A 72,089-nucleotide genomic window follows, 5' to 3' on the forward strand; every position below is an offset into this window, starting at 1 on the left:
TATATTTTCTGCCTAAATAAATAAAATACTAATAATTAATTGTTTCATTATTACATAACCTACCGGTGCTTTTTATATATAAAAAACTAACAATAATGTACTTAAAAAAAACATAACAATTATACATAAAAACTAACCTTTTTCTTGGCTTTTTTATGTTGACTAATATTTGACTGGTTATGTTCACCAGGCATTTGGTTGACCCATAGGCGCCATACTATCAGCGAATAGGCTGTTATCATGACGAGGACGGGCATAAAAAATAGTGTAGTCGACACAAATGTATAGTAGATATTTTTCATCAAATATCGTTTAACACATATACCACTGTCCTCTGAATATTCGTTAACTGCTGGCCACCGTTCCATACAATTTATTTCCGTATAGTCTCTCCACTAGTGTGTGGGTAGGTGTGGGTGTAAGTTAGATAACCGGCCATTAGATATATATATATATATTGCATGTCATCGATGATAATACAGTAATAATAATAATAAAAAAGAGAAAAAAATGAATGAAAATGAAAATTAGTTTTTATTTTAGAAAAAATAATATAATTTTTTTTCATTATTGTGTAGTAAAATAATGCTATAATAATGTAGTACTGTATTTAGATTTAATTGTAAATTTATTTTTCAAAAATTATACTATATATATACTGTTTAGTTACTATATATATTATATAAATTTTTAATACAATATTGATATTATTATTATTACTACATATATTATATATTTATTGAAATTGAAAAAATAATTCATTTATTTATTATATTCAGTCATTCATAGAAAATATTTTTTAAAAAAACTTTTTTTCTCTGAATCTATTATTATAACTTTTTTTATGTTAAATGTCAAGTTTTTTTTAATAATGATATTTTTATATTGTTTAGACATTATTGTCATGTCTATGTCGTGTATAAATATATATATACACTACTAAAACATTATTATATAGTTATTATTATTAAGTCTATAAAGTTATTACATATTTATATAATTATTAGAGAGAGAGAGAGAGAGAGAGAGAGAGAGAAACTAAAACAAATAATAATATATAAAAAAATCTATATTAACATACAGTTTATGGATAATATTAATATACGATGTGTTTAATAATTTATTATTACAACTATATGGATGAGTAAATATGTATTAATAATAATAATAATAATATTTTTTAACACATTTAGACACAATCATTATTATTATTATTATTATCATTATATGTGTCGTCTAATGAATTGTATATAACTTATGTATGTATAAATTTATATATATGTGTGTGTGTTTTTTTTTGTCTAATAGTAATAATATATAATAATTATTATTATTATACCCTAACTATAAATATATACATTTATACATATACTATATATATACCGGTACATACAGTAAAATAATAATGATATCCAAATGTGTGTCCAAACAATATATAATATATATATTATAATACTAAACACATTTTTATGATTAGTTTATGATTAGACATGAATATAACACTAACAACAACACTATGATTGCATCGATTATAGCCACAAACCACACATACAAACACAATAAAAAATAGGATAAAATTATAAGAAACAAAATCTATTGATTGTATCATATAATGATTGGACACAACTGTCCACTCAAATAGTGATTGTTTTTTCCTCATCTCTCTCTCTCTCTCTCTCTCTCTCTCTCTCTCTTTCTTTCTTTAAGTATTATATTATATATACGTATATATATATATATTGATAATATTATTATAGATTAATCTGTGTGTGTAAGTGTGTGTGTGTGTAATACAATTTACGTCAATTGTAACGACAATAAAAAAACAATATATTTTTTATAGACATGTTTTTTTATAGGATGATTATACAATTGTGTGCAATTATTTTGCATATATATACAGTATATACCATAATTAGTTAGTAATATTATTAATAATTAATTAATTTTCATTTTTATCTATTATCATAAATAATAGGAAATAATTAAAGATTATTTTCAACATAGAATTATTAGATTCTTGGAAAACTATAAAATATAATTCATAGTGAATATACTGTATATATATATATATATATTAATATACGGTATATAAATAAATTTAAAATACATTAAATATCGACAAATAGTAAAATAGCTAAAACTGTATTTTAGTATTATATATATATATATATATATATATTATGATATATTTATATTAATAAAATAATTTATTTTTCTAAAATAAAGGAAATGTGTGCTGTATATTATTATTATTATTATTATTATTATACAATATTAAATATTAGCATATTATTTTCTATATAAAGCTATATTAAAAATCTAATAATAATAATAATAATAATATTCCGTAAATCTTTATTTACATAGAAGTCTATTTTAATATAACTATATCCGTGTATTTCATTAGTGACTTTTATCAATAAAGTTAAAACTGAAAAAATAACATTTTTTTTTTTAAAAACATATTAATATAACATAACAAAAAATATATTAAATTTTATAAGTATAATCAGTTATTCTAGTAATTGTTTTCAAATTATTTTATTTACATAGACACACACACACACACACACACACATACATACACACACACATAGATATAAACCTATTAATTGTTGATATTTTAACTATTAATTTATTAAATAAATATGAAATACGTAAAGTTTGTTGTTTTCAATAACACAATCAACAATAATTAAAATAATATTAAATACATACCTCAATAATATACAATTTTCTATAGATAAGGAACGGTATGCTAACAATCATCGACAACAGCCAGATAACGGCTATAACAATACCGGTCCGCTGTTTGGTTACTCGGGCTCTGAACGGAAAAAATATGGCCACAAACCGGTCGCACGATATGGCCGACAGTGTCAGCACCGATGAGGTCAGACATGTCACTGAAAAAAAATAATAGATATATAATAATTAATATTTAAATAATAGATATTTAAAATAATATATTAGTAAAAATTTAAAGTATTAAAAAATTTACAAAAACTAAACAATACATGTATAGTATATAATTAAAATAAAATATATCAAAATAAAATAATATTTTTAATTAAATGCACTTTTAAAACTTCAACTTGAAAAGTTTTAACTAATTATTATTATTTTTCAATTAATTTATTTAATATATACATAATTATTCGTAACATTCAAAAAATATTAATATATTCATACATAATACTGTATTTTATTACTAAATTTTAATTAAATTATTATTATTATTATTTTGCATAATGTTTATCATATTAATCGTTGAAGAAATTTCTTTTCCATATAAATATCTTAAAATTTATATTACATTTAATTTTATGAATGTTTTTATTTTATTTAATTAAATAGTAGTGAATATTAGTTTATTTCATTATTATAGTATTATTATTATGAGTTATACTATAAAGTTATTATAAAGAGTTTTTTTTGGTTTCATTTTGATAAATATTTACTACTAATAATAATAAAATAATTGGAAAAAACTAATTTAATTTAGTATAAAATTATATTGTAAATAATTAGCAAATTTTTCTATGGAAAATTTCTATTGAAAATTAATTTTATAAACAATTTAAAAAAAAACAATTTATTAGTACTCTCAATGGCTAATTAATTTATTTTTTTATATTTTGCAGTAATTTATTATTATTATTATTATGTATAATATGATAAATTAGTATATTTGCAAACATTTTTTATTTTATTTGTTTGTTTGTAAATTGCAATCAATATTAATGAAATATATTTAGTATATATATATAACCCATGACTTATGTCTAAATTCATTAACTACATAGACTATAGTATAAACACAATATATATATACAATATATATATAACAAATGTCATAAAATACTATATATGTTATAAATATATTGTATTTCAATGGAAAATAAAAAAAATGTCTTATCGCACACAACTAACTATTAACAGATTTATATTATAATATATATATAATAAATTATAACTACATATTACTGTATTATATATATATAGTATATAAATAATAGTTATAAGAGTTAATGATAAGTTTAGTATATCCTTTCAACTAATGTTAATATTACATACATAATAAAAAAAAACTATTTCACAATTGTATAAATTTTATAATAATAAAAAGTTATAGATATATTTAATACATTGAAGATACATTAATAAAAAATATGTATTATACTATTTATTTATAACTTGTATAAATGTATACATGTATAAAAAAGTATATAAATGATAATAATGATAATAATAGACGATTAACAACAAAAATCAATTATTATTATTATTATTATTATTATTATTTGATATTCAATAGTTTGTGTGTGTGTGTGTGTGTGTGTGTGTGTGTGTGTGTGTGTGTGTGTGTGTGTGTGTGTGTGTGTGTGTGTGTGTGTGTGTGTGTGTGTGTGTGTGTGTGTGTGTGTGTGTGTGTGTGTGTATTGTATATGTGTTTTGTATTAAATTTATTCAACAACAAAAATATATTGTTTTTAATTGTATATATATTTTTAAATACTGTATATAATTTCTCATTTGACATTACATTTGAACTTATTGTACTTAAAAAAATATTATACAGTTGTCAATTGTGTTAAACAATTATTATTATTATTATTATTATTTTTATTGTTAAGTTATGTTCAAATCAAATCAAATCAAATCAAATCAAATCTTTATTGGCATCTCTTTCAACAAAAGCTGATTTACAAAGAAAGCCATAAATAAAATTTACAATAAAATTAACAACAATTTAAATAAAATAAAATAACATAAATATATTTATAAAGTGTTAAATTCAAACTGTTTAAGTTTGTTAATAAATTTTTTATAATTATTTTCAGATCTTATAATTAAAGGTAATTTATTCCAGTTTTCCACTCCTTTGCAAAATATAGTATTTTTAAGATAGTTTTTGGTAGCAAAAGGAGGGTTTATATGGTGAGAGTCTCTTCCTCTTCGTGATGATGTCCTATCATTATTGAAAGCAAACAATGATTTTGAATATTCAGATCCCAAACCATTTATTGATTTATATATGTAAACAATTGAATGATATTTAATAGAATTATTTATAGAAATCCATTTTAATTTATCAAAAATTGGTCGACTATTTGATAAAAAATCAGAATTAGTTATAATTCTTGCGAATCGTTTTTGTAATTTAATTATTTTATCCAAATGTGATGCATATGTGTGACCATAAATTGCTAATCCGTACTCCATTTTAGGCTTAATTATTGATTTATAAATAAAATTTAATGTATTTTCATCTAATATTTTTTTTAATCTGTATATAACATTAAATTTTTTGTTTAAATCTTTACATAAATCGTTGATATGTTCTTCGAAAGTAAGTTTGTGGTCAATGATAACCCCAAGAATTTTAGTATAATATACTCTTTTAATTGGTTTCTCATTAATAATAGGATTTATATGTTGTATACTATCCTCTTTTGGGTTTCCAATTAACATATAATTACACTTTTGATAATTTAAAACAAGTTTATTATTTTTTAACCATTTAGTAATTTCATTTAAATCACTGATAATTTTGTTGTTCAGATCTTTATAATTATTAGCATTTATGACAAGAGTTATGTCATCAGCAAAAAGATAAAGTTTTCCAAACAAATTAATTTTTGTGATATCAGACATAAATAGATTAAAAAGAAGTGGCGATAAAACAGATCCCTGTCCTACAGATAATGTGTTTATTAGTGGATCCGAAAGTTGATTATTATAACAAACAAATGAATTTCTTGACGATAGATATGATTTGAAATATTTTGTTGTATTTATGTCACAAACTTGACTTAATTTGTTTATTAAAATTTTGTGATCTATTATATCAAATGCAGATTTCAAATCAAATGTTATTAATATTGATTTTTGGCTTTTATTAAGAGAAAAACAAATATCATGTAAAATAGCAACTAATGTATCAATAGTTGAATGTCTTTCTTTAAAACCAAATTGTAATTTAGATAAAATATTATTAGTTATGAGATATGATTTAAATGTTTTTTCTATGTGTTTTTCACATAACTTTCCAATACATGATAACAAACTGATGGGTCTATAATTAGTTACTTCATGTTTAATACCATTTTTAAATATAGGGATAACTTTTGCTATTTTCCATGCATTTGGAAAAACTGCAGATTTTATTGAATTATTGACGATTGAAATTATATGAAAAATTAATGTCATTTTAAACATTTTGATGAAATAGTTGTTTACTCCAAAACAGTCCTTTGATTTTTTAGGTTGAATTTTGTTAACTATATTTAATATATCAGTTTCACCAACAAATGGTAGTTTAAATTTGTTTTCATCATTATATAAGTTATTAATTGTAAATGAATTTTCATTTATGCCATATTCACTGATTATTAAATTTTTTGGTGTTTCAACAAAATGATTGATAAATTTGTTTGCATTTAAATTGTCATTTAGATCATTAGTTTTTGCTTTTTTATTAGATTTTGTTGGAACTATTGTTTTAAGTGTTTTCCAGAGCTTAGTTGTATTATTATTACACTTAAGTATTTCATTTTCATAATATTTTTTCTTTTTTAATTTAATTATTTTGTTTTTATTATTTCTTAATTGTTTAAGTTGTAGAAATAAATTATTATTTGAATTATTATTGTTTTTTTCATTTATATAGGTTTTATGAATTTTATTGTATTTATTAATAGCAGTTAAAACATCATTATCTACCCATTTATCAATTTTATTGTTTGTAATTATTTTTGATTTTACGGGTATTTCTTCAATTATTTCATGCAATTTAGTATTTAATGTTAAACAGCATTTGTTTACATCAGTCGAATTGAAATATATTTTTGAAATTTTTTCATTCAGTTTATTAATATCACATTTTTTAAAATTTTGAAATTTATACTGAATTTTTGTTTTGTCGTTTTTGTAAACAAAATTTACTTTTCTTGAAACAAATGTTAATAAATGATCACTAAATGTAATGTCAATAACACCAGAATTTGAAATATTTGATACTTTATTAGTATATATGTGATCGATAAGAGTGGCTGAATCTGAGGATATTCTTGTATTTTCATTTATAAGTTGAGATAAACCGTGTGTTTCATAAGTTTTTATCCATTTTTTATTATCACTATTATTGATATTAATGTTAATGTCCCCTAATATTATAAGTTCATCACTTAATAAGTCCTCAATTTGAGTGATAAAAGTATGCTTAAAGTTTATCACATTATTAGGGGGATTATAGATGCATAAAATGTGGAAAAGTTTTGCATTTTTATAGTTGACTTTTAGTAATACATTTTCAAAACTATAAACATTGTGTACTTGAGATACTGCCGCTGATATTTGTTTGGACACATATATTACGATACCTCCTCCCCGGGCGCCGGTAGTCCTGTCCGAACGGTAGTGATTATAGCCGTCAATTTCGACTTCGATATCGTAGACATCATTGGTAAGCCATGTCTCGGTAATACACAAAATGTGAGGTTTTATTATAGCACAAAAAATTTTGATTTGATTTAACTTATTTAACAAACTTCTGCTATTAAAATGTATAATTTTCAAACCACGAGATTTGTTAATTTTATCATAATTATTATAAAAATCACTAATCAATGATTTTCGATTTATATCACAATTTTTATAATTATTTTCACTATAAATATTATTGCCTACATTAGACATTGACATGTGTTTAGACATGTTTTTTTATATATACGGTATATAATTGCATATTAAGAACTTTTTATAGATTAATAGTTTTTTTTTTAAATATAAATGTTATACACAATTATATTTTAATTAATAAATGAAAATTTTTCATTTTGAATATATTAAAATTACTATTCACAATAATACATATAGACTCTATATTATAGAGTAATATAAAAAGTAATATTATTGTATATCTATTTGTTTGTTTAGCAAAGCATATATTATAATATATTAATAATTATGAAATAAAATATAATTTTTAAAAAAAGCATTTAAAAATCATTTATTTTTAATAATAATAATAATAATAATAATAATATATAATTATTTGTTGAACTAAATAAATATAATAGTTTACTGTATATTATTATTAAATTCAAAAACATCCTATTTTTTAAAAATTTTTAAAAACGAGAAAATATTTATCAAATAAAATACTATTATTATTATTATAGAATATTCTGTAATTCAATATATTTGAATTTTAATATTACTAATATAATACAGATTGAATATATTTACAATAATAATAATAATAAAATTTCTTAAAATTTATATATATTTTATTATCAAGTTTAATGTTTTGCATTTATTTTTCTCTCTCTCTCTCTCTCTCTCTCTCTCTCTCTCTCTCTCTCTCTCTCTCTCTCTCTCTCTCTCTCTCTCTCTMTCATTATTTTATTACTGGACACAATTATTTTTTTTTATTGAAAAAGTGTTATTTAATCGTATAAATACTCAAAATTTTATTTATTTATTTATTTTAAATCACATTATTATTTAAATGTCAAACAAACAATATTATGTTCAAATTAAAACCCAAAACCGTAATATAATAATATTATATTATAGATGTAATAGTTATTACAATTTCACTACAATTTTAGACATTACATACATCTATCTCTATATTTATATTTAAATACACAGTATATATATATTACTAACAGTATATTATTACCAAAAAAAATTAATATTTTTTATAAATGCATTTAAAATAATAATCTTATTTTATAATATAGTTATAGTTATAATAAAATATAATTAAATTTCTATACCTGTGGACATATAAAAAAAAGTTTATAATTTTTTTCATTGTCTTATATAATAGATTTTAAATAACATTTTATTAAAATAGAAATATCTATTTAATTTATATATAAAAAAAACTAATATCTATTAATATATATATATTTTTAATTATATTGTTTGATATAATATTTTTTGTTGTTTTATACTTTTTTTCTCAATATTTATTAATATAGTGTAAAAAATTAAGTTTTCATATGTTAATTAATATGTTAAAAATACAGTACTATTCATCTAATTAAATTTTTATTTATATGTTAATTTATAATGTATATTTTTAGCATATTATGCATCAAATATGCAATATAATTTATATATATACAGTATATATTGTTTTTAACAAAAATTATTTTTAACAAAAATTCAATTATAAAAGATTTTCTTTCATTATATTATTTTTTTTATTGTAATACAATACTAAAAATAATAATAATTAGATATTTTAATAGATATTTGGTTCATATATCATATTCTGTATAATATTGTAAATAATATCTAATAAAAGATAGTTATATTAATATATATATATATATATATAATATTTCACAATACAAATGCGTAATCATTGAAAAAAATCAGTTCATATTATATATATATATATATATATATCAATATATAGTATATAAGAAAATTGTATTAAAATACTGCAGTTATCATATCTAAACTTTTATAAATAAATATCAAATAAATAAGTAATTAAATACACAATTTATAAATAAATATTTAAAAAAATTTATATATTTATATGATATTTACTTTAGTCATCTACTCTTTTATTATATATTGTCAGATAATAGTTAAAAAATAGTTATTATAAAAATATTTAATATAATGTATATTTCTATATAAATTGTATATATATTTACAAATATTGAAAATAAAACTTTTTCAAATTTATTTTTCTTATTGAATTCAGTTAAATTTAATTGTTAACAATGTCAACATATATATATATATTTAAATTTTATATCAAACAAATTATAAATATTAAACGTCTATTTAATAAACCATAAAATTGATGACTAAAAAAATTATTTCACAAAACTATTGCTGTAACTAAATAATATAAAATTATATACAAAAATATATTGACATTTATAAGTAAAAAAATAAATGCAAATAAGTAAATATTTTGTTAAACATAAATTTTCTAATAAATACATATAAACTATTTGTAATTATTTTATATTAGTATTTATTTTATAAAACATATTGTCTGTCTACTACTACTACTGTCGTGTATCAAATATTTACAAATAAATATATAAACTAAATAAAAAATATAATAATATTTAACAACATTTTCGGATAAACTTTATGTCAATATATATATAAATAAATTGATTGATTTATTATTACAATTACTGTACTATTTTGTTGCTAAAAAAATAGAAAATGTTTATCTATCTAAATCCACAAAAAAATCATTTTTATTTTTAATATTTAAGTATATCACTAAATATATCACTAAATATATATTTACATATACTATATATATATTGCGTAAAAAATTGATAAATAATTTATGTAATAAATAAATTGTTAGTAAAAAAATAACAAAATTTCATATACAGTATAATGTTGACTAAAACTGAAAGTAATTTTTTGTGATTAATAATTATTTTTAAAAAAAATAATAATTTTATCACTAATTAAATTAACTGATATGCTATGGTATCTGTTTTGTATTATATTATTAAAAACAAGTAGTCAATAGATATATAAATATAACATTATATATATATTATACTGTATATAACATCCAAATTATGTTTCAATTAGATTTTTTTTCATTATTATTATTATAATAACTAAAATTCAACAAAAAAATACATATTTATTAAACAGGAAAACATTTTAATAATTTATTTTTTGTTGTACAAAATGCTTGAATTAGCAAAATTAAAATTTATAATAAAAAGAGATAATAATTTTGTTTTAAAAAAAACAAAATGATATTAATAGTAGATTAGTTAGAAAATTCATTTAAAATAATATTATAATATTATTATTAATATTATTAATAATAAGATAATAATGACGAGTAAGTGAAATGTCGTATTAAAGTATATATACAATAAAATACAGTAAAAATATTTTATTAAATAATATAAAATGTAATTACTTTAGAAATATTAATACAATTACGTAAATGTTTGCATTAAAAAACTAGATTTTTATATTTATAAGAAAAAATTATTAAAAAATGAAAAATTAATTGAATCTATTTTTTTTATTTAAAAATTATTTTTAGCTAAACATATTTGTATAGTAGAGAGAGAGAGAGAGAGAAAGAAAAAAATAATAATAAAAATCAAATTTACATTTAAAAAACTTTTCATAAATTTAATTAAAAAAATATATTTTTTTATTGAATTGCTTTTTGTAGTATATTTTTTTTATATGTATTCATATTTAATATACATATAACAATTTTTTATTATTATCATTTTAAATAAATTACTGTATATATATATAAGTTATATAATAATAATAAAAATATAATATTTTTTAACACTTTATTTTAAGTTACTTACTATCAATAAAATCACTTTACATATTATTGAAGTTAACAAAAAAAAAGAAATAAATTTTTTACAATTTTTTTGCACAAAAAAATATTATATGGTTTTTTAATACTATAAACTAATATCTTATAAAATATAAATGTTATTAATATAAAACATTTTAAATCAATAATAAAATCTGAAATCTTTTTTTTGTTATAAATTATTTATAAATATAAAGTAAAAGTTAGTAAAAATTTTTGTATATATTTTTTGTTGTTGAGTTGAACATTAAATTCTAACTTATTATTATTATTATTATTATTATTATAGGCTAACAAAATTTAATTTAAATCATTTATTTCTAAAATAATGTATAAATTGATATAAAATTACTAATTACTAGTTCATGAAAATTGAAAACAAATATATAATTTTTTCTAATATATATATAAATCAATTAGATGTCAACTAAACGAAAATTGTTAATAATAATAATAATACTAATAATTAGTTTAAACAAAATAATGTTAGAATAATATCTTTTACTTATTTACTTGAAATTATTATCATATATATATACAGTATATATATATATATAGTATATTACTATAATATAATAAGTAATATAACTATAAATAAATAAATATATATATATTAATTGATAATAATATTGAATAACATTAATAATACATTATATGATTATTATTATTTTTTGCTCAATAGTGTCTAGTGAATATTGAATTGCTAATTGATAATGTTTGATAATAAAAATATAATAAAACAGCATATTGAAAAAAAATCAATTAAATAAATCAATTGAATAAAAATTGTTACTGGTTCAATTTACTTTTAATAAAAAACAAAATTAACTAGCTTCAATTGACAATATATTGTTAAGTATTTTAATTGAATGTTATTTTCTAATTGAATATTATTGTTGTTGATTTAATTTTATTTATTTATTTAGCATTTTAACATTTGCAATCATTTACAACAAACGTTTCAATAAAAAAACATATTAACATAATTCAATTAAGGAAAAATTACTTTAAATTATTATCGTTAAATATTTATTATTATAATTAAATGTCAAATAACAAATTAGTGCTAGATCAAGTAATTGATTTAATTGATTATCTATTTATTATCTTTCTAAAAATAAAACTTATATTAAAATATAAAATAATTGTTAACAAATTAAAATATTTAATTATTTATTATCGTGTATAAACATTTTTCTACAATTGTATAAAAAATAGATTTTATTTTTTTTAAAATAAATTACTAGTTAATATGTTTAATAACTTTGATAATGATAAGTTTATATTAGATTATCATGTTTTAAATAATAATTATTTTTAAAAAAAACATATTATTTCAATATTATCAAACTTATAGTGTATTAAATTAACAAACTATAAATCAAATAAAAATATTACATATATAGTAATATTAAATATAAAAATCACATCAAACATTACTTGAGTATAAATAATATAATTATTTTATTTAATAAATTTTAACTTTTAAATTGTTTAACAACAAAAAACTATTTATTATAATAATTTGTAGTAATAATAATAGTTATTTTGAAGTATTATTATTATTATAGTAGTAGTAATAGTACAGTATTATCAATAGTAATATTAAAAGTTGTTTTTTATGATAAAAACAAACTGATAGTTACTGTTTAATCTCTTATGAAAATAATATCAAATATAAGTTACATATTAAATATATATAAATTTATATATATATATATATTTAAGACTCAAAGTTGTCCAGACTTTCATAAATACTTATATATATTTTTTTGACATTTATTTATATAATATATATCTATTTATTGGTGAAATATTAATATTAATTTCATATATGATTTATTATTTCTAGTATTTCTAACGTTATATATATATATTTATATATATTGTATATATATTTGTTGAAATTATCATATAAAACTATTTATCGTATAAATTACAATGTAGAAAAATATTTAATATATATATATATAAACTAATAGTAATTTAAAAATATGAAATAAATTAATTTTCTAAAACCTTTGTATTTATATATACAGTATATAACAAAATATTTATGTTATTTCATTATAATTATCGACACGAAATTAATAGTTAAAGTAAACATAATATTTATGAAAAATTTTAATAAATATTTATTAAATATATAATTATTCTGATTGTGTTTTATTTTTTGTTTTTCTACCCGTAATAAATAAATATTGATTTAATAACAACATTAATATTATTATTATAGACTACTGTTTATATCACTTACTTGTTTTTAAATATGATATAAATTTTAATAATAAATATATTGTATATATTGCATAAAAATATTTTTATTTATTTTTTAATTTAGTTTTTTTAATAGCACTGTTATAATATTATTAATAATAAGTATTATTAATATAATATCAAATATAAATATCATAAATATATATATATACATTTATAATTTTAATAATCTATAGTTTTATTTTCATATAAATCCCATTTATTTTATTTAAGGAAATTATTTTTTAATTAATTACCTAATAATTAGCGTTTTGTTAATAATAACAAATGTTTAATAATTTAATGTATTTGAATAATTATTTTTAACATTTTTCAAGTTATCTTTTTTTAAATTACTTGATATAATTATATTATTAAAGTATATTAACTACTAATTGGATATTATTTTCATAACCGACTAAACATTGAATTATATTATTTTTAATTCAACAAAAAAAACATATGTAAAATAAACTAATATAATAATTGTAATTATATTAATATTAATATTAATGAGCTAAAAATAGCAAACTTATACAATATATACTTAATTCAAATAATATTTTTCATTTAAAAACTAGAAAAAAAAATTAAAAACATATTTTAAATATTCTTATGAAAATTTTTGTTTAAAACAACAAATTTTTGTTTAAAACTTTATTCTTTTACTTTTTTTTAAAAAAAATGTCTAAAAATAATATTTTAAAATCAATAAAAAAAATAATCTAATAACATAATTTATTTACAATTTAAATTGTTTTCTAATGTAAAGGATATATACATAAGGATTATGTTTTTATTTTATTACTATTTGTTTTTAGTTTTTTTTGTTGTCAAAAATTACATTTTATTTGTTATCTGTTTTGTCGAAACTAATCCCTTAAATCTCATATATATTTATAATATTATTGTTTTTAAAATAACTGTTTTATTATTATTATTTTATACAGTATTGTTAGTATTATTAGACAGTATTTTTAAAACCGGAGACAAATAAATAAATAAATATATATATATATATATATATAAACAATTTTTTTCACAAAATAAAAAAATTTAATCAATAAGAAAAAAATTATAAAGTATTTTATTGTAAATATCAACAATTTTTTTTTAAAATAAGCTAATACTGTAAATATCCTTAATAAATAAATAATAAATTGATAAATTATATTTATTTTATAATATAGTTTAAATTGTTTTTTTTATAAATTAGTAGATTACTATGTAATGTACATTATGTTTAATAATAACATAATAAACACAATCAAATATTATTTACAATGTAATTACTATTTAATACAATTGTAAAAGATTTATAATCTATAAATATACAGTATATATATTTATATAAATAAATAATTTTAATATAAATGTTGATAAACACAATATATTGCTTATGTAATACTGTATAAAGCATTAAAATATCACCTAGGATAATTATCCCTAAACTATTATTATTATTATTATTATTACATGAAATTAGTTTTTTAATGTCTAGTAGTATAATAGTTATAAGTCTGGATAATATCTTCAAATAAAATAATATTATATATAATTATTAATTTAATATTATTATACAATAATATATATATAGTGATAGCAATCTAAAATTTTCTTTTTTTTAAAAAATAATTAACAACATTTCTATGGTAAAACAATATGTAATAAAAACATAAATTATATTTAACATTAAAAGTTATAATCTAAAAACCTTGTTAAAAAAATACTACCAAAAAAATAAGTAAAAAATCTTGAATCTATAATTTTAAAAAAAATTGAATTGCAATAATAAATTTTCAACACTAGTAATATTTCATTATATATATTAATAGATATAATGTATGTATAAATAAAAAAATACTTAAATAGCAATAATAATAATAATATCTAATTTGTTTTATCATAAATTATTATATAACAATAAAAATTTTATTTATTTATTTAAATTGACTTACTTTGTGCAAAACCATTGAACTTGCAGACTACTGGTCCCAATACATACAGGGGCTCAGTTAGATGGTTGACCAGATGGGTCCACATACAGAATATACAGATAAGTACGTCAGCCACAGCCAGGTTTGCCAAATAATAGTTAATACTAATAGTTATAATTATTATATATTATTATATATATATATTGATAAATATTATATATATATATAATTAAATATTAACATAACTAATATTAATTGTAATTACTAATAATAGATATTAAATGTTTGAGCCTGATACATTAATAATTTACATATACAGTAAATATATACCAGTATATATATATATATATAACTCATAATACAGCTTATAATTTATAATGATTGTATAATTAAACATACATTACATAACAATAAATCAAATGATTAATTTTGTTTATAATTAAATTATCTACAATTAAAATAAATATATAAAACTTTTACTATTATAGAGAGTTAAATATTATATATATTTTTAGATTTAATGCTAAAGTTGTATTATGTATTATATTATAAATAATACAATAAATTAATTCAACAACAAAAATTTTGAAAAATCTAAAATATTAATATCTTAATTATCTAATTTAATCTATTAATATCATTATTTATTTAAAAATTATTTATCTAAATTAGCTAAATAAAAAAATTTTTAAAAAATCTAGCATAATTATATTAACTACTCGAGTTATACTAACATTAAAAAACAATTAAAATTAATTGAACAAAAATTATTTGTTTTTGTTGTTGTAAATTATATATAAATTTAAATTGATTGTAATTACTGTTTGTAAACATTATAACACAATAGCACATGTAGTAGTAGTAGTAGTAGTAGTAGTAGTAGTAGTAGTAGTACTAAAAATAACCACTAATAAACCACTCAGTAAATCAATTATTTAATTTAACTTTAATTAATTATCAAAAAAACACTCAGTATAAATTATATATAAGTTTATATATATATAATTAGTTTTAATTAGAAAATATTTATAAATAAAAATGTTTTAAATAATTTATTTTTTAATGTTATTTTATTTTATTTATCTTTTCAATTACTTACGTAATCCTTAAGCTAGTGTTGAGTGCAACGGCCAGTATGACCGCTACATTGCCGACAAGTACGGCAATAATGGTTACAACATATAAACCGATTTTCAAATACTGTGGCCATGTATAGCCACCACCACCAGCGGCACCATCAGCAGCAGCACCGGTAGGTAGCAGATACTGTGGATTAGGAAAGTCCCATTCGTTGTAATTAAAATCGCTAATGTCATCAACTTGTGGACAGTTATACTGCTGGAAGATTGTCGTATTATTTGTTGATAAAATGTGTTGTATAGTAGTAGTTGTTGTAGTAGTTGTAGTACTGAATCCAGTTGTTGTCTGATTTATAAAATAATCAATCACTAGGTCTGTCATAGTTTTGTTGTTGTTGTTGTCAATTATTTTATTATTATTTTATTATTATTTTATTATTATTTTATTATTATTTTATTTATTTTTTTCATATAAATATAAAATATTTTAAAATTCAATATTTTATTTATCAAATTTATAATTATTATATATATATATATATATATATATATATATATGTATAAATAAATATATTAAATAATTTAAATTATTCTTATTATTTAATATTACATGTGTAGTTGATTATTATTATTATTATTATTATTATTATTGAATTTATTAAAAAATATTGTTTTTTATAAAATCTAAACTACGAATAATTTTTTTTGCTTAATAAATATTTATTTAAAAAAAACAATTTATACAGTTATTACTTGAATATATTAACATTATTTTTAAAAATTTAATTGTTAAACAATAGACTAGATTTTTTTTTTAAAAATTACTAATTATCTAACATTATATTTATGCAAAAACTTTTATAGTAATATACAATATATAGACATTATTATTAACAAACATATAGTATTAAAAACTATTAGATTGTTGTTATCTAAACTGTGTTGTATAATGTGTATGCAGTTTATTAGTCAAACTTCACTAATATATATATATATTTTATCGTAACATAAAAATTACAGAATATTCTTGCATTTCAACAAATACTGTGGATATATATATATATACTGAATATAAAACTATGAATTGAGCGCAGAATCTAAAAATAAAAACATTTTTTTCTGATTTATATTTAGTATATTATTATTTATGAAATAAAATGTATTTTTTTTAAAAAAAAACTCGATTTCGTTTAGTTTTTATATTATAAAAAATACTTAATTAATTATTAATTATAAATATATTTTTCAATCTAATAATTTTTCTAATAATTTTTTTTTATTTGCGCAAATTATTATTATTTTTTTTTTAATTATTGTATATAATTATTATTCTATACAAACTAAATTCATTATAATAAAAATATCCATAATATTAAATTATTGTATAGAAAATATATATATATACTAAACTTTATTTTTAACATTAATAAACAATCTAGTCAAACATTAATGTCTAAATAAATTATCTGCTTGGTAAAACATGTCAATTAAATTTTTATAAAATAATTATTTAAAAAAAAATAGTTACTAATAATTTTATTATCTCATTAAAGTTGTTTAATAATTTGTTATTTTTAATTTTCAATTACAAACACACACACACACACACACACACACACATACACACACACACATACATACAGATACAGTACACAATGTGTATTACACATGCATTTAACATTCATAATATAGTATATGTTAATACTGATATAAATAAATATATAGTATAGTAACTATGGTATCCCTTATATTTAAACTGTATCTATTTATACTAAATAATTAATTTAGGAATATGTTAATAAAAATTGTCAAAAAAAATTTTTTGTTGTTGTTGTTGTTTAAAATCTATAGTAATAATGATATTATTATTATTATTATATGAATTGGGTCATATTTATATTAATTGCTAAATGCTATGAAAATAATTATTAAAAACAATTTATGTTATATTTAGATTACCTGTAATAATGTTAATGAGTTGAAGACTAATATATATATTTTTATATTGAATTTTTTTATTTATTAATAAATTGTATTATTATATACTATTGATACTAAACTAAACTAAATAAAAAATAGCTATTTCATTGAATTTTTTTTTTAGACTACATTGCAATTTTTTATTTGTTTGCTATAATAAATTATATTATTTGGTACCTGGTTAAATCTAATAAACAGCAATTATAATAATACAATCAACCAGTACATGATCAAATTGATTTAACATAATAAACACATACATACACATACACACATACACATACACATACACACATACACACATACACACATACACATATACACACATACACACATACACACATACACACATACACACATACACACATACACACATACACACATACACACATACACACATACACACATACACARATACACACATACACACATACACACATACACACATACACACATACACACATACACACATACACACATACACACATACACACATACACACATACACACATAGGATAAAAATATTTAAAATTAGATTTGCTATACTACCATGTTAACTCAAGTGTATGATCAAGTTAATTTAGTAAATCAAATATTCAATACTGTACATTTGCTACAATTATTAGTACATACAATACTTTATCTAATTTAGTTTAATCATTATTTATTACCCTTTAGTGACAATATTATTGAAAAATACAGTACTTTATATATTGTATTAAAAACAAACAAAAAAAGTTTGCAACATAATAATTAAATATTAAATTAAAAATAAATAATAATATTAAAAATAATATTGAAGTAAATTCAATTTATAAATCAAAAAAAAATATTTTTTTAAATTTATTTTTTTCATATAACTTATATAAAATAAGAAACAAAAAATTTGTGTTTTTTAAAGTGAAGTTTATTTATTTTTTGATTGAATATTATTTTATTTTATTTTTTTGGTTATTTAAACAAAAAAAACTATTTGATTTTTGCAAAATTGTAATTTAAATTTATTTTTTTCCTAAATCAAAAAAAAAATGTATCATATTTTATGTTACTTCAAGCAACAACAACAACAAAAATGTCACTAATATTATGCTATTTTTTTGTAGACTTGTTTGATAAAAATATAATGTATTAAAAAAATACTTGTATTTTACTTTTGTTTTTTTTACTAATAAAAAATATATAGATTATAAACTATTATTATACTGTTATATAAAATTAGATGATATATAATGTGTATACCGGTATGTTATATATTATAAGTTTTTAATTTTTTTTTTAATTTACCGGTAATTAGATTATAATGTATTTAAAAGAAACAAATAGTTTAAATGAAAATTATAAATCATGTTTATATAAAACAAAAACAATTTATATACCGGTTTTAATTATTATTATTAACTTTGTAACTTACGATATATTGAGAACGGGAGGACCAGTGCCCCCCAATGAATCAATCAATCAATGTAACGCTACCCGACACTTCAAAGTGGACAATAGTCTCGCCGCCGCCGCCGCCGTCGTCATCGACATCAGCCGTATTGACCATAAAATAGTGACTCCGTTCGGGTATTGTAATCTGTTGGTCAACACGTATCACTCGATTATCATTACCCTCTAGTGTTACCCGAAGTTGACCACTGAGCACAGTTAACCGATGGCACAAACAGTTGCCAACATTGGCACCTTTCGGTTGTCCGCTAATGCCGCGGACAGCTTTCGGCTCCATTCGGATCAAACCGGTCAACGATAAAGGCTGAACACTACTACTACTACTACTACCGGTACTACTATTGGTGTTGTCGACGATTGTTGCCGTACTGTCGCTATTAATGTCGGGCCAGTTATAGTGAATCCAAACTTTCGGTAAATTGTTGGCCATTCGTGTAGCCGCCGCCGACTTTTGTTCACTATATCGGCTAAGTATAAACTTCAATGTCGGCACCATTTTCAACTGTTTTTGTCGCCAGTGTTCGATATTGTAACGGTTGGCCACCAAAACCCGACGGCTGCGGGCACGACAATCGTTCAGCCATTTGACTCGTTTGACTGCCGGTGCCGCTGCTGTTTCCGCACTGGTTGTACTCGAACTTGTAGGCGACGGCGGCGATTTGGCCGGGCGTTTGACAGCTTTCGGTTTACGAGTCGGCGTTTTTTCGGTCGACAATTTTTTCGGTGTCGATGTGGCTATAACTGGCGTCGTTGACCGATCATCATCATCATCATCGTAGTCGTCATCTTCATCGTCGTCAATGGTGTCCATAGAGATGTCAGTCCAAGTGATTTTGCTAATATCGGCGCAACTAATGTCAATATCTTCATCATCATCGCCAACGTCATCCATGTTAGTAGTAGTAGTAGTAGTAGTAGTAGTAGTAGTAGTAGTAGTCATCATATGGTCGACCAATTGGCTGAATCGGTCATCACATTGTTGTTGTCCACTAAAACTGTTGTTGTTGTTATTGATGTCGTCACCGGCGGCGGCGGCGGCGACAGTCTTATCATCACTTTTATGGTCATTGACAACGACGTCGACAACACTGTCGGCTGCATTAGTGCCGTTCATTTCAATGTCAAACTTATAGTCGGTTAAGTCGATGCCAGACAACTGGCGACCAAACCATTGTTCCAAGTCTTTAGTGGTGGTTGTGGTGGCAGTTGTGGCGTTGACTGTGTCCTGTAATCCCATTGTAATCGCTGGTAGTTGACCACTGGTTGGCGTTGGCGGCGGCGATAGTACCGTTGAACCACTACCGGCATCATTAACATTGGTGTCCACCGATGACGACGACCTGTTTGTTTGGCTACGATTTCCGGCGCCGCCGCCGTCGACCACTAATTTTGGCGACCATTTGGCTTTGGCTGTCGTCGTCCTAGTCGTAGTCGTCGGTAACCACAAGACCGACATCAGACGATTGCCGACAAACGATACGATCGATTGGCAAAATTGGTTTAACGATAACAACGACAATACCGATGATGACGACAACGACGACGACGATGAGGACAATGGCATTCAAATAATTAGATAATAATTTGATTTATTTTTTTTTTTGAAAGACAATTATCCGATGAAATAATTGTTTGATAATTGTTTGGTCAGCAAAACACACGTGTGTTTTGTTGTTGTTATTGTTGTCTATAAAACAGGTATTAATTGGTTTGATTGACAATTGATTTGTAATAATAATAATAAAATTTAATAGTGTTTACTGTACTCATATAGTGTATTCTACTGTAGATTATAGGCGCCAATGCATTAACAATTTGATTGTACAGTATATGCAACATATAATAATCTAATAATTTAGTAGAGTTCGGGCCACAAATGAAAAATAATTGGGAAAATTTTATTTAAAAGTGAAAAATTCCCACTAATTCCCCCACAAAATCGGGAAAATATGGAAATATTTTTTATTATCACTTTAATTGTTAGAGAAAATTTTTAAAAATATATATTTATTTTATATATTATCCACCAATATATATGTAAGTTGAATAAAATAAAAGCTTACAAATATTTTTACAATAAATTATTTATTTATTTTAATTTCAAATATTTATTTTTAAAAATAAATAAATTTCAATTTAAAACAAAATTTAGTTTTCAATTAAATTTATTTCAATACTACGACAAATAATTTTAATATATATTGATTTTTTTTTAATCAAACATTAAAACATCAAGTTTGTTGGTGTTTTTTAGTTATCAATAGGTTTTAAAAAGCAAATTGATTTTCTAGGAATTCCCAGGAAATAAGGGAATATAATATAATTTTTTTATATATATTTATTTGATATGTTTTTTTAAATAGTTATAAAATTATTAGTATATATTTTTAATAAATTTTACTACAATTTTAATAAATTATTATGTTTTTTTAAATATATAATACTGTATATTTAATATTTTTTTAAAAATAATTGTAGTTTTCTATTAACTAATAATTATAAATTAAATAAATAAATGATAATTAAAAAAAAATTGACATAAATTAGTTAAATATATAATACTAAGTTTTATCTCATTGTTTTTATTTCAATGTAATAATTATAAAAACATTATTAATTTTTCATTTACATTTATATTAAAATAATTATATAACTAAAATTATAACACATTTACTCAAATCTTTTTTTTTTTAATATAAAAACTTATAGATTAGATAAAAATTATAGTAAATATTAGATAATTAAATATACAAAATATATCTATATATTAATATATATTTTCTCTTTGAATAAATTAAAAATTTCAATTTATTTATCTTTATTTTTAATATATAATAATATTATTATTTTAAAACTATTTTTTCAATTAAAAAATTTTTTTTAATGCCCACAAGTTAAAAATAGACAAATATTAATAATAATAATAATAATTTACATAAATAAATTGTCTTAAAACTACAATACTGTAAATTGAATTTATTTAGTTACTACAAAAATAAAAAGTTTAACTATGATATATATTTAATTATTTTTTTATTAACTTTTTTTTTTAAAAAATAATCTTATAATTATATTTTCAATGTATTTTTTAAAAATAAATCTTTAAATCAAAACTTTATATATTTAAAATATTAAAATAATAATAATAATCTTGTCTAATTTACTTTTAAATATTTATTTTTAAAAAAAACTTAAATATTAATAATTTTTTTTATTAATTTAATATTTTATAATTTATTAAATATATAATAATAAATAATAGATTTTAATTTTCAAATAATAGATAGCTAATATTTTTTTTAACTATTACAAAACTTATAATAGTTAAATGACAATTTTTTTAGAAAAATTATAATTTCATATAAATTAAAATCAAATGTTTTTTTTCATTGTTTTTCATGTAAATTATTATTGTTTGTATTTTTTTGAATTTCATAATATTTTAGCAAATAATTTTCCATTTATTAAAATTACAAAAATAGTTATATTATACTATTGTATTATTACTACAGTATTTTTATTAACACTAAATAAAAATTAATAATATTTTTCTAAATCTATTAAAATTATATGTTTAAAAATATTAAGTTTTAACTAAAATTAAATATATAATACTTATTAATAGTTAGTTTATAATATGTTTGATCTCTTTATTTTATTATTTGTTGTAATTATTAAAACTATTTTCATTTATTATATTATAATTTCAATTATATATAATCAATATATTATCGGTTAAAAATCAATTCAAAAAATAACTTACAATACCATAGAAATTATTTAAGACAATTAGTTGTTTAGTTTTTTTAAAAATATATTTATTATTTATTTATTTGTGAATTTATAAAAAAATGTAAAAAAAATTATTTAAAAAAATCATAATAAAATGTATACAAAATATAAATACATACAAAAAAAAACTTTTGTAATATACATACAAAAAAACAAACATTTTTTATTATTATATAAATTTAAACATCAAATAATTTTTTTTGGCATTTCAAATGGCATTTGATGATGTTTATTTATTTATTGTTGAAATTATTATTATTATTATTATTAAATCTATGCTTAATAATAACTGTGTATATAAAAAATATATTTATATATACTGTATATAAAATATATATCGTATATAAATATTTGTATATATACTGTATATATATATATAGTGCAGTGAATGATTTTTAATGTAAAAAAATATCGGTATATAAAAAAAAGTTTTAAACATTATATAAAAATATATCATATATATATATATATATATAAGTTTTTTTTGATAATTATAAAAATCAAATATTATTTTTTTTCCAATCATATGTTTTTTCAAAATAAAATCAATAGTTTATCGAAAAATAAAAATATTTTTTGAATACTTTTATCATATTATATATATATATAGAAAAATAACAATATTTATTATTATTATTATTTATTTAGATAATTAAATATTTATAATAAAAATAAAAACTAAATAAGACTAAGAAATATGCCGTCAATTCCAATCTATGGCCAAAAAAAATGGCATTCAAGGGATGGGCGGTCGGGGACGGAACGGTATGCATATTATCAAACATCTGCACACAACTACTTGAGTCCCACCCACCCATCACTCCCTATACTAGGGCCAACCCAACTCAACACATCCTCTCTATTGACTACTATAGTTGGGTATAAACTTTGATACATGAAATGGACTGGATCGTATGTAAAATGGACTGCTACTCGAATTGATTTTATTGATGACACTCTTGAGCGCCTCCACGGAAGCAGCGGTACGATCTAAGTTACCATCGTTGTCCACTATGTCGATGGAAACGCCGGCAGCGGCGGCCATACTGGCAAACAGTGGCGATAGTTGAGGAGCTGCTGCTGAGTCGGTGGCGGCGGCAATGGAATCACCGTTCAGATCATTACCGCCGATGGATGTGCCAGTAGTTGTAGTAGAATTCGTAGTTAAGCATTGATTGGAAGACACTGTAGTTGATGTCAATGATGTGTTAGTGGACGGCGTAGTGACGACAGATAATGGACTACTGCTAGTAGAAGTGATGGTTGACTGTGTAGTAGTAGTAGTAGGAGTAGCAGCAGTTGTTGTTGTAGTATTAGTTGAACTATTGGTGTCGTCGGCAGTAGTTGTTGTTGAGTTGATTGTTGTTGTATTGTTAGTCATGGATATGATAGTGGTTATGGTTAATGGATGGTCAGTGTTGTTGTTGTCGTTGACGGTAGTCAATGATGTTGATGATGATAAAAATGGTGTATTGTTTGACGACATTGTGGTGGTGGTAGTGGTGGCGATGACTGGTGTTATGGATATAATGGGTGATGTGTTGATCAGTGATGGTGATGATGATGTGACAGAAGGAGTGACGACTGCTAGTGATGATGGAGTAGTGAAGTGAGTATTAGCCGCAGCAGTGGTAACTGTTTGGACAGTGGACGGGGCAGCGGTTGATGCTGTAGTAGTAGTAGTCTTTTGGCTAATACTGGACGGCGGTTGAGTTGTTGTGTTGACTACTGCGGCGGCTTCAGTCGTTATAGTCAACGGTGTGATGGTTGTCATCGATGATAATTTTGACGACAATTTTGTTGGGCTTATGGTTGATGCAGCGTTGGATGTCATGTTTACCGATGATGACAATTTCGGTATACAATTATGATTGTTGACAGTTGTGATTGAGGTAATCGTAGTTAACATAGGATTGGCGGCACCGCTACCACTGCCGCCGACAGCTTTGGACATTTGGTTATTGAGTACTAGTGTTTTGACTGTTTGTTTCTTAACTTTATTATTATTATTATTAGTCTTTAATTTTTTCTGATTATTATTATTATTATTATTTTGTTTCTTAGTTTTCTTAGTAATACCATTGCTGTCAACAACAGCGGCGACAACCGATTTGATGCCATTTTCTTTGACTACTAAACCATTGTTGTTGTTGTTGTTGTTATTGTTGAGCATATTATTAGTAACGCCAACAACAACATTAGTAGTACCAGTAGTTGTGGTACCTATACTACCAGTGCTGCTGAGATCTGATGATAATTTTTTTCTCTTAGCTTTAGGAACAGCAGATTTTTTTGTTTTTTGTGGCGCAACAGTTGTTGTTGTTGTTGAATGACTTATCAACCAATTAGCAGCACCGGCACCACCACCACTACCAGCGTCGCCAATGGTATCATATTTAACACCGTTTACTGGTTTTCCGATTTTATTAGGGGCTGTATTCATCATCATCTTCTTCTTTTTCTTCTTCATTACGGGTACAATAGGTTTCATAAACTCGATAGTATTGTTGGCAATAACTTTGTTGAACAATTGGCTGTCCACTGGTGGCAGCGGTTCGTTAACTGGATTTGTTGTAATCAGATGCGACTCATTGATTGTCGACAAACTAATTCTGGCTCTCTTGTTGTTGTTATTGTTGTTCGGTGTGGGAGTGGTGGTCGTGGTAGTGGCCATACCTTTGCATCGATGATGTGCACCGTTATTAGTATTGTGGGTGTGATGTCGTTTCGGTTTTAATGCCGGCGTACGGAACAACCGATTGTTACCATCATCATCATCGTCGATAATACCAGTGGTGGTGGTGGTGGTAGTCGCTGTGTTGTTGTTGGTCAGTGGTAATTTCGGTAGGGGCGGGAGTGGCGGTGGCAGCAGTTTTTTCTGATCGATAATTTTGTAATATAGGCATAGAGGACCATTCTATAKGTGGGGAGAGGGGGAGGTATAGAGAGTTAGTTATTATGACAACCGTTTGTAGAGAGAKAGCACTGGTAGMATAAAATATATGCACATAWCATACCCGTCTCCACGAATAAATGTAGGCCAAGTCGATCATCGTATAGTCGTCAACAAGCGGGTCGTGTTTATATAAAATTTCGATATCATTGTCATCGTATTTGATATCGTATTTCGATTTCAGCCACTTTTTCAAGTGTACGACACGCATACCGCCTTCACATTTCAGATAACGGCGCTGACTATTGTTGTCGCCATCACTGATAGTATTGTTGTCGGCTCCGTCCTCCGAACTGCCGTTGCGAACGGAACCATTTGTGGCCGACTGTGATTTAGCGGCCGCCGCCGCCGCTGGTGACGGTAGAACTACACTATTGAGTGCACCGTTGGTCAGATTCTTTGAGAATGGCATCAACGAATGGGAGATCACTTGCGGAAAGTATTCAATGGACAGATAAATATGGTCTTCGGGCGTAAATATTAGCCGTTCGCCGGACATCTCGCCCTTTTCCTCACTGGACAGACCTATGGCTGAATAAAATTTTAAAAAATTATCATTTATTGAGCGACAATATGGGATCAAAATAATCATAACATCGACTTATAAAGACAAGACTTACCACTTTCTGGTTCTTTACTATAGAATTCGTTGCGTCGGTTCATCTCATCTATTCAATGGTAAAGAAATGGATTAAAAAAATAAATAAATAAAATTTATTTATTTAAAAAAAAACAATATCAGATCTAATGGATAATCAATTAAGTTTATAAAATGGTTGTCCAAACACACACACACAAAGAAAACAATATAAAAAAATACTTTTGTATAGTCCGGGCACCAGCTTATAGACAATGTCTTGAAGTGTCGGATCGCTACGTATGTTAAGTCGTGGTTTGGTTTTGTGTATCTGTTGATCACAACGAGGACAGAAACGAGACTTCGGAGTATTCGAGTCCAAGTGAGTAATGATACAAGTCTTGCAAACTATATATGATATATAATGATGAGACACCAACAACGGGATCAGATCAGGTGTTGTTGTTGTTGTGACAGACATACAAACAAAAAGAGATATTAATTAAAAAAAAATCAATGAAAAAAATGTAAAGGATTTATTGTCGAGATATGAACCACCAATTGGTTGCTATAATTGAAAAACCAATTGGACGGCTCTCTACCGGATGACTTACACGAGTGAAGACATTCGGTGAGTGTTGTGGCGTCGATAAGATAGCCTTTGCATAGATGACATCGGATCAATGTATTGAACTCGTCGACGGCAATGGCCGACGGCGGTCGACTGCTAGTACTGCTGTTGATGGTAATGTTGTTGTTGGTGTTGTTGATATTGGTCGTCATCATCATTACTGTCGATGTCGAGGCTGCCAATGGATCTACTCCTCCTCCGCGACAACGATTAGTACTGGTATTGTCTTTGACAGCGATGACCGTCGTTGTTGTTGTAGTCTTCGAGGATGACATCGTTGTCCGCATAGTTTGTTTGTCTCTGACAATCGCGCGCCGAGTCCTCTCTTTCGGCTCTCTTTCTCTCTCTCTCTCAGGTGGCCATCGATATCGACACTTATCGGGCGTTCAAACAATTGTTGACCGCTTGTTGTTGTCTACTATTATTGGCAGCCATTGTGTGTGTATTATAATAAACAACACATTAAATGATTGACAATAACATCAACAAAAAATAAACCAAACAATAAATGGCCGACAATTTAGTACTATTTGTATTTAGAATAAAATACTATAAAATGTTATACAGTTTGCTTGTATTAAAAAGTACCAAAATTCAATGTTTATTTGTATTGGAAAAAAGTTTATTGTCTTTTATTTTTCTACACATAAATGACGTTCAAAATTATTGTAAATTATTACAGTAAATCCCCCACACATTTAATATACAGTATAATATACATGGTATAATTTATTTTTTTATAATTATTTAATATTAATAATAAATACAATCTATATTAAATAATTAAATATTTAATAATTATTATTAGTTATTTAATTAGTTTTTTTTAAATTAATAATTTACAAATATATAATAATGTATAAAAATAAATATATATATGTATATATTACTATTTGATATACAGTAGAATTGTATTAATATTACTACATGTACTGTACTGTTATTAATACAGTATTACATATTTAATAATTATTATTAAATAATTATTTATTTGGTATCTAATTATGATGCAACTGTTTGTTTTTTTTTTAAAAATAAGGCTAACTGTACTGTACTGTACATTTGAAAACTCTATATAGAGTTATCATATAAATTACTGTACTGTATATAACGTAAAATCCAAACAATACTTATAATACTATATATATAGCGAAATCTATTGCTATACAGTTAAGTGTGTTTCACATCAGTTGAAAGGGGTTTCAGTAAATACAATAAAAAACACATTCAATAAAATTTACAATACAAATATAGTTTTTTTATTCAAAGCACTTACGTCACAAAAATATTTATTGCGCATGTGTATGCACGCCTCCAATAAAATATCATTTTTAAATTTATTGTTATAAAAACTCAACTATAAAAATCTCATTATAAACAAAACCAAAACAAAAACAGACGCACCACAAACACATAGATTACATAAAATATATACATACAAATCAAATAGTATGTATAATAACTATGTAACATATAGTCTATGCCAGTGATAAAAATAAGTGTTATCATGATTTTGTACTAGTTTAAGTGTATGTTTTAATTTTATCCAGGATCATTACATAAATAAAAATAAAAATATTATTTTAGTATTTGTAATTTTTATCACTCGTCTATGCTTAGTAAAAAGTCCGCTCCATAAGCATTAAACACTAATATTGCGCGCATATACATACACTACTATGTTTGTGGTTGGCCATTATTGTTTTGGTTTTGAATATAATCTAACATTTTTATAATATTACAGTATACAAATTTAGGTTTTACTGTATAGTTGTGTAATGGGCCATTCGTATAATCATAACCATTTATTTGATTAAACAGTACTGTACATTCACAATTTGTTTGTATTAGTGGCCTATTGTTGTGAAGTATGAATATACCGTATATTACAGTTACGAATCGTTATTAGTTACACAGTGTATGTGATATCGCGCGCGCGCACAAACACGTACTAACTGATTGCACGTGCAATTCGTGTTTTATTTTTTGTTTTTACTAGTGTTTTATCGAATATTCTTCAGGAATTCGAATTCGAACAGTCATTCAGTCAGTCTGTCTATCGGTTTGTTTCGGAATTATTCTTCAATTTTTTGTTTTCTTTTCCCAAAGAAATCACTTCTTCCGTTGGGTTTTGTGTCAGTTGTTTCTCTCTCAACACTTCTTCTTGTAATTTGTTTTTTTTTTTGGTCACCCGAACTGATCCACACATTTGTATACAACACACGTGTGAACACATGATAAACGTTAGACGTTTAGGACATTTACTGTCGCCGTCGTCGTCGTCATCATCAGCAGCAACAGCAGCGCTGACCGCCCGAAGTAGAGTACGGCAGCCGCTGTTGACCACAGCTACTGGACATCATAGACGCTGGCGATCGTCAACCGCTTCGTTCATTGGTCGACACCGACTACCGATATCGTCGTCGTCGTCGGCGACCAACGCATGGAAAGCCATATCGTTGGCCGCCTGTGTCTGCTGTACTATCGGTGGCTATCATTATTATAGTACCCGTCGGCGATGGTTATCATCGTTGCGTGCGGTTCACTGTTTGCGTATCGATGACCGGAACGGTGGCGGTGGTGGCGGCCGACGCCAGAACACACCGAAAGAGGAGAAACTGTTCGACGCAGTCAAACGCGGTGACTCAGAACTGGTCAAACAGATGATTGCCGACAAATCATTGGATATCAACAACTGTCGCCATCAGTTAGGTTGGACACCCTTGCAGTTGGCCGCTGTTAACGGTTGGACCGATATTTGCGAAGCACTACTGGACGCCGGCGCCGATATCGACGACACCGATGAGTACTCCTCTGCCCAGAAGCTATCCTATCAGTACGGACTCAACTATTTGCGTATAGCGATGTCACGCGAATCGGAATTCTCGGATTTGTTGTCCACTCGGGTATCGTTTCGCGGTACAACTGCCCTACACTACGCTGTATTGGCCAACTCGATGCCTACCATTGAACTGCTGATCAAACGCGGAGCCAATCCGATAATCGATAACGAAATGGGACACAAACCTATCGATTACTGTAAACAAGACAACCAACGAGTTCGCCGACTATTAGCCGAACACGAGACCAACTTTGCCGACGTCCAAAAACAGCGACAACTAGAGGAACGGCTAAAGTTTCCGCTAGAAGAACGTATCAAACAGGTTATTGTCGGCCAACAGTCGGCCATTACGACAGTAGCGGCGGCCATACGACGCAAAGAGAACGGCTGGTACGATGACGAACATCCACTAGTATTCCTGTTTCTCGGTTCGTCGGGTATCGGCAAAACCGAATTGGCCAAACAAGTGGCCCGTTATTTGCATTCGGGAAAAAACGAGAAAAAAGGTTTCATACGGCTAGATATGACCGAATATCAGGAGAAGCACGAAGTGGCCAAATTTATCGGTTCACCGCCCGGCTATATTGGCCACGACGACGGCGGACAGTTGACCAAAGCCTTGAAAGAGTGTCCCAATGCTGTCGTACTGTTCGATGAGGTAGAGAAGGCCCACAACGATGTCCTAACCATACTATTGCAACTGTTCGATGAGGTATACCATCTCTACCCTACCCTTAAAACTACTCTTTCTCTCTCACACTCGTATTGACTCTTTTTTTTTATTTGACTTATTAGGGCCGTATGACCGACGGTAAAGGACATACTGTCGAATGCAAAGATGCCATCTTCATAATGACCAGCAATTTGGCCAGCGATGTAATCGGTGCCTACAGTCAACAATTACGTAAAGTTGCCGACGATGTATCCAAAGCACGATTGGAAGGCAGCGACCAATTGTCCGATTTGTCCGACACTAATGTCGATGATGTTCAGGTATCGAAAGATTTCAAAGAACAAGTTATTCGACCCATACTGAAGAAACACTTCAAACGGGACGAGTTTTTGGGCCGAATCAACGAAATGGTATACTTTTTGTCGTTTTCGCGATCAGAACTCAACGAACTGGTCACTCGGGAACTGATGGCCTGGGCCGAGAAGGCCAAAACCAGACACAAAATGGAACTGACATGGGATAAGCGCATCGTCGGTATGATTGCCGACGAATATAATGTCCACTACGGCGCCCGTAGTATCAAACACGAAGTCGAGCGGCGTATCATCAATAAGATTGCTTTCGCTCACGAGTCGCAACTGATCAAACCGGGAGCCAATGTACACATCACTGTCGATGAGGAATGGGTGGACAAGTCGTTGGAAAACCAACTGAACAAACCCGCAAACCCAGATCTGTTGGGCGGCGGCATCGGCGGCGGTGATGGCCAACAACAACAAGACCCGACAACATCATCCAGCGGTGGCGTTGGTGACGAACAACCGGCCACTTCGCTAGTATTGGAGCGCAAGATTAAGCTACAGTTGAGGGATAAGAATAGCCAGAAAAATGATGTCTACATTGATCTGCCAATCAATGAACGGCTGTCCAAACTGTCGGACAATTTGACGCTATAATCGGACAGTCAGTCGGTGTGTAAGTGAGTGACTGATCGTATGTTTAACTCACTCATCAAAAAAATGTTTCAAAAATTTAGTTTTCATTTCTATTATTAAAAATATTATTCTTATTTTACTTAAAAATTAATTATTAATATTATTATTATAATTAATATTTACTTTTTTTGTTTGTTTTAATAGTTTATTTTAGTTTATGTGTGTGTTTCTAATGTTAATTAATTTTTTCTAATGTTAATTAATTTTTTTCAAAAATTATAAATAAATATATATATTTTTACGTTAAAAATACTGTAAATATAGTTAAATAATAATTTTTTATTGTATAAATAAATAAATTTAATATAAAATATTAGATTTTTTTTGTAGACGAATGCATTTAAAAAATGTATTATTAAAAAAATATATAAAACTGATTTATAAAATCTAAATAAAATTAACATTTGCTTAACTTTATTGTAACTTAATTTTTAAAAAAAAAACTTATTTTACACAATTTAATAATAAACAAACAAAAAAATATGATAAACACTAACAATAATTATCATAATTTTTTTAGCAATTAAATTATTTTACCTAAAAAATAATATTAATGAAATTAAACATAAATATCTATTTTTAGTACTAAAATACTGTATTTTAAATACAGTAATATTTTGCTAAATTACTTATCAATGATAAAAAAATAATAATTATTAATTTATTAATTTTTTGTTATTTTATTTTTTTTCTATCTAATTATATAATAAATTATTTAATAAATCAAAGTGTAAAATATTTTTTGATTAATGTTATAAATGTTTTATTATAGTATTAAAATGTGCTGTTTATTTATAGTTTTTTTTCAATAATTAATTTATTAAAATCTATATCATTATAAATACAATTTAATGTATGGGGAAAAAATATTGAATATATTAATATTTTTTTGTAAATTATAATTACAATATTATTATTAGTAGTAGTAATTTTGGTTTTTTTTTCATTAATAAATATATTATTTATAATTTTGTTTCAATAAATTTGCGTTTTTAAAAAAAATTATATACTTTATGTTATATTAACTATTTTTTTTGAATGAAATTTTTTTTGTACTTTAAATACATTTTTAGTCAATTGAATGAAAGTTTTTTCGTACTTTAAATACTTTTTTAGTCAATTGAATGAAATTTTTTTTGTACTTTAAATACATTTTTAGTCAATTGAATGAAAGTTTTTTCGTACTTTAAATACTTTTTAGTCAATTGATTGCATTGTTTTTTTGTATGAATTACTAATATAAGACATAAGTATTAAAATATTTTGTTTGTAATTATAATCGGATTTTTTTATTTTTTCAATTAACTGATTGATTTCAATGACAACAATGAAGAGATCATTGGACACCACCAACACCACCACCACTGATGATGACAACAACAACAACAACAACAACAAAGTCGTATACAAGACTCGTGTGGTTTACAAAGTCATGGATTTTGCTAAACAATTGGACACCAATTGGATTAAAGAGAAATGTTATTATAGCGATGACTTCAACATCGGATCAGATAAATGGGATATTGAAATCTGTTTGAAAGATAACATTATTGGTCTGTATTTACATTTGAATGAAAGCAATGAACTACCAGTTCATACACAATACTCGTTGTCCATCTGTGATAACAACTTCAATGCTAACCAATTGTTTGTGAAAAAAGAGTTTAAATGTCGATTTGAAGAGATCACTGGTTGGGGTAATCCATCGATTATCACTAGACAACAATTGATGGACAATAGGGTGAAACTATTGCCGGACAATACGCTGACCATTGTTGTCGACTTTAAGATATTCAAGAAAAGCAATTGTCACGAAAATTGTGGCGCAAAACGTTTTCGTCGTTTCGCTCAATTGTTTTCACTGAAAGAGCTAAGCAATTGTCGACTGATTGTCGGCAAAGATCGCAAAGAGTTTTACACTTCAAAACATTTTCTGTGTCTGGAATCAGAAGTTTTCGAGAAGATGTTTACCACCGATTGTACGGAGAAAACAACTAACGAAGTGATTATCGATGACATCGGCAGCGATGTCTTCGAACAGTTCTTGAAATATCTTTCGACCGGAATGTGTGACAAATTGGATGAAATGACTGATCAGTTGCTATACGTTGCCGACAAATATATGGTATCATCGCTGAAGACTTTGTGTCTGAATTGGATTTTCTTGCGAATCAATTCAACCAATGCTATGAAAATATTGAAACTTTTCGAAGATTTCGGCGCCGATGAAGTGTTGGTGAAAATGGTTAACGACTTTATCAGCGAAAACATCGCAACAGTGATCGTCAAAGAGTTGATCGAAAAACATGCCATTAGTCTGAAAAATATGTCACAAATTGTCGACAATTTTGGCAAACATTTACCAAAATTTAATGCAAAACTCTTGTATTATACCTATAGTTATAGCATTTAATTTGTTATTACTATAATTATAAATAACTGTTATATTAATTTAATAAATCATTTAATAATTATGTTATAACTTTTATTTATTTTTTTTTTGTTAATTTGATATAAATTTGAATTTGATTTGATATTTAAATTATTTAATTTGTGATAATACAGTATTACCTAATAATAATAATAATCTATTTATCCTATTATGATATTAATGATGCAAAAAAAATTATTGATAATTATATAAGTTTTATATAATTTTTATACTAACAGTACCGGTAACTATAATAATAATAATAATAATAATAATAATGTTTTGATAAATTACTTATCAGATACTAATTATATAATAAATCAAAATATAATATATGATTACAATTTAATTATATTTTTAAAAATTTTTAAATAATTTTTTCTTTGCTTTAAATTGTTTAGTTAATTGAATGCATTGTTTTTTGTTGTTATATTTAAATTCAATAATTGAATGGCAACACAAAAGTATTGCATGATTTTGTTGTAATACTTTTTTATTTTATTTTTTTTTTAGGGGATACGTGATTCAAAAAATTATTTCAAATTATGTAAAAATAATGTCTATTATTAAACTACCCGTTATATAATAATAATATTTTACTAAATCAATTATAATTAATGCTTAATAACATTTATTTTTAAAATTATATTATAATATTTAAAAAAAAGTTTGTTTGGATTTATTAAAATTTTTATTTAATCAAACTATTTAATTTATATGTTTTCTATATAATTAAAATATTAATATATTTGATATAATTTTACAAAATAAAAATAATTTATTATTAAAATAATTTATATTAAAATAATTAATTATAATATTTTATTCGAAAATTACATTTAAATAAGTTTTATAATTTTTTTTCGAAATGTGTCATCAGATAAATATATATATATATATATATACTATTTATAAATTTAAAAGTAATATAATAATAATAATAATATTTTGAAATATTAACTTTTTGAATAACTGACTAATCAATTGAGAGACAGCATACAGTATAATACTAGTTATACAATACAGTTGATTGTATCTAACATAATATAAATACAGGTATTTTATTATACATATTTAATATTATTTTTATTATATATATATATATTGCAATTAAATTATTTATTATTAAATACTATGAATAATTAAAATATCTATATTACTGAAATAAATTAATTGAATGTGCTTAAAATGATTGACATTAAAAATTGTTAATAAAAATTTAAAAAAAATCTTTTATAAACTATATACAGTATATTTGACATTTATAATTACATTGACTAAACAGTGTAGACCTTATATTTTGATATAGTTATTAAAATTAAATGTTAAACTTCAATTAAATATAATAGTATTCATAATTATATATAAACTATTGTTCAAACATCAAAATTCAAACTTATTGTATGAGATATAACGGAAAATTTTTTTTGAAATAATAATTATACAAATGTTTATTGTAAGTTACAATATTACATAAAAAATAAATATATTATTAATATAATTTTAAATGTTATTTACTCTAAACTACAAGTTATTATATAATTATCAATTGTATTATTTTCTACTATTTCAAAAAAATAATACTATGCTGTGTAAAACATAAAAACATTAATGTTGAAAATTATATATATATATATATATATATATATATATATATATATATATATATATATATAGTAATCACTAAAATTCTACATTAAAAAATAACAATATCAATATATAAACTTTTATTTATAGTAATATCTATTTGAAAAATGTTATTTAAAAAGAAAGTTAAATATATTATATATTTATTATTTTTGGTATTTTTTTTGTTTGTATCAATTTTATAGAATTACTTATAAATATTTACTGTTTGAGTCAAATATTGATTATGATTTAATTACAATCACTGAAATACCAGCGCTTACATTATGTGTGGGTAAATCAACATTAATCATCGACAAAAATTATTTGTATAACACTTTGAGAAAAAGTAATGTTGAATTTTATATTGATAATATTAATAATAATCTAACACTAATTGAACAATTAAATAATATGGAATCATTAGAAAATATTATTGATTGCAACGTTTTAAACAATACGAGTAGTTATGATAGATATGAAAATTGTTTTAATTTTTTATCTATTAGTAAATCGATTAACTATAAGGATATTTGCTATACATTTAGAATAAAATCTCAAACTGCTATTGATTTACAATCGAAATTAATTTATGAATTGTTTATTACTGATAAAAATAAAATAACTAATAAATTACTAAAATTATTGATTCATTCTCCAACTGAAAATATATATATAATAGTTATCTACAAAAATCATTAATAATACTATTAAATAACAATCATCTTACTTATATAAGTTATAGTCGCACATTAATGTCGTATAAAAATATTAATAATTATAGTTGGAATGGGATATGTATTGATAAAATCACTAACGAACAATGTATTAATGATTGTATTATTGATATAATTATTAACCAAACAATTTATTATCCAAAATATTATTTATGGCACTCATCATTAGAAAAAGTATAAAACCAGTGGAAATCGAAAATTTAATAAAAATCCAAAAAAATTATTTTGAAATAAAAAACAACTGCACATCAAAATGCAAAACTATTCATAGTTGCTTAAAAAATTATTATCAGATAAGTCAACAACAAAATGAATTTTATCCTCAACTTAATCAATCATATTTAATTCGTATTCATCAATCAAATTATCCGGATATTTTAATTAATAAATTAATTAAAATAACAACTGAAGATTATATATATTTTATTGGATCATTATTTGGATTAATTTTTGGTTCATCATTAAGTTCGCTAACATATAAAACTTTTTAATTTTTAGTTAAAACTAAATTATCTAATAATAATCAAAATAATTTAAACAATGAACCATTGTTTACAGTTAATCATACCTTAAAACGGCTTATAAATACAGAAATAAACAGACAATCGATTGATGAAAATCATGAACAGACTATTATAGACTTATAAATCCGGTGATTGTTATCAACAGTTTGTCTATACTTTTCATGCAAAATGTTTCAATATTATTGAGGTTTGTGTTTGTTATTAATTACTATAATATTGTTGATTGTTATATTAATTATTGTTATTATGTGTGTCAATACCAGGGTTTTAAAAATGGCAGGCATAAACAATAGATGCCAATTTTGCCAAATGCCTGCCCTGCCTCTGTCATGCCTGCCCTGCCTCTGTCATGCCCTGGGCATCTATTTTCAGGTGGTGACACCTATTATTTTAATTTTATATTATTAATTAATTTATAAAACATTGTTTTTATAATATATTTGCTTGCATTTTTGTTTTGTATACCTTTAATTAAAAGGTAATATCATTGGAAATAAATTAATTAATTGTAAATTTAATTAAAACGCTAAAACACTAAATTACATTATTTTTATAAATACAGTTGTTTTTTAGCAATTTAAATTGGCAGGCAAATAAGATAAATGCCCAAAATGCCAGGGGTGAGTGTTATCATAAGGAATACACTTAGGTTTACGTTTGCGATTTCCTTAAGTTAAGTATAGAGTAGCGTTACTACAAAATGTTTTGCTTTACGCAAACGTAACTCTTTTTTGTAGTGATAATAATACAGTGTTTTATTAAATTTATAAGTATAAATATTTTAAACTATAAAATAAACATTACTATCAATGTTAAAGTATAGCTAAAGTTGGGTTAAAGCTATCCTAACTTTACACCTAACTCTAGCACTAACTTGTTTTCTTAACACACTTTTCACCTAAAAACCAGTTTTGTATACTTAAGTCCTCTCCTAACTTACCCGTAAACCTAACTTGCTAAAATGTTTAATAACACAGGATTTCACTTAAGTGAGGAGTTAAGTGCACGCAAGTTACGAATCTTAGTTGATAACACGCCGCCCAGAAATTTATGGCATCTATTTGGGCATTGCCAGGGCAGGCATTTATTTTCTTAAAACCCTGGTCAATACCCATATATATACAGAATCCATACGTTTTGGGCAAACTTAACGTATTTGTCAATATCTATGAACACTTGACGGCCAGACGACAGACCATTGTCGGACACTTTAAGACCCGAATCATATCATCTAAAATAACTATATATAATATATAGCGTATATAAATTACACACATATATATATATAATTAATTTACATTATATTTATATACACTATATATTATATATATATACTGTATATATATGTTTGTCACAAATTGGGATTGTCTATCATATGTAAGACAAATTCTAAACAATGAAATAAAGTTTATTAACAAAAAAATTAATTTGAAACAAAACAAAAAATTTATTTTTCACTCCTATTATAATCATTTTAAATTCCAATAAAATATTTAAATATAAAAAATAACAACAACAACAACAATAAAAATTTTATTTATTAATCAGATATCACATCATTACAATAAACAGCATTCTACAAACAAAAACAATAATAATAATCATAAATTTTTTAAATATATAAAAATAAAAACTTATACTAGTAAATTGTACTTGTTACTTATTTGTTGATGTTGTTAATGTTAATTAATCTAAAATCTTGGATGAGCTTGCTTGATTATTTGTATCCGGTTCAACGCATTGATTGCCCTTGCACAATTGGCCGTTATTGCAATCCTTATTTCGTACACACTCTTGATCATCATTATCTAAGAAAAAATAAAAATTATTATTTTATATATAATTTATATATTTAAAAAAAAAATAAAAATAAAAACACAAATATATTTTTAGGTAAACTACAATATACAGTATATATATATATACAAACAATATTCCTTTAGTTAGCTTAAAAACATATTATTATTATTTTTGCAATTAAAATTAATTGTGTTAATTACTACTAAAATAATTTACTAATAGTTTAAAATAAATGTTATAATAACAATAATAATAATCTAATTATTAGTAATAAAAAAAATTTATCAATTTTTTTTGGTCAACTTTCAGATAAACTATACTATGAATAATTTTCAAAAAAAACTTGAAAAGTTTTGTTTTCTGAAATCTATACGAGCCTTTTTTGTGTGTGTGTGTGTGTGTGTGTGTGTAGCAATTTTTTTGCGAATTTTGAAATTCTGACTTCAGATTCGGTTAGAGGACTACTAATAATGTATTGAAAAGTTGAATTAAAATTTTGATATTTCTTCGGGAACATGGACAAAATGGCTGCCAAAGTAAAAAAAATTTTAAGAAATTTTTTTAAAGTATAGATTTGAATAAAGCATCAAAAACAAGCATAAGAAATATGCATTAAAATTTTGATCTCTTCGGGATCATAAAGAAAATGGCGGCCAAAGTAACAAAAATTAGGTAAAAATTTTAACGTTTAGAATTGTAAAGAGCATCAAAAAAATGATATAATATTTCAGCATATTTTTTTTAAATGGCGGCAAAAGTATAAAAAAATTTTATTTAATGTATATTTGACCAGTTTTTAAATTTTTATATATTATATAGCCGCTATAACTAATGGTTTTCAATGCTATTCAAGTTTTTTTTCTGAAAATGCTTTCTAGCATTCTTAACTGGTTATATATAAACTTAATATTAAATTATTTTTTTAAAAATAATTAGAAACTAATGACGAACTTTTTTAATTATGATATTTAATTAAACTCTCACATTTAATATACAGTAAGGTAATCATCATAATTTTAATTGATTATTTTTTTAAAAAAATTATCAAATATGGTTAATAAAAATCTATACTATTATATAATTTGTTCAATGTTTGTATCAAATTTCTGTTACGCAAATAATTACTATTAATGTGTCGGGCAATTATTAATAATTTTAATTTATTAAATAAAAAAAATAATTTAATAAAATTTTATAATACACTGTATATTATAAATAGCGCGTGAAAGCATTGTTTAGTAAAGAGATAGATAGATAGATAGATAGATAGATAGATAGATAGATAGATAGATAGAGAGAGAGAGAGAGAGAGAGTATTGTTGCACGTGTTTTGTGCTAACTATTTATAACACATTTTATTACGTGTAGATCTATTACCTAGTTTAATAATAATTTAATATAAGATTTTAATAAAATATATGCAACACTAATCAGCACTACCATAATAATTACAATAATAATAATAATAAAATTTTATATAAAAAAAAATTATTTTTCTTTATTTTAATTAATTAATCAATTCTATTATTTAACAATCAAGATGATTTTATACATTAGCATAGCCAGATGCTATTCTAGTAGTATCCTGTAAACATTTTAGGTGATGAACCAAACGATACAATTACAGGCCAACTTATTGGTCAACTCTATGGATGGTAGGGGTAAAGGGGGAGGGGGGGGTTTGTTATAGGGAATTAGGTTTAAAACAAAATTAAAAAATAAAAATTTTAAATTTATTTTAAACCTAAAAATAGTATTTATATATATTTTTATCTTTTTATATACAGTTTTATTTTTTTAAAGTTTTCGATCAGTTCTTGAAATAATATCTTTCAACCGGAATGTATGACAAACGGCGGGTAAACAAAACAAACAATTGTCCCGAAAGTTGTGGTGCAAAACGTCGTCGTTTTTGAACAATTGTTTTCTAAGCAAGAGTTTGACGATTGCTGTCTGATTGTTGGCAAAGATAAGTCTAACTTCTTTGCCTCAAAATTTGCTCTCAGTTTGAAATCAGATGTTTTCGATAAAAAATGTTTACAACTGAATACAAGAAGAAGAATAAAGTAATCATCGATGACATCGACAGCGATATCTTCGACCAGTTCTTGAAATATCTTTCAACCGGAATGTGTGACAAATTGGATGAAATGACTGAACAACTTCTATACGTCGCCAACAAGTTTATGGTGTCGTCGCTGAAGACTTTAGATTTGTATAATATAAAGTGTATTATATATTATACCAGTATATACTTTAAATACAATGTATAATACATAAAAAAAATTATATCTAATTATACAAATCTAAAAAAATTCAACAACAAAAAAACTTTAAGCATTTTTCCAAACTTTGATAAACACTATTACATGTGATTTTTGATTTAATCATTTTTATATTATATTATAATATTGTTTTAATCCGAAGTTAGTTTACTTAAGGGATTAAAAAAAAGATAAAAGTTTTTCATGCCTTTTAAATGCAAACACAAAAGTACTACCAATAGTATAATAATAATAATATTTTACTAAATCAATATTTATTTTTCAAAATTATATTATACAATACACACCTGTATTTTAAACAACAAAAAATTGTAAATAATATTATTATTGATTTAGTTAATATATAATAATTACATTGTTTATTGTTTACAAAATTTTTTTTTATTAATTTGCATTTTTTAATAATCTATTGGAAAACTTATATATAATTTATATAATAATTAAATTTTTTTTGATGAAATTTTTTGTGCTTTAATTTGTTTAGTCTATTGAATGCATTGAATGATTTTGTTGTAATATATATTTAATTTTTTTTGAAACCTGTTTTGAAGTATTATAATTTGATTAAATTAATATTACATTTTTTAACTGATTAGATATCACAAGTGTTTTGAATATTAAGATATCAAATGACAACAACAATGAAGAGATCATTGGACACCAACACCACTGATGATGACAACAACAAAGTTATCGTACATAAGACTCGTGTGGTCTTCAAAGTCATGGACTTTGCAAAACAATTGGACACAGAATGGACTGAAAAGAAATTAATTCGTAGCAATCGTTTTATCATTGGATCAGATGAATGGTATATTAAGATCTGTTTGATTGATGACAGTATTGGACTGTATTTAAAATTAAAGAAATCCAATGAACTACCTGTTGATACACAATACTCGATGTCCATCATTGATGACAACAACGACAACGCAAACCAATTCCTCATCAAAAGAGAGTTTAAATGTAAATTTGAAGAAATCATTGGTTATGGCTGTCAATCATTTACCACAAGACAACAATTGATGGATAATAAACAAAAACTATTACCAGAAAATACATTAACTATTGTTGTCGACCTATCGATTCATAAGAAAAATAATTGTCCAGAAAATTGTGGCGCAAAACGTCTTCGTTTTCAGCAATTGTTTTCTAATCAAGAGTTTGATGATTGCTGTCTGATTGTCGGCAAAGATAAGACTAAGTTCTTCGCCTCGAAGTTTGCACTCAGTTTGCAGTCAGTAGTCTTCGAGAAGACATTTACCACTGAATACATGAAGACGAAGAAGAAAACTACTGAAGTAATCATCGATGACATCGATAGCGAAGTCTTCGGCCAGTTCTTGAAATATCTTTCAACCGGAATGTGTGACAAATTGGATGAAATGACTGAACAACTTCTATACGTCGCCAACAAGTTTATGGTGTCATCGCTGAAGACATTATGTCTTAATTGGATTTATCTGCGAATCAATACAAACAATGCAATGAAAACATTGAAACTCTTCAAAGAGTTTGGCGCCGATGAAGTGTTGATGAAAAAGATTATCAAATTTATCGGTAAAAACATTACTTCTTTTGTCGTCAAAGAGTTTACCGAAAAATATGCCATCGATTCGGTAATTATGACACAAATTGTCAACAATTTTGACAAACATTTGCCAAAAATTAACACAAAACTCATGTATTATACATATAGTTATAATTTTGACTATTAATTGAATATAAAATAATTGCTATAATTATTCTGTAAATATTTTGTAATTTTATTAAAATATAAATATAGAAAATATTAATTGTTTTTGTTTATTATAAACTATTTAACAGACAATTCATAATTTACACATATTTATATTATTTGTAATTATTTGTAATTACATCAAACAATCTGTTTTTATATAATTATAATTATAAAATAAATGTTTAATTGATATCAATTATATTATTAAAAATAATAGTAAAATTTTATTATTAATTATTTTTTTTTAAAATTCGGTTTTTCTTAATAACTATTATTTTTACTTTTATTTTTTAATCTGCGTTTTTTTTTAAATATCCATTGATAACACATAATAAAATTAAATATTAAATATAATGTTATAAATGTTTGTATTAATTATACATTAAATAATTTGCGCCTATATTTTCTAATAATAATTGTGTAAAAAGTTTTGGTAATTTAAGTTATTATTATTTTTTGTTGCTTTAATTTGTTTAGTCAATTGAATGCATTGTTTTTTATTGTATTCAATTTCAACACAAAAAGTATTCAATGATTTTGTTGTAATACTTTTAAAACGTTTTTTTTTTGAATTATTAATTTAATTAAATTAATATTACATTAAATTAACTGATTGGATATCATTGGAAGTGTTAACAAACATTAAGATATCAAATGACAACAACAACAGTGAAGAGATCATTGGATACCAATACCACTGATGATGACGACAACAACAAAGTCGTACACAAGACTCGTGTGGTCTTTAAAGTCATGGACTTTGAAAAACAATTGGACAACAAATGGACTGAAAATAAATTTATTTGTAGCGATGACTTCATCATTGGATCAGATGAATGGTATATTGATGTCTGTTTGAAAGATAACATTATTGGACTGTATTTACATTTGAATGAAACCAATGAACTACCAATTGATACACAATACTCGATGTCCATCTGTGATGACACAAACAATTTGTTTGTCAAAAGAGAGTTTAAGTATAAATTTGAAGAAATCACTTCATGGGGTACCAAATCAATTATCACAAGACAACAATTGATGGACAATAAAGACAGACTATTGCCGGACAACACACTTACCATTGTTGTCGATATAACGGTAAACAAGAAAAACAATTGTCCAGAAAATTGTGGCGCAAAACGTCGTCGTTTTGAACAATTGTTTTCTAAGCAAGAGTTTGACGATTGCTGTCTGATTGTCGGCAAAAATAAGACTAAGTTCTTCGCCTCGAAGTTTGCACTCAGTTTGAAATCAGAAGTCTTCGAGAAGAAATTTACCACTGAATACAAGGATAATAAGAAAACTAATGAAATAATCATCGATGACATAGAGAGCGAAGTCTTCAAACAGTTCTTGAAATATCTTTCAACCGGAATGTGCGACAAATTGGATGAAATGACTGAACAACTTCTATACGTCGCCAACAAGTTTATGGTGTCATCGCTGAAGACATTATGTCTTAATTGGATTTATCTGCGAATCAATGCAAACAATGCAATGAAAACATTGAAACTCTTCATAGATTTTGCTGCCGATGAGGTAATGATGAAAAAGGTTATCGACTTTATCGGTGAAAATATTACATCTTTATTTGTCAAAGAGTTTACCGAAAAATATGCCATCGATTCGGTAATTATGACACAAATTGTCAACAATTTTGACAAACATTTGCCAAAAATTGATACAAAACTCATGTATTATACATATAGTTATAATTTTGACTATTAATTGAATATATAAATAATTGCTATAATTATTTTATAAATATAGAAAATTCATTATTCATACAAACAATTCATAATTTGATACATATTTATATTATTTGTAATTATATCAAACAATTTGTTTTTTTAATTATAAAATATAATTATTTAATTGATATTAATTATATCATTAAAAAATAGTAAAATTATATTTATTTATTTTTTAAATTTGGTTTTTCTTAATAACTATTATTTTTACATTTATTTTTAAATATCCATTGATAACACATAATAAAATTAAATGTTAAATATTATGTTATAAATGTTTTATTAATTATACATTATATAATTCACGCCTATATTTTCTATAATATTTGTATAAAAAAATTAAACATAAAATATTAAGTTATTCTAAATTTATTGATAATATTTATATAAATTAAATTTAATGTTATTTTCTAAATTTTGTTTATAAAAAATACTACTTTTATTATTTAATAAATTTATTTTTAATTATATTTATATCAATTTCCATTTATTAAATATCTATTTTTTTTAAAAAAAAAGTTTTGTAATTTATGTTAATTTTTTTGTGCTTTAAATTGTTTAGTCAATTGAATGCATTGAATGTTTTTTATATATTGAATTGCAACACAAGTAGAGTTGTGCAAATAGAAAGTTTCTAATAAATTTTCCCAGAGAAAGTTTCTAGAAAATTTCTCATTGAATAAATTTCTATAGAAATTTAACTTTATTGTTATACAATGAGATCGCCATATTGTAATAGCTATTGTAATACTATAATTTATTAATGAGACATATTATTATACATGTATATTATACTGTTATACGAAATTGGATATATATATATATATATATATATATATATATATATATATATAATACAGTAATTATAATTATTTAATAATAATAAGTTTTGTAAAAATTTTATTCATCATTTTATTATATATATCATAGCTTAATATAATTAAATTAATTAATTTTTTACTATTAATTAATAATTAAAATACTAATAATTTTAATATTTAATTATAAATTGTTAAAAAAAACAATTCATTATTACAAGATAACAAATATTATGACAATAAAATTAACCATGGAGATCACTGATATAGATAGTTATTATTATTAGTTTTTTTTAGAAACTTTCTAGAAATTTTCTCTATAATTTTTATAAATTTCTTTATTTTTATTGCCAACACTAAACACAAGTATTGCATAATATTGTTTTAATATTGTTTTTGTATTGATATACATGTTATGAAACTTTCATTTAATTTTAGCGAATATTTTCTAATTGTCTAAAATAACAATCAAAATGACGGTTGGTAGAGCACTTTAAGGAATTAAAAATCCCGTATAGTGATGGTAGTTCAGACCCCCCTGAGTCTACCCATACCACCCACATAGCTGTCCGACCTCCGCAATTCGAGATATTCGACTTTAAAGTCGAAATTTTTTTTGACGTTATTTATGAATATGATACATACTTTCTATGTATTTTTCAATGCTAATTATGAATATGAAATCTAAATCTCATTATGTCAAATAGTTTTCGAGATATTCGACTTTAAAGTCAAAATAAATATTTGTGCCAAAATAATTTAAGTATCTTATGTAACGATAGTTGTTTTTTGGGTTAGTTGGTAGGGTAGGTTAGGTTAGTAGAATACACAAATATAGGTAAATTTTATTTATTAATTAATATTAAGATTATACAGTAGGGTTTTAAAGGTAAAAGAAGACTAAAAATACTAGTGTGTGTATATATATTATTAGTGCGTTCGTTATATGGTGATAAACACCATCTTAAAAAAATTTAAAATTATTTTTTAGACATTTTCGTTAAATATACTATCCTTTACATCAAATGAACGCAAATATTCTGTCGGATCACTTGTCGTATAGCGGTGCCAGAAAGTAAAATTAGGTCTTCCAAAAATGTATATTAGGCAATTTAAATTGTTCCTCTAATAAAATTCTTAAAATTTAAAAAAATAAATAACTACGTAAGAACATTGTTGTGAATGTATAATTGTTCTGATAATAGATTGCCACCATATCTCTTTAAATAAATGTTCCTGAAGCCGATTTAATGAGTGTGTGCCATTGTAATAAAATTATGCTAAACTTTGATTAATTCTTACAGACTTAAATCAAATGAATTTTTTTATTTTTCACATAATACTTCAGAGTAAACTCCTCTTACTTTTCTTTAGTGACAATTTTAAAAATAAATGTTAACTAAAAAATAATTACATTTACTAGCATTATTATAGTTTCACGTAATTCCAATTTTGCTATTACATCATTTTTAATGATCCATAACTTTCTTATTTGATTACATAGATTGTCATAAAATTAAACACAAATCTTAACATTATTCAGTAAGTGAATGATAACTTTATTATATTTATTTTAACCATTTCATATATAATCCGGCATATTTTTATTTAAGTGGTCATTTAGCCAATAAATGTTAAAAGTTACCCAATAAGATGATAACTGGCGAGGGGCATAAAGTATATTACACTCAAATAAAAATTAGAATTGTATTATTTAAATTATAAATATTAAATTTTTCGCAACACAGTCTTTATTATATAGATAAATTAATGAAAATAATATAATTAGTTATCGGAAAAACTTTTTGATATTTATATAAATAAGAAAGAAATTGATTGTCGAATATCTCGAAAACTATGACGTAATGTATATTAATTTTCATATTCATAATTAGTATTAGAAAATGCATAAATAATATATCTCATATTCATAAATAATGTAAAATAATATTTTTGACTTTAAAGTCGAATATCTCGAAAACTATTTGACATAGTGAGATTTAGTTTTCATATTCATAATTAGTATTGAAAAATACATAGAAGGTATGTATCATATTCATAAATAACGTCAAAAATAATTTTCGACTTTAAAGTCGAATATCTCAAATTGCGGAGGTCGGACAGCTATGTGGGTGGTATGGGTAGACTCAGGGCGGTCTGTGCTACCATCACTATTCGGGATTTTTAATTCCTTAAATCACTCTATCAGCCCAAAATGACATCAACAACAACAACAACAACAACAACAACAACAGTGAAGAGATCATTGGACACCAACACCACTGATGATGACAACAACAACAACAACAGTAAAGTCGTATACAAGACACGAGTGATATTCAAAGTTATGGATTTTGCAAAACAATTATTGGACACCAATTGGTCGGAAAAGACAAAAATTTTAAGTAATTCATTTAACATTGGATCAGATAAAAGGTTTGTTAGTATGACTTCGATGAACGAAAAGTTAGGTCTGTATTTACATTTGAATGAAAGCAATGAACTACCAGTTGATACCAAATACTCGATGTCCATCATCTGTGATGACAACATAAACCAATTGTTTGCAAACAAAGAGTTTAGGTTTATATTTGCCGAACCTATTGGTAATGGTAACTCTTGTTATATTACAAGACAACAATTGATGGACAATAAGGACAGACTATTACCGAATAACAACACACTGACCATTGTTGCCGATATAACGGTAAACAAAACAAACAATTGTCCCGAAAATTGTGGCGCAAAACGACGTCGTTTTGAACAATTGTTTTCTAAACAAGAGTTTTACGATTGCTGTCTGATTGTCGGCAAAGACAAGACTAAGTTCTTCGCCTCGAAGTTTGCACTCAGTTTGAAATCAGAAGTTTTTGAGAAGACATTTACCACTGAATACAAGAATAAGACGAAGAAGAAGAAAACTACTGAAATAATCATCGATGACATCGATAGCGATGTCTTCGAACAGTTCTTGAAATATCTTTCAACCGGAATGTGTGACAAATTGGATGAAATGACTGAACAACTTCTATACGTCGCCAACAAGTTTATGGTATCATCGCTGAAGACATTATGTCTTAATTGGATTTATCTGCGAATCAATACAAACAATGCAATGAAAACATTGAAACTATTCAAAGACTTTGGCGCCGATGAAGTGTTGGTGAAAAAGGTTATCGATTTTATCGGTGAAAACATTACATCAATGGTCGCCAAAGAGTTTACCGAAAAATATGCCATCGATTCGGTAATTATGACACAAATTGTTAATAATTTTGACAAACATTTACCAAAGTTTGGCACAAAACTCATGTATTATACGTATTGTTATAATATTTAATTTAATTATCAATTTTATTGGCTAAAACATTACTACAGTTATCGGTAATTAATAGATTACTTAATAAATATAAAAAACATTATTATTGATAATTACTGAAAATTATTGTTTAAATATGATTTTAAAAAATTATAATCGAAATTAATATAATTTATTTGTATTTAATAAGACTTTAGTTTTATTTTTATTGTTCATATGTATTATTAAATTTAAAATTTGATATAATTTTTGATAAATTTATTTTTCACTGATAAATACCGATAATATTATTTTTGATAAAATTTTTTATAAAAAAAACAATTGATTATTTTACTATTTTAGAAATAATATTGTAATATATTTATTATTATTATTATACTGTATATGTCAAACTTTTGTAAATTTTATACCAATTTTAAGTTAATTTTAAATTTTGTATTATTATATCATTAAATATTTGTTTAAATTTGAAAATGTTTTGTTTAAATGAATGAATTAGTATTTAATTAATGCATAGTTTTTTCCAATGATAACAATTGAAAATCATAATTGAATTTCTAAATAAATAATATATTGTTTTAATTTCATAAGTGTTTTATTATTGTCATTGAATTTAGTATTCAATTAATTAATTGTTTGTTTGTTTATTATAACACTTATAACACATATAACACATAATGTATGTCTGAACAAACAAGTGATATATATATATAGACCTTATCTTCAACGACAACAATATTGATGTCATTGATGTGATGGATAACAAAGTGGTTTACAATACAAATAATTGGTTAGTTTTTTATCAAAACAAAAAAAAACAAAACAAATAAAAACAAGTTATAATTTATAGTTATATTTTTAATTTTTTAATTATTAATTATTTAATTAATTAATTAATTAATAGATCTAATGCCAGTAATTCTGTCAAACTATCGGTCATTTTTTTTTAAAAAATCAATCGGATTTTGATAGTGAACTCAACCATCACTTAACGGATTGACAGTGTTTGACGCCTATGTCAACCCCGACAGCTCATAGCCCAACCCCAGAGCTTGGCAACAGTTTTTTTTGGCCGACACTATCGTTACGGAAGTCAACCTTAACTATCGTATACTAAGTATTACTGCTGTTAAACAAAATTAAATTATTTAAATAAATAAACAGTTATTTAATGTAATTTTTTTTGGTAAATTATGTTTATGTTTTTTTTTGAAAATTAAAATAAAATTTTAATTAGAATTTGAATAACATCTAAAATATTATTAATTTATTTTTTAAATTAATAATAATAATAATAAATACATTAATAAATTAATTATACTTAAAATTATAAAATAAATTATAAAATTACACAGCTGTTTTATAAAAGGTAAAAATCTACTATAATAATGATTGTTATTTGAATTTATATATATATATATTTATATATATAGTAAATTAAATTATCAATTTAAAAAAAATAAACTTGATTAACTGTTTCATATTAACATAAAATATATTAAAAGTATTTTCATATCAAATATAATATATTTAATTACATTTTTTTAACAAATTTTTTTTATTAGATTAGTGTATTGTAATAAAATATATATATAATTTTAACAAAAATTCTGATAAAAATTTGATATTTTAATATATATATATATACAATATATAAATATATTTCAAATATCAGTAATTTTTTCATAATTGTATTTTAATATTATTACATAAAAAAAATTATTAGTATAATTATTATTATTATTAGTTTTATTAAATTATTAAAAAGATATTTTATATAAAATTATAGTTATTTTTTTTTAAATTCCCCAAATGTTTATAATATCAATATTTTTGGTGTTGTTGTTGTGTTTCTACACAAATGTCTGGTCCATTGATATTGTTGACTATCCGAACATAACTGTCCCGATGTGTGGTATCGGACGCCAATCATTGCTGGCAAACGGCAAATGTTTTCAATGGTTATCCCAATCAAGTCTAACACCCAGTGAACTGAATAATGGACGCAATCCAGGACCGGGTGAAGTGCCGTTTGCCGTATGGATTGTATACACGGAGTAAATTACAAAATGATTTTTATTTTATTTTATTTTAATTAAATATATACTGTATATATACAGTCACTAAATTTATTGTTATATTTTAAATGTTTGTTTTTTCTATATATATATATATATATATATTTATTTTTTTGGTCAGTGAATACATTAGCTATGGATCGGGTGTTATATTAAATAATCGATGGATATTAACAGCCGCTCACGTAATATAGTAAATAAAAATAAATAAAATATTTTTTTAAAAAAAATATTAATTAGTTTTATTTATAATTATATACACAAATTAAAAAAAATTATCATATTTTCTAGCAACAAACCGATAAGTAATATAAAAATCTATCCGGGTAAAGTATTTATCAATGATGATCAATACCCAGATGATGATCATAATGGATATACTATTGAGAAAACAGTTATACATTGGATGTTTCCCAGGAGACGGGCCGAGTATGTAGACATTGGACTCATCAAACTAACTGTTGACTTACCGCTTAGCAGCCAACTATCCACTAATGGTCATAACTATCGGACACTATTGAACGGTATATGTTTGCCACCGTTGGATGCACTCAATAGCGAGGATGAGTTGGCACTGATGGCTGGTTATGGTTCAGTAAGAGATGAAGAGGAAAGTGATAGACTTAAAATTGGTTACATTAGGATTAAAAAGACATTCAATAATAATACAGATTATTGGCGTCAGATTATACTCGGAGAACGGTATCCATCATATAATGGCACCTTTTCATGTGCGGTATGTGTATGTGTATGTGTATGTGTATGTGTATGTGTATGTGTATGTGTATGTGTATGTGTATGTGTATGTGTATGTGTATGTGTATGTGTATGTGTATGTGTATGTGTATGTGTATGTGTATGTGTATGTGTATGTGTATATGTATATGTATATGTATATGTATGTGTATGTGTATGTGTATGTGTATGTGTATGTGTATGTGTATGTGTATGTGTATGTGTATGTGTATGTGTATGTGTATGTGTATGTGTATGTGTATGTGTATGTGTATGTGTATGTGTATGTGTATGTGTATGTAACACTACTCCTATTTTTATCTATCTATACCTAATTAGGGTGATTCTGGTGCACCATTGTATCAGTATGTAAACGGTAGGGCCGTATTGATTGGCATAAATACCGGCCGCACTATTAGCACTCACAAGTGTCATGAAATCGATGATAGGGTGCGCGTAATGTTTGTTAGGGTTTCATGGTTTGTCGATTGGATTATTGATATCATTAATAAAAATTAATTATCAATTTTTTTTGGAATAATAATTATAATAATAATTAAATGTTTTATTAGATTTGTTTAAAATATTCAATACATTATATTTAATATAGTTACATTTATAACAAAAAAAATTATTTATACAATTAATTTTTATTTTGTTTATTAATTATATAATTATATATATACAGTATATATATAACAAAACTGTATATTTTATTTTTGATATCAATTTTAATACTTTACGATGGATTCATTAACTCGCGTCCAATACTAATCCAACGGATAACACGTCTATTATTACACGGATGTGTTGTCCTATAATTGATGGCCAAACCAATGGCCAGTCCTATCGCGGATACTGTCATCAGTAGTGATGTGCTTATTATGAATGCTTTATAATAATAATTACGCGATTCAATGGTTTTCTTAACAATATCATCGACTGTCTTATTAAAACAAGTAATATTATCAGGGACATCAATCAAGCTATAATTTGAGCCAGCTACACTGTCACAAACTAGCATCATCATTATCATTATCATCACCATTATTAGCAAATAAATTACAAAAAAATCCAATTAAACATTTTTTTAAGTAACAAAATTGATAATAAAATTATAACTAAAGTTATAACTAAACATTTACAGTACACAACTAGCATATACTGTATATATATATATATAAATAATTTTTCGTATAATATCATCACTAACATTACAATAGTATTACTAGAAATTGTTTAATAAAATATATCCTTTAATACTATATAAATTATATAATATAATGATTATTATAATTAATAATATTTTGATTTTGATTTATTATTTTTTTTACAATTTATACAATAGCAATACTGTAGTATACACAATAGTATATTTATTTATATACTGTATTTATATACCAGTATATATTTATACTGTATATATACAGTAGATATATATAATTGAATTTTATAAATAATTATTTACATTACATAACATTGTTTTAGACAAAAAAAATTATAAAATTTATTTCACAATTAGAATTAGTATTAATAGTTTTTATTTTAATTGTTTAATAAAGTATATCCTTTAATTAAATGATTATTTTTAATATAAATACAAAAATAATGTTATGATTTTGATTTATCATTTATCAATTCATATAATAGCAATTGATATACAGTTATATATATTTATATTTTCATAAAAAAACTTGAAAAGTTTTGTTTTCTGAAATCTATACGAGCCTTTTTTGTGTGTGTGTGTGTGTAGCATTTCATTTTGCGAATTTTGAAATTCTGACCTCAGATTCGGTTAGAGGACTACTAATAATGTATTGAAAAGTTTAATTAAAATTTTGATATCTCTTCGGGAACATAGACAAAATGGCGGCCAAAGTAAAAAAAATTTTAAGAAAAATTTTTTTTAAGTATAGATTTGAATAAAGCATCAAAAACAAGGATAAAAAATATACATTAAAATTTTGATATCTCTTCGGGAACATAAAGAAAATGGCGGCCAAAATAAAAAATTAGGTAAAAATTTTAACGTTTATAATTGTAAAGAGTATCAAAAATATGATATAATAAATCAATATAAATTTTTTTAAATGGCGGAAAAAGTATAAAAAAAATTTAAGAAATTTTTTTAAAGTATAGATTTGAATAAACCATCAAAAACAAGGATAAAAAATATGCATTAAAATTTTGATATCTACGGGAACAAAAAGAATAAGTATAAGCGGAAAAAGTATAATTATAGATTATTATTTTGTTATACTAAATCATTTGATACCACACATGAGTAGTTGATTATTTTGCCAAACCGAGTCATTTGATACCCCACATGACTATAGTTTATTTTGACATACTGAATCATTTGATACCATACATGACAATATTTATATTATGTATATTTGACCAGTTTTTAAATTTTTATATGTTATTATATAGCCGCTATAATTATACAAACTAATAGTTTTCAATGTTATTCAAGTTTTTTTTCTGAAAATGCTTACTAGCATTCTTAACTGGTTTATATATAAATATTATTTATAAACAAATTGTTAGTGATAATTTTAAAAACAAAATGTGTATAATATGACAATAAGTGTTTTAAAATAATATTTATGTTGTAATTACTAAAAATAGTTTATAATAAAATATACCTTCTAATAATTTTTTAAAAAATTAAATAAATGTTTGTTTTTTCAATAACACATTTTTTTAAATTTTTACTTTCAATATTTTTAATGTCGTAAAAATTGGTAAAAACTATTTGTTTATAATAATATATTTGTTAATTATTTTTTTCTCGTTAAAGTTTCACTACTATATTAATTTATATAATTTTATTTTATCAATATAGTTTTTCTATTTTTTTGTTTGTTTTTTAGTTTGCATATTAAGTTTTAATAAACAAATATCTAATATATTTTATTTTTAATTATTAATGATTTTTTTAAAAAAATAAGATATATTTTTTTTAATAGTTAGAGATTATTATTTATTGATAATAACTATATATTAGTCATAGTATTAACTATATATTAGTTATAAAAAATAATAATTTTAATAATAATAAATACATTTTAGTTACATATATTGATAAAATAAAATATATAATATATATTAAGTATATATGTAAATAATATGAATAAATTAAAAAAATAATTAGCACCCTAAATGACACATTGAAAGTAATAATATATATAAATTTAAATATATTGAAAAAATACAAACATTTATTTATCTTTTTTAAAAAAAAAATCATGAATCAGAGGATATATTTTTTCAATAACTATTATCTATAATAACAATATAAATATTATTTTAAACATTTATTGTAATATTATACACATATTTTGTTTATAAATTATCGTTAAAACCGTTAGTTTATATATACTGTATATATACATATATATATTGTATTAAAAATAAATTTGATTACTGTTTAATCAATTGCTATTGAATAAAATTGAAAAATAATAAATCATAATATTATTATTTTATTTGTTGTTGAAATATAATAATAATTATTAATTAAAATGATATATTTTATTAAACAATTTCTATTAATACTTATTAATACTGTTATGGATAAAATTATTTTTTAAAATTATTTTATTTCTGTTAAAATGTAATTTAAATGATTTATTTTCTAAAACTAAAATTATTTATATACTCTATATACATTACATAATATACATTATATACATTGTATATAATAAAATGTTTGGTTGGTTTTTTGTTGTAATTTATTTGTTAATTATTATGATAGTTAACAACAACAACAGTGTAACTGGCTCAAATATTAATATAATTGATGACCATGGTAACATTATATGTGACAATAAGACAATTGATTATGATTTTATTAATCAAATCATTGAATCGCGTAATTATTATTATAAAGCATTTATAATAAGCACATCACTACTGTTGACAGTATCCGCGATAGGACTGGCCATTGGTTTGGCCATCAATTATAGGACAACACATCCGTGTAATAATAGACGTGTTATCCGTTGGATTAGTATTGGACGCGAATTAGTTAATCCATCGTAAAGTATTAAAATAATTTTATTAATTAAAATAAATTATATTACATGTGATATATACAGTATATATATATATAAATGTATTGTATAATAATTAAAAAGAAAAATATTTTATTGTAATAATTAATATGTAAATCAATTATTAAAATATTGATATAATTAAAATAAAGTAAATTAATAATTAAAAATATAAATAAAATTTATAACAATGTAATACTAATACATAATAAAACAATAAGTTTTAGAAAATATTAATTGTTATAATTAATTAATTAATAGTATTATTATTAATGCTATCAATAATCCAATCGACAAACCATGATATTCTTACAAACATACCGTAAACCCCGTCATTGATTTTATCGCACTTGTGATTCCTACCACTGCGGCCATGAGTTATGCCAATCAATACGGCCCTACCGTTTACATACTGATACAATGGGCCACCAGAATCACCCTAATTAGGTATAGATTGATAAAAATAGGAGTAATTGTGTAATAGTAATGTGTAGGAGAAATAGCACATCATATATACACATACATACACATACATACATACCGAACATGAAAATGTTCCGTTATATGATGGATACCGTTCCCCGAGTATAATCATACGCCAATAATCACTGGCATTATTATAAGTCTTTTTAATCCTAATGTAACCAATTTTAAGTCTATCACTTTTCTCATCCCTGTTTACATAACCATAACCGGCCATCAGTGCGAACTCATCCTCGCTATTGAGTGCATCCAACGGTGGCAAACATATACCGTTCAATAGTGTCCGATAGTTATGACCATTAGTGGACAGTTGGCTGCTAAGCGGTAAGTCAGCTGTAAGTTTGATGAGTGCCATATCGTAAGCCGAGAGTCGTCTCCTGGGATACATGTAATGGATAACTGTTTTCTCAATATTATAACCATTTTCATAATCATTGTCGTCGATAAACAATTTGCCCGGGTAGATTTTTACATCACTAATAGCAAAATCACTATAATTTAAATCATATTATTAAATATGTATTATTATTATTAATAATAAAGAATATATATATATTTTTAATTTTTCTAAATTCATATTTGTCTTATTATTTATAGTTTTTAAATTTTATAATCTATATTTATTACAAAATTAATTTTAAAATATTAATATAGACACTTAGTTTTATTTTTTAAAATTTAACACTTTATTATGAATATATATATATATATATACAGTGTTAGATTTTTTAAAAATTTTTTTTTATTTACTATATTACGTGAGCGGCTGTTAATATCCACCGTTTGTTTAATATGACACCCGATCCGTGACTAACAATGAATCCACTGGTAAATTAAATTTTAATTTTTTAATTATTTTTTTTTGTTTGGAAAATTATGTTTTTTAAGACATCAATATAGTTATGTAATTTATCTTTTTTTTTAATAAATTAAAAAATTAATAAAAATTTTTGTTTTTGTTTATTTACTCCCTGTAGACAATCCATACGGCAAACGGCACTTCTCCCGGTCCGGCAATGCGTCCATTATTCAGTTCACTGGGTGTTAGACTTGATTGTGATAACCATTGAAAACATTTGCCGTTTGCCAGCAATGATTGGCGTCCGATACCACACTCGGGGACAGTTATGTTTGGATAGTCAACGATATCAATGGACCAGACATTTGTGTTGTAGAAACACAACAACAACAACAAAAATATTGATATTATAAACATTTGGGGAATTTTTTATTTTTAAATTTAACTATAATTTTATATAAAATTTTTTTTTAATAATTTACTAAAACTAATAATAATAATAATAATTATACTAATAATTTTTTTTGTGTAATAATATTAAAATACAATTATGAAAAAATTATTGAAATTTGAAATATATATATATATTTATTAAAATATCAAATTTTTATCAGAATTTTTGTTAAAATTATATATATATATTTTATTACAATAACTAATCTAATAAAAAAATTGTTAAAAAAATGTAATTAAATATATTATATTTGATATGAAAATACTTTTAATATATTTTATGTTAATATGAAACAGTTAATTAAGTTTATTTTTTTTAAATTGATAATTTAATTTACTATATTTATATATATTAAAATAACAATCATTATTATAATAGTTTTTTTTTAACTTTTATAAAACTTAAATATTTTAGTATTTTTTATAAACAAAACGATATACTTTTTTTTTATAAAGCAGTTGATAATTTTAACTATAATTAATTTATTAATGTATTTATTGTTATTATTATTAATTAAAAAAAATAATTTATTGTAATAAATAATTAAAATAAATTAAATTTAAAAATGGCATGCATAAACAATAGATGCCAATTTTGCCAAATGCCTGCCCTGCCTCTGCCATGCCATGCCCTGGGCATCTATTTTCATGTGGTGACACCTATTATTTTAATTTTATATTATTAGTTATAATTTATTTTCTTAAAACCCTGCTTACAGTACATATGATTTAACAGTACATATGTTTTTTGTGTTGTTCATTGAATTAGTATTCAATTAAATTTATATTAATTTACACATTCAACTGATATATAAAGATATATAGACCAATATATCAATCGATATCATAGGCAATGGTTAACAACAAAGTAGTATATAAGACACGAGTGGTGTTCAAAGTCATGGACTTTGCAAAACATTTGGACACCGATTGGATGAATAAAAAAACTATTGATAGCAATAAGTTTATGATTGGATCAGTGGATGAATGGTATTGTAAAATTCAGTGGAATTTTAACTATGTTTGTCTATATTTAATATTGTCTGATAATAATGGACTACCAATTGAAATACAATACCAGATATACATCATTGACAACAATAACCAATTGTTTGACAAAAGATTAATTGAACAAAAGTTTTTTAATAATGATTATAATTTAGTAACAAAGTTCAGAAAACAACAATTAATGGACAATAAGGACCTACTATTGATGGATAACACACTTACCATTGGTTTAGACATAACTGTCTACAAGAGAAACAATAGTCACCAAAATTGTGGCGCAAAATATCTTCGTTTTGCACAATTGTTTTCAATGAAAGAGTTCAGTACTTGTCGTCTGATTGTCGGTAATAATGATAAGAAAGAGTTTTCTGTCTCGAAGTTTGCACTCAGTTTGGAATCAGAAGTCTTCGAGAAGATGTTTACCACTGATTGCAATGAGAAGAATACTAATGAAGTGATTATCGATGACGTGGACAGCAATGTCTTCGAACAGTTTCTTCAGTATCTTTCCAGCGGAATGTGTGACAAATTAGATGAAATGACTGATGAGTTGCTATACATTGCCGACAAATATATGGTATCGTCACTGAAGACTATTTGTCTTAATTTGATTTTCATGCGAATCAATACAAACAATGCACTGAAAACATTGAAACTCTTTCAAGACTTCGGTGCCGACGAAGTGTTGATGAAAAAGGTTAACGACTTTATCGGCGAAAACATGACATCAATGATATTTAAAGAGTATTTCGAAAAACTAGCCATTGATTCGGTAAATGTGACACAAATTACCGACAGTGTTGTCAAACATATACCAAAATCTGAAACAAAACTTATGTATTATACATATAGTTATAATATTTAATTTTTATTTGATTATTAAATATTTGTAATAATATTACGGTAATTAAAATTATTGATATAATATTTATTTTTTAAAAAATAAATATATGGAAATTAATTTTTCTAATAACAAATTATATTATTAAATTTCATACTATAATTGTCTGATTAATATTTATAATAAAAATTTTTTTTGTTTATCATAAATTTGATTATTAAAATATATAATTTATATAAAAATTTTTAAATAAATTAAACATAAATATTAATTAAAATTTATAATAATTACATTTTTATATCTATTTGAAAAGTATAGTAATTTATGTTATTTTTTAAGTATTGCATGATTTTATTATAAATCAATTTCATTTATATAGCTATAACTTACTTATTAAAAAAAATTACTTATTTATCTGTTTATATGATTATAATAAGGATCTACTGTTATATTATAATTTGTATTACAATTATTTATACAATATTAATACAGTGTGCAAATAATTGTGTATTTATTTAAAAGTTATATAAATAATACTGTCTATAAAAGTAATAAAATATTTATTTTATTTTATAAAAATATTTTGCAATTATTATTTTACTTATTATTATTAGTGATTTGGTTTTTCATTAAATAGAAATATTTTTTATAAAAAAAACAAATTTTTTATTATATAATTTGCGTTTTTAACAAAAATTATATCTATTGAAAAGTTTTTCAATTTATGTTAACTTTTATATATATATACTCTATATATATATATTATATGATATATTTTTTGCTTAACTGTAAAATTTTTTGTTAATTAATAGTCAAAATTGTTAGACAATAGTATTGCCACAAAAAAATAATAATAATTGTTTGTAATTAATCTGTTTATACAAACATTTTTTTGGACACAATTATGACATCATCATCAACAACAACAATGAAGAGATCATTGGACACGACAACAGTTGATGATAACAATAAAATCGTATACAAGAAACGAGTGATATTCAAAGTTATGGATTTTATACACTATTGGACGATTGAAATTGCAAAACAATTGGACACCAATTGGACGGAAGAGATATTTATTCGTAGCGATAAATTCCAGATTGGATCAGATAAATGGTATATAATTGTTGTACTGAACAATGAAGACATTGGACTTTACATACATTTGAATGAAACCAATGAACTACCGATTGATATACAATACTCGATGTCCATCATTGACAACAATAACCAATTGTTTGGCAAAAGAGATATTAAAAATACATTTGTTAAGATTAGTGGTCACGGTTTTCGATCAATTATCACTAGACAACAATTGATGGACAATAAACAAAAACTATTGCCGGACAACACACTTACCATTGTTGTCGACATAACGGTAAACAAAACAAACAATTGTCCCGAAAATTGTGTCGCAAAACGCCGTCGTTTTGATCAATTGTTTTCTAAACAAGAGTTTGACGATTGCTGTCTGATTGTCGGCAAAGATAAGACTAAGTTCTTCGCGTCGAAGTTTGCACTCAGTTTGCAGTCATTAGTCTTCGAGAAGACCTTTACAACTGAATACAACAATAAGAAAACTACTGAAATAATCATCGATGACATCGATAGCGAAGTCTTCGAACAGTTCTTGAAATATCTTTCAACCGGAAAGTGTGACAAATTGGATGAAATGACTGAACAATTGCTTTACGTCGCCAACAAGTTTATGGTGTCGTCGCTGAAGACTTTGTGTTTTAATCGGATTTTTCTGCAAATTAATACAAACAATGCAATGAAAACGTTGAAACTCTTTCAAGACTTCGGCGCCGATAAGGTGTTGATGACTGATGTGATCGACTTTATCGGTGAAAACATTACATCACTGGTCGTTAAAGAGTTTACCGAAAAATATGCCATCGATTCGGTAATTATGACAAATGTATTGTATTTTTTTTATTTATCTAATGTATTAAAACACAACAAGTTTTACACAAACAGTTAATTTCATTTAAACGGATATTTATTTATTTTATTTTTTTAATTAACTTTTTTTATAGATTGCAAACAAAACAATCAAAATGACATCAAAAACAACAACAACAACACAAACAATGAAGAAATCATTGAACCCCACCATCGATGATGACAACAACCACCACAACAAAGTCGTTTACAAGACTCGTGTAGTATTCAAAGTTATAGACTTTTCAAACTATTTGGACACCGATTGGACTGAAGAGAAATACATTACTAGCGATAGATTTATCATTGGATCAGATGAATGGCTTATTGATGTTTGCTTAGTAAATGAAGAAATTAAACTATACTTACATTTGGTTCAAAGCAATGAACTACCGGTTGAAACACAATACTCGGTGTCCATCATTGATGACAATACTAACCAATTGTTTGCCATAAAAGATTTTAAACATACATTTGATAAGATTAGTGGTTATTGTTTTCGATCAATTATCACAAGACAACAATTGTTAGCCAATAAGGACATACTGTTGCTGAATAACACACTGACCATTGGTGTCGACATAACGGTAAACAAAACAAACAATTGTCCAGAAAGTTGTGGCGCAAAACGTCGTCGTTTTGAACAATTGTTTTCTAAGCAAGAGTTTGATGATTGTTATCTGATTGTCGGCAAAGATAAGACTAACTTCTTTGCCTCAAAATTTGCTCTCAGTTTGAAATCAGATGTTTTCGAGAAAATGTTTACAACTGAATACAAGAAGAAGAATAAAGTAATCATCGATGACATCGACAGCGATGTCTTCGACCAGTTCTTGAAATATCTTTCAACCGGAATGTGTGACAAATTGGATGAAATGACTGAACAACTTCTATACGTCGCCAACAAGTTTATGGTGTCGTCGCTGAAGACATTATGTCTTAATTGGATTTATCTGCGAATCAATACAAACAATGCAATGAAAACATTGAAACTCTTCAAAGATTTTGCTGCCGATGAGGTACTGATGAAAAAGGTTATCGACTTTATCGGTGAAAACATTACATCAATGGTCTCTAAAGAGTTTACCGAAAAATATGCCATCGATTCAGTAATTATGACACAAATTGTCAATAATTTTGACAAATTTTTGCCAAAAATTGATACAAAACTTATGTATTATACCTATAGTTATAACATTTAGTTTAATTATAATATCCTAATAACTTTAATATAATAGTTTTGTCTGTTTGTTTGTTTGTTTGTTTGTTTGTTTGTTTGTTTGTTTGTTTGTTTGTTTGTTTGTTTGTTTGTTTGTATGTGTGCACACTTCCTCAACAACCATTTTTTAATTCAAAGCTAAAAATATATTGTTATATTTTCAATTTTAATTTAAAGCAATATTATTTCTATGGGAAATTTTAAATGATTAATGAGCTCAGGTAGGTTTTAGGGACAGGTAGGCTGGTGTCGTGTAATTACACTTTGCTATATTATATGAGTTACAGGGCACCGGGAGGTAAGCTACCTGTGCTAAATTTTTGCAAAATTTTCTCAAATGCAAAAATTTTCAATTTGTGTTAAAATTTTCAATTTTTATTTAAAGTAATGTTATTTCTATGGGAAATTTTAAATTTTTGTTGAGCTCAGGTAGGTTTTAGGGACAGGTAGGCTGGTGTGTCGTGTAATTACACTTTGCTATATTGTGTGAGTTTATGGCACATGTTAGCTACATGTGTTAAATTTCAGTAAATTTTTTTCAAATGCAAATTTTTTTTCGCAAAAATTAAATTTTCAATTTTTATTAAAATTATTTAAATATATATAAAAACTAAAATTTCTCAAAAGTTTAGTCGAATTAATGTGTATTGGTTCAGTAGTTTTGTTACATTAGGTTATGTAGTAGTTGTATAAACAAATTAAGTCTCATTCAAATTACTTATAGTAAATATTTTTAAATTAGTAAAAGAATTGCACGGCTATACATGTTGCTCGGGACAAACTAGTTAATATTAATATAACTAAATAATTATAATTAGTTTTCTTAAAATACAAACATAGAAAACATTATCAATTATTTTTTTAATTAAAAAGTTTGTAATTATTTAATTTAGTTTTTAGCTTAAAAATGGTTTAGTTATTTGATTGCAGTTTAATCAAAATTTTTTAGATTACTAGACAATTATCAATATGTTTATATTAATAATGAGTGATATATTAAATTTTTTTTGTATAAGTTTTTTAAATTTTATATAATCTTAAATCATTTCTAATTGTTAAACAATTTCTATTACTACTTATACTTAATATACTAATATATAATCTAATAATCTAAAAATAAATTAATTAAATATATAGTTTTTTTTTACTAAATTGTAAAAATATACAATTTTATGTATGAAAAAAAAAATTAATTTTATAACTATTGAAATGTTTGTAATTTATGTTAATCTTTTAAATGATTTTTTGTTGATTTAAATTGTTTAGTCGATTGATTGCATTGTTTTATATGAATTGATTTGCAACACAAAAGTATTGCATGATTTTGTTGTAATACTGTTATAATTATTGGGACACTTGTTATGAAAAGTTTTTATTTCAATAATTTATTAAATTGATTGATTGATATCACAATAAAATAATGACATCAACAACAATGAAGAGATCAATTGATGCCACAGATGATGACGACAACAGAGTTGTCGTACACAAGACTCGTGTGGTATTCAAAGTGATGGACTTTGCGAAGCGATTGGACATCAATTGGACTGAAATTGAATGTATTTATAGTAATAATTTTATCATTGGATCAGATGAATGGTATTGTTGTATTGAACTCAATGGTGAAGAGATTGGTCTGTATTTACATTTGTCCGCAAGCAGTGATTTCCCGGTTGAAACACAATACCAGTTGTCTATCATTGACAACAATAATCAATTGTATGACAATAATGAGATTAACTATGTATTTGAAAAAATTAGTGGTTATGGTTGTCCATCATTTACAACAAAACAACAATTGATTGATAATAAAGACAGTCTATTGGATAACAAAACACTTACTATTGGTATCGATCTAACGGTTCGCAAGAAAAACAATAATCACCAAAACTGTGGCTCAAAACGTCGTCGTTTCGCACAATTGTTTGGTATCAAAGAACTTACCGATTGTCGACTGATTGTCGGCAATAAAGACAAGAAAGAGTTTTTTGTTTCGAAGTTTGTCCTGAGTTTGAAATCATTTCATTTCATTTTCATTTGAATTGATTGATATCACAATAAAAAGAGATAAATTTAATTTAATTGACTGATTGTTTGGATACAATAATGACATCATCAACAATAGCAACAACAATGAATAGATCAATTGATGCCACGGATGATGTCGACAACAGAGTTATCGTACACAAGACTCGTGTGGTATTCAAAGTGATGAACTTTGCGAAGCGATTGGACGCCAATTGGACTGAAGTTAAATATATTAATAGTGATAAATTTAGTATTGGATCAGATGAATGGTATTGTAGTATTAAACTCGATGGTGAAAAGTTTGGTCTGTATTTAAATTTGTCTAAAAGTAATGAGATGCCAGTTAAAACACAATACTCGATGTCTATCATTGACGACAATAATCAATTGTATAACAATAATGAGATTAACTATGTATTTGAAAAGATTAGTGGTTATGGTTGGATATTATTTATCACAAAACAACAATTGATTGACAATAAAGTCAGTCTATTGGATAACAACACACTTACTATTTGTATCGATCTTACGGTTCACAAGAAAAACAATAATCACCAAAACTGTGTCTCAAAACGTCGTTTCGCACAATTGTTTGGTGTCAAAGAACTTACAGATTGTCGACTGATTGTCGGCAAAGATAAGAAAGAGTTTTTTGTTTCGAAGTTTGTTCTCAGTTTGAAATCAGTTGTCTTCGAGAAGATGTTTACCACTGATTGCAAAGAAAAGACAAATAATGAAGTGATCATCGATGACGTGGACAGCGATGTCTTCGAACAGTTCATTAAATATCTATACACTGATAGCTGTGATAAGTTGGTCGATATGTGTGAAGATCTGCTATATGTTGCCGACAAGTATATGATTGAACCGCTGAAGACTATATGTCTTAATTTGGTTTATTTGCGAATCAATTTCAGCAATGCTTTAGATATCAGTAAAACATTGAAAGACTTTGGAGCCGACAAAGAACTGATGGTAAAAGTCAATCAATTTATTGGCAAAAACATCACTTCAGTGATCAGTAAAGAGTTTACCGATACGTTTGACATGGATTCGGATAATGTCTCACAAATTATCGGTAATTTTGAGAAACATTTGCCAAAAGTTAACAAAAAGTTAATGTTTTATACATACGAATACATTAATTAATTAATTACTTAATTAATGTTTGAAACACTATTACAGGTTATTATGAAAATAATTGACTTTTTTTTAAAAAAATCATTGAAATTAATAATGACAATCAATGAAAGTAAATGCAATACAAGATTAATACCAAAAATATTGTAATAAATTTAATTAATTAAAAATGTTTGTTTACAGCAATAGATTTAATAATTTAATAATCAATTATTGAAAAACAAAACAAAAAAATATAAATAAATAAATAAAAAATTTTGATTGATTTATAAATTTAAATAAAAATATTTATATTTTAATATTATCTATAATGTTGATGATTTATTACTACTATTTCTAATTGAATTCAATTCCCGGCTATTAATTATCGGTTCATTTGAAGTGCCAAACGGTTTCAACAATTGTTGTGTTTGTCGATGTTTTTTACAAATCAATACTAAGTCAATGACAATAAATACTAAACCAATGAATAGCAAAATAATTAGTATTATTACAAATATTTTTAGATTAATTTCTGTATTTATTTTCGGTTTAATCATCAAACAGTTTGGCATAAATGGTATCAATGTTTCAATTGATTTGCACTTTTTTACAAAAAAAGTTAAATTAATAAATAAAAATTAATATAACACTAATTAGTTATTTAACTATACTGTACTATATATTTATATATTTTAAAAATTAAAATATAATAATAATAATAATACAATTATAAATACCTCAACTGATAATACATTTATTGATGACAAACAATACATGGCCTTACCGTCGATCATAAACCATAGTATATAATAATTACCAGAAAGTTCATGTCTAACGGTGTCGGTAACCGCAACCAACTGTCCCAACAATTCATAGTCTAAGTGATCGATGATAAAATCGGGTCGACTCTGAAGCGGGTCTTCAATGCATACAATTGTCGGATAAGTATCAAATCTATTGAATTTTAGTTTACATTTGATCGGATGGGCATATCTAGTGGTTAGACTATACACCCAATAATTAAACCATAAATAAGTGTCGTTCTCATAGACCCAGGGCTTAAATATAAGATTTTTATTATCGGGAAAATTATTATTATCTAATGTATTACTAATTTTAATAATTGTATGGGAAGTTCCTGATTGACAATAATTTTCTATAAAATTTTTCTGATCAAATAAACAAATATAATAATTATTATTATTATGTTAATTAATCTAAATATTTATATTAAATTTTTAATCAAAAAAAATTCAATCAATTAGGTTTACTTACCATCGGTTTTATATAACAATTACAGATATCTTTATTAAATTTTGATCGTTTAATAAGACCCGAAACATATGATTTAATATTACTATTTTGTATAATATAATGTATTGTACTATCAATTATAGATAAGTTACTAATGATTTTTTGGTAGTTTTCAATGTTATAATTCAAACTGACTGTCCATTCAACTATTGTACTAACATTTATAGTTGATATTAATTTTAATAATGATTTTTGGTTATCCCATGCATAGCCCGACTGATACCACTGTCTATAGACATAATAGCTATTGAATCGGCCGTTTGGTGCCAACAATTGACACACATTGTCGATGTTGTTGTCGTTACCATTGCTTACGACATCACCAGTGATTATGACGACTGTCATCGACAACAACAACAGTGTTATTATTATCATCATTAACCATATGCTGACCACCGATGATGATAACGATGACCACAAACTTTGTAAACGATTACAAGAATAGTTGTTATTATTGTAATACATATTGTAATTTTCAACACTTAAATGAATATCTTAATAAATATTTAAGTTAATTAAACTTTAAAAAATATATATATAATGAATTAATTGAATATTATTATAATTATATGTTTTTAATTATTTAGTTAAATGTCTAAAATATTTATATTTCATGCAATAGTTTTTATTGTTTAAAACGTGCGTTAATTATAAAATTAATTTCGTCTAATTAACTAATATTTAATTAAATATTTTTTATTAATTAATAATTATTATTAACATCTAATTAATATATAATCGACTTTAATTTATATCGACGTACAAAATAAATGCCATATATTTACTGCTTTAAATTAACTAATAATATACAGTTAATATTATTTGTTTTTTTCATAAAAACCTATAGATTAGTTGAGAAACAATTATTAATTTTTTAAATTTATAAATAAATCAATTATAATCAGATTATTATCACAATATAATTGATAATAAAATAAATAATAAGATATTTTTACATTGACTTCAATTTCGGGTTTTAAATCAAATGATTAGTTTTTCAATGAAATACTGTGCGATTTAAATCATTATTTTTTTTATTGGTATCTTTTTTTTTGTTTTGATTAATACTAATCACAGTCAATGACAGTAAACCAAATTTAAAGTACTTATACTTAAATAATACTTAATATTTTTAATAATAAATAATTAATATTTTTTTGATAATTTTTTAATTGTCAGATTTATTGTCATTTAAATTAACGATTTTAAGTTAATAATTTTTGTTTCAGATTTTTTATATCAATTTTAATGATATCTTATATTTAAAAAATTGTTAGCTTCAGGGCTGCTCTAATTGTAAACCATTGTCTAATCAAATGTGTCTAATATATACTGTTATACGTATTATTGTAATAAATTTAGTTAATTAAAAAAAAAAGTTTGTTTACAGCAATAGATTTAATTGAAAAACAAAACAAATAAATTTGAATAAATAAATGAAAAATAATTTATTGAATTATAAATGAAAAAATTATCTATATACTGTATTTATTTTACTATATCTATAATTTTGATGATTTATAACATATATTTCTAATTGAATTTTCAACAATTGTTGTGTTTGTTGTCGATGTTATTTACGGATCAATACTAAATCAATGACAATAAATACTAAACCAATGAATAGCAAAATAATTAGTATTATTACTAATATTTTTAGATTAATTTCATCATTTAATTCAGTTGTTGTCGTTTTAATCATCAAACAGTTTGGCATAAATGGTGTCAATGTTTCAATTGATTTGCACTTTTTTACAAAAAGTTATATTAATAAACAAAAATTAAAAATCAATATAACAGTATTTTAAATGATTTTTTTTGTTTTTGCTTTAAATTGTTTAGTCGATTGATTGTTTTATATGAATTGAATGACAATACAAAAGTATTGCATGATTTTGTTGTAATACTTGAGACACATGTTATGAACAGTTTATTTCAATAATTTATTAAATTAAATCCAATATTTTTATTTGAAGTAATTGATTGATTGATATCACAATAAAATGACATCAACAACAATGAAGAGATCAATTGATGCCACGGATGATGTCGACAACAGAGTTATCGTACACAAGACTCGTGTGGTATTCAAAGTGATGAACTTTGCGAAGCGATTGGACGCCAATTGGACTGAAGTTAAATATATTAATAGTGATAAATTTAGTATTGGATCAGATGAATGGTATTGTAGTATTAAACTCGATGGTGAAAAGTTTGGTCTGTATTTACATTTGTCCGCAAGCAGTGATTTGCCGGTTGAAACACAATACGAGTTGTATATCATTGAATATAATAATCAATTGTATGAATATAAAGATACTAACTATGTATTTGAAAAGATTAATGGTTATGGTTGGCCAACATTTACCACAAAACAACAATTGATTGATAATAAAGTCAGTCTATTAGATAATAACACACTTACTATTTGTATCGATCTTACGGTTCACAAGAAAAACAATAATCACCAAAACTGTGTCTCAAAACGTCGTTTCGCACAATTGTTTGGTGTCAAAGAACTTACCGATTGTCGACTGATTGTCGACAAAGATAAGAAAGAGTTTTTTGTTTCGAAGTTTGTTCTCAGTTTGAAATCAGTTGTCTTCGAGAAAATGTTTACCAATGATTGCAAAGAAAAGTCAGACAATGAAGTGATCATCGATGACGTGGACAGCGATGTCTTCGAACAGTTCCTTAAATATCTTTATACTAATACCTGCGATAAGTTGGTCGATATGTGTAAAGATCTGCTATATGTGTCCGACAAGTATATGATTGAACCGTTGAAGACTATATGTCTTAATTTGCTATATTTGCGGATCAATTGCAACAATGCTTTAGAAATTAGGAAAACTTTGAAAGACTTTGGAGCCGATGAAGAACTGATGAAAAAAGTCAATCAATATATCGGTGAAAACATTACTTCAGTTATCAGTAAAGAGTTTATCGATATGTATGGCATCGATCCGGAAGAAGTGCCACAAATTGTCTGTCATTTTGATAAACATTTGCCAAAAGTTAACACAAAACTTATGTTTTATACATACGAATACATTAATTAATAGATTAATACTTAATTAATGTTTGAAACACTATTACAGGTAATTACGAAAATAATTTTTTTTTAAATGATTGAAATTAATAATATTGATTTGTATGAATAACATTATATATATATATATATATATATAGTATATATTTTATTAAAAAATTATTGTCTATATGTAAAATTAATCTCTATTATTATTATTATTATTATTTAATATATTATTATAATATTTTGCTTAACTAGTAATTAATACATATTAGTATTTTTGTATTGTACCGTAACTATTTTTTTTTGTTTTCAATTATTAATATATTAGCTGTATTATTTTTCATTATAAAACTTTAAAAAAAAACATTTACCGTAATTTTATACAAAACTTATGTATTATATATACATATAGTTATAATAATTAATTACCGTAATTATATTATATAACAAAAAAAATAATTATTATTTAAATCATATGATTGTGTTATTGATTATTATCATTGTATTAATTTGTTATTATTAAATAATTAATTAATATTAATTAAAAAAAACTAGATTTTTTAAAACCTTTAAAAACCTTATATTTAGTAAAAATAAATAATTGAATAATTATCAAAAATATTATTATAATTTATTGCAATATTGAATAAAATTTTTGTTTCAATTTATGCTAACGTTTTGTTTGAATGACTGATTGATTGATTGCATTGATTTTTATTACAATATTATTGATGACAACAATAAATAAGTAAAAAAAAACTTTTTTGTTATGTCATTGAAGTCTACATTCAATTTAATTGATTGATTACAACAACAATACTGTCCATACAATCAACTGATATAACAGATCCGTTGATATCATCGGCAATGGACAACAACAACAAAATTGTTTATAAGACACGAGTGATATTCAAAGTTATAGACATCGGGAGACAATTGGACATCAATGGGACAACTGATGAAAAATATATTGATATACAAAGTATTAGGTTTAACATTGGATCAGATAATACCTGCGATGACGACGACGATGAATGGTATTGTCGTTTACAGACATTAAACGAATCGATTGGTCTGTTTTTATGTTTGTCCGCTAGTAATGAACTACCCGTTCAAACACAATACCGATTGTCTGTTATCGACAATAATAACCAGTTGTTTACCGAAAAAAAGTTTGTCTATACTTTCAAAGATTTTATTGGTTGGGGTGAAACATCACTGATTACAAGACAACAATTGATGGACAATAAGGACAGACTATTGATGGATAATACACTCAGTTTTGGTTTAGACATAACTGTCTACAAGAAAGACAATTATCACCGAAATTATGGTTCAAAATATGATCGTTTCGGACAATTGTTTGCCATAAAAGAGTTCAACGATTGTCGACTGAT

General features: G+C 24.0%; 7 protein-coding genes across 7 annotated transcripts; 5 read left to right on the top strand and 2 right to left on the bottom strand.

The window, feature by feature from the left end:
* Positions 1–24,514: 24,514 nt before the first annotated feature.
* LOC128961733 (mucin-2-like) lies at positions 24,515–28,532 on the bottom strand. Its single transcript, XM_054307998.1, has 5 exons — positions 28,012–28,532; positions 27,641–27,805; positions 27,441–27,488; positions 26,885–27,351; positions 24,515–26,784 (listed from the first exon to the last, which is right to left on the bottom strand). Exons 1-5 carry the CDS (start codon positions 28,313–28,315, stop codon positions 24,727–24,729), a joined length of 3,042 nt encoding a protein of 1,013 aa, XP_054163973.1. The 5' UTR covers positions 28,316–28,532; the 3' UTR covers positions 24,515–24,726.
* Positions 28,533–29,867: 1,335 nt separating this feature from the next.
* On the top strand, positions 29,868–32,636 carry LOC128961131 (caseinolytic peptidase B protein homolog). The gene is made up of 2 exons (XM_054307339.1): positions 29,868–31,582; positions 31,666–32,636. Exons 1-2 carry the CDS (start codon positions 30,263–30,265, stop codon positions 32,497–32,499), a joined length of 2,154 nt encoding a protein of 717 aa, XP_054163314.1. The 5' UTR covers positions 29,868–30,262; the 3' UTR covers positions 32,500–32,636.
* A 1,334-nt stretch (positions 32,637–33,970) lies between these two features.
* LOC128962523 (speckle-type POZ protein B-like) lies at positions 33,971–34,951 on the top strand. The gene has a single exon (XM_054308902.1). It carries the CDS (start codon positions 33,971–33,973, stop codon positions 34,949–34,951), a length of 981 nt encoding a protein of 326 aa, XP_054164877.1.
* Positions 34,952–51,481: 16,530 nt separating this feature from the next.
* On the top strand, positions 51,482–52,905 carry LOC128962534 (uncharacterized). Its single transcript, XM_054308913.1, has 3 exons — positions 51,482–51,630; positions 51,943–52,387; positions 52,726–52,905. The coding sequence occupies exons 1-3, from the start codon at positions 51,482–51,484 to the stop codon at positions 52,903–52,905; spliced, it is 774 nt and encodes a 257-aa protein (XP_054164888.1).
* Positions 52,906–53,125: 220 nt separating this feature from the next.
* Positions 53,126–57,711, bottom strand: LOC128962545 (uncharacterized). Its single transcript, XM_054308924.1, has 4 exons — positions 57,678–57,711; positions 56,986–57,418; positions 56,766–56,883; positions 53,126–53,403 (listed from the first exon to the last, which is right to left on the bottom strand). The coding sequence occupies exons 2-4, from the start codon at positions 57,313–57,315 to the stop codon at positions 53,126–53,128; spliced, it is 726 nt and encodes a 241-aa protein (XP_054164899.1). The 5' UTR covers positions 57,316–57,418; positions 57,678–57,711.
* Positions 57,712–59,032: 1,321 nt separating this feature from the next.
* On the top strand, positions 59,033–60,045 carry LOC128962553 (uncharacterized). The gene is made up of 2 exons (XM_054308937.1): positions 59,033–59,959; positions 60,040–60,045. The coding sequence occupies exons 1-2, from the start codon at positions 59,033–59,035 to the stop codon at positions 60,043–60,045; spliced, it is 933 nt and encodes a 310-aa protein (XP_054164912.1).
* A 9,613-nt stretch (positions 60,046–69,658) lies between these two features.
* Positions 69,659–70,717, top strand: LOC128962562 (speckle-type POZ protein B-like). The gene has a single exon (XM_054308948.1). The coding sequence runs from the start codon at positions 69,659–69,661 to the stop codon at positions 70,715–70,717; it is 1,059 nt and encodes a 352-aa protein (XP_054164923.1).
* The last annotated feature ends 1,372 nt before the right edge of the window (positions 70,718–72,089 follow it).

Source organism: Oppia nitens, unplaced genomic scaffold (assembly GCF_028296485.1).
Source record: "Oppia nitens isolate AA-2021 unplaced genomic scaffold, nextdenovo-longstitch-racon4-pilon3 scaffold14_pilon_pilon_pilon, whole genome shotgun sequence".
Taxonomy (NCBI): Eukaryota; Metazoa; Arthropoda; class Arachnida; order Sarcoptiformes; family Oppiidae; genus Oppia; species Oppia nitens.

Bases quoted from the DNA above. Each gene is read 5' to 3' on its own strand.
- LOC128961733 (XM_054307998.1), bottom strand. From the start codon at position 28,315: ATGCGGACAACGATGTCATCCTCGAAGACTACAACAACAACGACGGTC. The intron at 27,489-27,640 runs GTATTTTTTTAT...ACCATTGAATAG, and splicing joins GGTGCCCGGACTATACAAAA to ATGAGATGAACCGACGCAAC. The intron at 27,352-27,440 runs GTAAGTCTTGTC...AATTTTATTCAG, and splicing joins TAGTAAAGAACCAGAAAGTG to CCATAGGTCTGTCCAGTGAG.
- LOC128961131 (XM_054307339.1), top strand. From the start codon at position 30,263: ATGATAAACGTTAGACGTTTAGGACATTTACTGTCGCCGTCGTCGTCG. The intron at 31,583-31,665 runs GTATACCATCTC...TTGACTTATTAG, and splicing joins TATTGCAACTGTTCGATGAG to GGCCGTATGACCGACGGTAA.
- LOC128962523 (XM_054308902.1), top strand. From the start codon at position 33,971: ATGGATTTTGCTAAACAATTGGACACCAATTGGATTAAAGAGAAATGT.
- LOC128962534 (XM_054308913.1), top strand. From the start codon at position 51,482: ATGTGTGGTATCGGACGCCAATCATTGCTGGCAAACGGCAAATGTTTT. The intron at 51,631-51,942 runs GTAAATTACAAA...CATATTTTCTAG, and splicing joins GTATGGATTGTATACACGGA to CAACAAACCGATAAGTAATA. The intron at 52,388-52,725 runs GTATGTGTATGT...ATACCTAATTAG, and splicing joins ATGGCACCTTTTCATGTGCG to GGTGATTCTGGTGCACCATT.
- LOC128962545 (XM_054308924.1), bottom strand. From the start codon at position 57,315: ATGTATCCCAGGAGACGACTCTCGGCTTACGATATGGCACTCATCAAA. The intron at 56,884-56,985 runs GTATGTATGTAT...ATACCTAATTAG, and splicing joins ACGGAACATTTTCATGTTCG to GGTGATTCTGGTGGCCCATT. The intron at 53,404-56,765 runs GTATGTTTGTAA...TGATGATGCTAG, and splicing joins AATCAATGACGGGGTTTACG to TTTGTGACAGTGTAGCTGGC.
- LOC128962553 (XM_054308937.1), top strand. From the start codon at position 59,033: ATGGTTAACAACAAAGTAGTATATAAGACACGAGTGGTGTTCAAAGTC.
- LOC128962562 (XM_054308948.1), top strand. From the start codon at position 69,659: ATGACATCAACAACAATGAAGAGATCAATTGATGCCACGGATGATGTC.